Consider the following 70036-nt stretch of genomic DNA (forward strand, 5'->3'; position numbering starts at 1 on the left):
ATGACAGGACAGTGTATTAATGTGTTTTGAGGGCTTGTTCACATTATATCTTTATTTGTGTCTTTTATGTTTTGTCTGTATCGGTGTCTGTGCGCATGTGGCATGTATTTATTTATGTGTGTGTGTGGCTCTGTGTTTGCTTCTGTGCATGTGTCTATGTGTACGTACACTTCAGGCCACCCGTCCTGCTTGGACATGAGCAAGGAGCTGGTGGGTGTGATCCATACGTACCGCTGGCAGTGTATGGAGTGCAAGACGTGCACCGTGTGTCAGCAGCCCCACCATGAGGACGAGATGATGTTCTGCGACAAATGTGACCGAGGATACCACACGTTCTGCGTGGGCATGGACTCCATACCTACGGGTGAGTGGATGGGCACAAACACAAGCATACAGTACATGATATGTGATATGGGCAGACAGATACACAACCACTTACTTGACTTGAAATTAGGGCTGTCAATCGATAAAAATAATTAATCACGATTAATTGCAAATTAATTACACATTTATTATCTGTTCAAGATGTACCTGAAAGTGAGATTTGTCAAGTATTTAATACTCTTATCATGTATGTATACAGTATATGTATTATTGGAAATCTATTAACAACAAAACAATGACAAATATTGTCCAGAAACCCTCACAAGTACTGCATTTAGCATTAAAAATTATGCTCAAATCATAACATGGCAAACTGAAGCCCAACAGGCAACAACAGCTGTCAGTGTGTCAGTGTGCTGACTTGACTATGACTTGCCCCAAACTGCATGTGATTATCATAAAGTGGGCATGTCTGTAAAGGGGAGACTCGTGGGTACCCATAGAACCCATTTTCATTCACATCTTGAGGTCAGAGGTCAACACACCCCTTTTGAAAATGGAAATGCCAGTTTTACCTCCCAAAATGTTGCCTAACTTTGGAGTGTTATTTATTTTCCTTCGTGACAAGCTAGTATGACATGGTTGGTACCAGTATCTTCACTCTAGCTTTAAAATGGATCCCGGTTCAACCTCTGGAAGATCAATTGCGTTAATGCGTTAAAGAAATTAGTAGTGTTAAAATGAATTCACGTTAACGCGTTATTATCACGTTAACTTTGACAGCTGTACTTGAAATACAGTCTTGATTGTCATTTCACTCTGTGATTGGACAACAAACACTACAAGAGAAAAGCAGACTTGTGCACACAAAATTTCCATTACAGTCATTCACTTTTTTTCACAATTTGTCTGCTTTTTAAAAATGTGGGTTTGTATTTTTGTTTGTCTCTTTTATAGTACTTAATTCATTCTCTGTGTCTCCTCAGGCCTTTGGGTGTGTGAGGTTTGCGACAAAGATTTCACCACACCCAAGAAGAAGGGAGGAGCCAAAACACCGAAGAAGTCCAAGTCAGCTCAAAAATGATCAACAACAGCATCTTTAACCACAATACCGTGACCAAATTCTACACAAATGCACATTATTTCATTTGTTCAATCATTTTAAAAACATTGGATCCCTGTGATCCAAAAATAAAAAAATTTAGCCCTCCTAGCAAATACCAACAATCCAAACAACCTGCTGTTAGTCTTTATTGATTGACAGGTCTATAAATACACAGACTAACGCTAGAAAACAGATTTATTAATCTTTTCTGTGATTTTCCTTTACATCAGTAAGTCGGTCTTATAATTTGAATCACAATCAGTTGAGATATACAGAACTTTCCATCTCCAAATCAAACTTTAGATAATGTATGTTATACCTCAAATGTACGTGCTCAAAAATAATCCAGATTAAGAATTAACTTCAGCATAGCATCTCTGTTCTGTAAAGGTGCTGCACTAAATCCTGTGATCTGCTAACCACTAACGGTATCAGTGCATTCCTACTTCATTAAACTGATTCATCCAGTAGTTTTTGCAGTGTGAAAGTTGTTTCAATTGAACAAATGGTGCTTCTTTTTATCTGGTACTACTGAAACAATCAAGGGCTCGCTGATGTTATTCAGTTTCTTTAAAAACATTTTTGTACAGTTTTGTATTTTCTTGGTATTTCAATTCACATTTATTTAATGAGGCAGGCCAGTAAAGAGCAATCTTATTTAAACAAGTCTTAAATAATGAGATGGTGCTTTTGATTCTGTGTAATGAAATGTAATAGACACTGGCTGTGGTAGACCTCATGGCTGCAGCAGGTATTTATGTGAGTCTTGATTACTGAAACAAAGTATCTCACTTTACATGTATTGATTTTGTTGTCGACCCTCCACTATAACTAATTATTCAAAAATGTGACCACTCATGTAATTACATTGAAATTCAACATCCATCAGCTATGATTAGTCAACTGATATTTTTGCAGTCAGCTTGAAAGATTTTTTTTTTTGAAATTATTTTGTCTTCTGTATTGACCCTCAGCAAGCAGTTTGTTTAAGAAATATTTGTTGCTAGCAATGTCATAGTCACTGAATTGTGTTTTTGTTTTTTTTCAATAAAAGCTACTTTAAAAAGCCTCATTCATCCCTTACCTGTTGTGTACCATGTTTAATTGGATCCCAGTTGTAATACCAAAGAGCAAAACAATCTTTAGTGCACTGGAACGGTAGATGCATATTGCCTATGCATTGTGAATATATACATTTGAAATTAATTTTTATTCTTACATTTTATTTATTGGACAAAGCTTTCAAACAGTCTCATATACACAGCCCACCATTGCAACAACAAGATGGACCGGCTGCTGTGTCTGAGCCTTTAATGGTTCTTTGAAATTGACAAGTATTCAGTCAATTCAAACTTTATTGCAGACTCAAGGTCCAGATAAGAAAAAAGAAAAAAACAACAGCAATATATTACATATTATACATTACAATACTGGAAGCACTATAAAAGTTATTGATTAGAAGCTATTCAAAATATTAATATTAATATTAATATAAATATATACATACATCAATGCCTTACATATAAAGAACTATACCAGTGCTTCCCCAGCTGTGATTGGTACGTTGTAGTGCTAAATCTGATGTTAGACAACCGTAAGTTGTTAGAATTATTAAAATAATTATTTTTGCCACTTAATGGTGATTTTTAGGGTTATTATGTCTTGATCCATTCAGTTATTGTGCCAATAATTGAATTCATATTACAGACAAATTGTCATCACGTCCTATCGATCTTTTTGGTTTAATAAAACATGCAGTCCAGCAAACTGGAAATCCGGATTATGCAATTTAGAACAGGGATAATTAATATAATTGAAGATTTTTTTCAAGATTCAAGATTCAAGATGTTTATTGTCACACCGGTTATACAAGTACAATCGTGTGAAATGCTTTTTGCTGGGAAGCTCCATTAAGAAAACAGTAAGTTAACTAGCAAAAAATAATAAATGTGTATTTGTGTATTTACAAATAATATACAGTATAATAATAAAGGAAGTACTTGGTATATGGTAACTATAGAAGCAAAATATATATATATGGGAGCAGTAGCGGTTGCATACTCTAAAAATAGGTAACAGGTATTTTTTTTTTAAAACAATTTTTATATTGCACATATTGCATTGATTGAAGTATTGCACTTGTTTATTGCACTTTTTGTGAGGGATAGAGTGTTGTATGATTTATCTGTTTAAGAGTCTGATGGCCTGGGGGGAAAAAACTGTCCCTCGGTCTGCTGGTGAGAGTCATTGGGGTCCTCTATCTTCTACCAGAGGGCAGGAGGGAGAACAGGCTGTTGTGGGATTGCACTGCTATGGACACTAACAACAATATTCTTTATCTTATATTGTTGTTTTTAACAGAAATAAAATGACCTTACTCTAAAGAGAAATATGAGAATAACTAACTCAAAAACACTGGTCTCACTCTCTCTGCTGTGGTGGTCTCCTGCACTACATCAAACCGCCTGTAGGGAGGCGCTCTCACCCAGAGTACACCTGAACACGCGGCTGTGCTGGTGATGACAGTAGAAGAAGAGGCTGCCATACTGCGGTGATACAGCGAGTTTTACCGGATTCAGTCTTTAGCTCCGTTTATCCTCCAGCAGTAAAACATGCTCTCCTCTCAGACATTCGGAGACCCGGGCAAGATGAGAGACTACCATTACACCGGCCCGGTAGAGCACCGGTTCTCTCCGTACGCCTTCAACGGAGGGTGAGTCTGTTTATCATACCGATAACTGGTTAGCATGCTAGCTAAATGCTAACAAGCTAACAAGCTAACCAGCTTAGCTAAACAAAGGTGAACTAGATGAAAAGTCTGAGTTTATCTGTCCAGGACACAACGCACCGTCTCTTAATCTTAATACTTAAATTAACATAAAAGAAAAGTTGTAATATTACATGTTAATAATAGTTAAAACCACAGTTTCAGTTTCAGTTTACAGTAGCTTAGCTTCTGTTAGCCAGTGTGTCTATGACAACAGTGCAGTTTCCTCTCTGATGTGATGTGGTGTGTATATATATAAGATGAATTAACTAGCCTGTTGCTGTGTGTTTTTCTGTGTTTTTCAGGACCGTACTAGCTGTAGCTGGAGAGGACTTCGCCATCGTGGCCTCAGACACCAGGCTGAGTGAAGGCTACTCCATCCACAGCAGAGACTCACCCAAATGCTACAAGCTGTGAGTTTGCACTGTCACCTCCCTGTGCTGCAGGATTCACACCATATCACGGCAGTGTTGAGACACCATGGCAACCTTTTAAAAACTATAACTGCTGGTCCTTTTACCTACTACTTTCTTAGTTCTGTGTAACTTCATCAAAAGCCATTATCAGATACATTTGGAGTTCAACCACTGAGGTGACTGCAGCTCTCTGATACTGGGTGAAGTTAAGTTTCTGCTTGGTGCTCAGCAAAGCACCATTTGGTATCTGTGGCTAATATCACTAGTAGTCATTGCTACATGAATTGAGGCTAGTTGAACAATATGCTGCTCTGACTGCCACTGATTTGTGTGCTTCACCTTCCCCTCACAGGACAGACACAACCGTCATTGGCTGCAGCGGTTTCCATGGCGACTGCTTGACACTGACCAAAATCATTGATGCCAGACTAAAGGTGGGTTTTTTGGTTTCACTCTCTCATTAGTCTCATCCTTAACATGATCTTATTCTGCTGACTGTAACGGTCATGCTTCTGCCTGCACACCAGCAGCGTCTGTTGATCACAGTGATTTCCAAGACAGAGTCTACATAAGGCGGATACTTTATTGTGTCTTGTTGTCTTTATCTTTTCAATCTTCATTATTCAGAAAAATATCTAACAAGAAATGTTTATCTCTAATAGTGTCCACTGTCACCACAGTTAATTAACAATAGGAATGCCATCCTTGTTATGCCTCTCTTCAAGTTTTCACTGTAGTCCTCCATTCTGCACCTCTACAAGACCTACAGAAGATGTCACAGGTTACTTAATTGTTAGTAACACCTAAACCAATGTTCCTGTCCCTCTCTCAGATGTACAAACATTCGAACAATAAGACAATGACCAGTGGCGCTATCGCAGCCATGTTGTCCACCATCCTGTACGGCAGGAGATTCTTCCCCTACTACGTCTACAACATCATCGGAGGACTGGATGAGCAGGGTAGGTACTTCAATGCTGTCAATATTATGATGAGTAAATGTATGAATATGCACTGGATTGAGGGGGGGGGGGATGTTGTTTGGGTTGTTGCCTATATTGTGCTTCATTGTATCACAGTAAGTTTTCTATTTTTATTTTGTCTAAGCTGTAAATGGTATAAAGCTTTGACTATGTTCTTGTAATAACTCTTTTTATTTGCAATATTTCATGTTTGTAATGTAGGCAAGGGAGCAGTGTACAGTTTTGACCCAGTGGGCTCCTACCAGAGAGACACCTACAAGGCCGGAGGATCAGCAAGTGCCATGCTGCAGCCGCTACTGGACAACCAGGTAAATAACACACTGCATGTTGTTGCCATAATCATACTATGTTTATGTCATCAGGTATGCAGACAGTAGTGCTCCAGCCAAGTTTGCTTACAGTGGGCGAGTTCATGAATTCATGTCTGTCTCTTTTTCCAACTTGTCCTTTCACAGATCGGTTTCAAGAACATGGAGGGTGTGCAGCACGTTCCTCTGACTCAGGACAAGGCCGTTCAGCTGGTCAAAGATGTCTTCATCTCGGCCGCAGAGAGAGACGTCTACACCGGAGATGCTCTTAGGGTGTGCATCATCACTAAGGAGGGCATCAGTGAGCAGACTGTACCACTGAGGAAGGACTGAGGAGGGAAATGTTCCCCTTTCTCTGCTTTTCTCTTTAGTCTGTTCTTTCCACATTCACCTGTTGGTTTTGGCCCCCTTACAACAAGTTTCTTAAAAACAGGAGTGTTGACCCAGAATTTGCTTCTAGTGGCCTCTGAGGTCAGGCTTAATCTGAGGAGCGGATTTTGCATTTTTTATATCCACTCACAATTTACATCAATTGAAATTGACACTTTTCTCCTGCTGTCCACAGTTATCCCCCTCATTTTCTGCTCTTATTACATCCTTGTATTTGTGGTGTAGCTACCTGATTCTAGATCAGCACTCCTGTTCTTAAGAAGCAACGAACTCTCTTCCCTCATTCTGCCTAGACTTTTCTGTTTGGATTTTTCATTATGTTTTGGAAGGATACTCAGTCTGCTGTTATTTTTACATTCTTAATAAATGTAAAGAATTGAAAAATATGGGTCTTGTTCTTCTTCTTGTTCATTGCATGAGTGTTGTCTTAAAATATGTGATATTGTGACATATTGAAGTATTACTGCTCCCTCCTGAAAGACATTCGGGTTTCCTGAGTCAGTCTTTACAAAACAGGAGCATCACAGCAACACCATGCTGTGAGCTGAGGGGACAAAAGCCACACTGACCTGTTCTACTATAATGTATGTTATCCATCAGGTGGACAGTTTTATTTTACAGTGTTTGAACCCTCTATCATGTTTAGCTTTTCCAGGTTCTTGATAAAGTCACTGGTGTACACACCACTGATCTGAATTAAAGCAGCACCGTTCACAAGTTTTGTGTAAGTACTTAAACATTTTACATTCTTGCAAACAGCAAGTATCTCAGATGATTTCAGTATTTTAGCAGCCATTAGCTTCAATATGAAAAGAAAGTTTCTCTCTAATAGGAAAATAATGCTGTTATGATAAATTAAGTTATGCAAGTTGATCAAGTAAGTAAAGTAAGTATTGCCATGCTCAGGGCACTGACCACATGTGAGGAGGGACGGTCTACTTTTCCTTTGCATCATTTTAACACTTGAGCCTCCTACTATGGAGGAGAAAAATAAATTGAAAAATAATTAAATGACTTGATAATGTCATTAATTGTAGCAAAAAATATTAAGCATAAATGTAGCCATTAATTAATTGATAAAATGTGACAAATTTATATTTCTGTTTTAATTAGCTTTATTTATCTTTGTATTAATTTCCTTATTTATTTACTCCGTTTATTTTTTCCCCTTTATTATTTATGTATTAATTTTTTATTAATTTTTAAATGTAATTTATTTTGCATTTATTCATTAATTTATTTTATATTTATTTTTAAATGTATGTATTTATTTATGCATTTATGCATTTATTTATTTATTTCGGCATGATTTTCCCTTTGCATTTCACCGCTTATTTATTTTCCCAAACTTATTTAACTGTATTCTTTTCTTTATCCTATATGTGAGATTAGAGCAAGGTTACTTACATTTTTTAACCATTCCCAGCAAATGTAAAAAATATTCATGATGTTATCCCTTAGTTGCTACGGAGGTTTAATTTTAATCTCTACCAATCACATTCTATGGTTGTGAACACAAACTGCAGCAGGGAAGGTATGGCAGGATTTTCTATTCCCACATTTGCTCAACAACACAAACCACCACGTCATGAGTTTCAGTTTGTTCCACCTACCTTTCATTTGGACATTGGCCATGCGAGAAGCGCACAGAATTTCATCTCTCCTCTGTGTTGTTGCAGCCAAATCTATTAAACCTGGTTGGAGATGATTGGAGTTATATTAAAATTCTGGCTTTCACTTTTCTTTTTACCCAGCACTAGTTTGTCCTTATTGGTTTGATAGTTTTTGTTGTCACTTTTGAGGACACTTTTACACATTGTTCTAGTCCTCGTGAAGAAAGAGCTTTACTGATTTGTTCTCTGTTCATTTTATTGTAAGCAGAGGCAGATTAAATTAACAATAAACCACCTGCTCGCATACAACAGCCCCTGAACTGGGAATGACGATCACTGCTCTACATTCATTAATGCATATATCCCCAGAGGTTCAGGTGTCTTTAATTACTACCACATATTACAGCAGGTTATCTCACTAATAAACACTCCTGATGTACAGTGTGGTGAAATGAACATCTGCAGACACATCATTTTGGCCCTGGGATACTTGCTGAAGATAAACTATCATTAGCGATGAGTTACGTCTTTGCATTTCCTGCCAAGACAAGTGAAACAACAGAAGATGAAAATCCATGCTACATATGGATTCTAAGCAGATTTTTAGTATCTGGTGTGTTCACACTAGATATTGACAAAGTAAAGTATACTCAGACAAAATGAATTTCAAATATATTTCTGAGTGTGCTGTACTATTCTCCCACAATGCAATGCATAAAGGAGGAGCTGCTCACAACTGAAACATATTTTAATAGATTTTGGGTGGCAAGTAAAGATAAATATTAAGTCTTTGATTTACCCGTGTGAAGTTTAATTGATTTTCAAAGCTGCAGTTTAATTTACATTTAATATAACAAGTATTGTGTCATTTCTTATTGATATAAAATGGTAAAGTAGGTCGATATTTCTGCATAATAATTGCTAAAACAGTATACTATGATGATTAATATATAGTATAGATTTGGGACACAGCTATGAACTTGTAATTAATAAGTAAAATAATGCAGCCAATTTCCCTGCTGTCAAAATGTCTACAAAGAAAAGGACCTGTTGTGTAAGCAAATCTAAAAGGCTCTCAACTATTCATAACTTGGTTTTATGCATCGTGCTGTTGGTGGTTTTGTGGCTTTGTCTCTTCTGCTCTGGAGTTACAAATGAAACATTAATATTTACCAAACCAAATTTGTGGTGTTTCTAATGTTAGTTAATTTTCTGACATTGTTTTAATACTCTATGTTTTTCTAAATACAAACTTTCAAGTAGGAACCTGAGCACTGGGCTCCAGCCCAATAAAGACTGAACTTCTCAGGTTAATAATTTCACATCTTCGATATTATTCTACACCACCTGAAAGAGTGAAAACACAGACTGTTCTATTAATGCTCAGCAGGAAGAAACAACACTTAATTATGACATTTCTCTCTTTTTATTAACCCAAGATAATCAGCAAACTGTAACAAGTGTTAACTCAACAACAATAACAACAACTGTTTTAATGATCAAAGACTCTCTCACACACAGACACAGGCAGTGTCCTCAGGCGTAGTACTGAAGGTTGGCCTTCTTCTTGGCTTGGACCTCCAGGATTCCCTCCATGTAATCTTCATGGTTCAGCTCCGTGGCTCCGCGACGCAGCGCGATCATGCCGGCCTCCACACACACAGCTTTGCACTGGGCTCCGTTGAAGTCGTCGGTGCAGCGAGCCAGCTCCTCGTAGTTGACGTCAGGACTGACGTTCATTTTGCGGGAGTGAATCTGCATGATGCGAGCTCTGGCCTCTTCGTTTGGCATGGGGAACTCGATCTTTCTGTCCAGGCGACCTGAACGGAGCAGCGCCGGGTCCAAGATGTCCACTCTGTTGGTGGCTGCAATCACCTAGAAAATAAAAAAAGACTATGTAGTTAAAATGTAAAGTGATGCACCCAGTGGTGATTAAAAAGACAGGGAAGTTGTGCTCAACTTTAACTTGGTTGTTTTAGGTTTGTTTGTACATCCGTAACACTTTTTAACTGGAGTTACCCTGCACTATATACAGTTTTAACAGTTTTCTTCATCTCCTTGTATTTTTATATATGGTGTATTTGTGTTGTACTTTGCACTACTAACTTTTTTACTGCCTTTTTACTAACATGTTTTTTGCACTATGGAACTGTGATGCTGGAAACTTGACTTGATTTTGATGTGTAGTTTGTGAAAACGTTTATTGTGTGCTGTTAAGATGTGCTGTATGGTGAATAAACATCTTTTTGGTGCCAGCATCTTTACCTTGACCTGCATGTTGGGCTGAAACCCATCCAGCTGGTTGAGCAGCTCCAACATGGTCCTCTGCACCTCTCTGTCTCCGGCCTTCTCGCTGTCGAACCTCTTGGTACCAATTGCGTCCAACTCATCGATGAAGATGATGGATGGGGCTTTCTCCTTGGCCAGGGCGAAGGCGTCTCTCACCAGCTTGGCTCCATCACCGATGAACATCTGGACCAGCTGTGGACCGGCCAGCTTCAGGAAGGTGGCCTTGGTCTGAGCTGCGCAGGCTCTGGCCAGGAGGGTCTTCCCAGTGCCAGGTGGTCCATACATCAGGACCCCTTTGGGTGGCTGGATGCCAAGGTTCTCAAACTTCTCCTTGTGGTTCATAGGCAGCACGATGGCCTCCACCAGCTCCTGGATCTGCTTGTCCAGCCCTCCTATGTCGCTGTACTGCTCTGTGGGGCGCTCATCCACCTCCATGGCTTTGACTCTGGAGTCATACTCAGTGGGTAAGGTCTCCAGGATCAGGTAGGAGTCCTTGTTGACACCCACCAGGTCTCCAGGCTTCAGCTTCTCTGCGTCCACCAGACCGATAACAGGCAGGAAGTAGGTCTGTCTGGTGGAGGTCTTGATGACAGCGCACTTTCCTTTCCTCTGGGAGTCCAGGTCCACGTTAGCCCCGTCCTCCTCCTGGTCGTTGGGGTCCACGTCCAGCAGCTCGATGACGTTGGAGACCAGGTAGGGCAGCGTTTTGTTCACCTTTATCTTCTCCGTGTTCTCCTTGATCTTATCCTTCATCGCCTGCAGTTCATGAGTCACCCGCAGCACCTCGCTCTTCATGATCTTTATCTCGCTGTCCAGCAGCCGAGTCCGCTGAACGATCTCGTCTGTGGACATTTTTAACACTTCTTCTCCGATCCCATCCTCCACCTCGTCCCAAACTGATTTGTCACTCAGCGACGCCATCTTTGCTCTGACTGCCGATGAACTGTGACGCGCCGGAACTTAAAGGTTCCTTCACCCGGAACTTAAAGGTTCCTTCAGCCGGAAGTTAAAGGTTCCTTCTGCCGGAAGTTAAAGGTCCCTCCAGGTATTTTGGTTTTTTTTTTAATTAAAAAAATGTAATTGATTATTTATTTGGAACATGTAACAAATGCCTCAGTAAAAAATAAAACAAGAATAACTAATAAAATGAACAGTAAAAAATCAATTAACAAATAATCATGTCTCAAAAGAAGTTGGAAGAAGTATATGGTCCTACACCTTCTCCATAACTCCAACAATTAACTCAATATTTATCATATATTCCTTTGTTTATTGGTAATGAAGTGATATTTTTCACCGGTTGTCCTTGTTACGTCAGATAATCCTTTATTATATGTTGATGTAAAGTGTTCCAGCAGAAGGAGGACCTGTGGTATCTCTCTTGCACACACCGCGGGTGAAGCAGTCTGTCACTGAAGGAGATTTATTTATATATTTATTTGTTTATTTATTTATCTGTTTTTCTTTATTTATTGTTTTCTTTCTTTAATTTATTTTTCTCTCCATTTTGTTTTATCCATATTTCATTTTATTTTATTTTGGAAAAGGAAGTGAAAAAAAAGGAAAAATATATGTATATAAAAAAGGAAAAAAAGGAAAAATATATGTATATAAAAAAAGAAAAGAAAATGGAAAAATATATGTATATAAAAAAAGAAAAAAGGAAAAATATATGTATATATATATATATATAAAAAAAGAAAGAAAAAAAGAAAAAAAGGAAAAATATACCTATTTTTAAAAAAGGACAAATATATGTATTTAAAAAAAGGAAATATATATGTATATAAAAAAGGAAGAAAAAAGGAAAACTATATGTATATAAAAAAGAAGAAAAAAAAGAAAGAAAAAAAAGAAAAAAAGGAAGAATATATGTATTAAAAAAAAGGAAAAATATATGTAAAGAAAAAAAGAAAACAAAAAACAGGAAAAATATGTTTATAAAAAAAGGGGAAAAAAGGAAAAATATATGTATATATATATATATATCAAAAAAGGAAATTAAAAAAGGAAAAATATATGTATTTAAAAAACAGGAAAAATATATGTTTATAAAAAAAGAAAAAAAAAGGAAAAATATGTGTGTATATGTAAAAAAAAAAAAAAAATTATAAAAAGAAAACAAAAGGAAAAATATATGTATTTAAAAAAGGGCAAATATATGTTTATAAAAAAAACATAACAGAAAGGAAAAGTATATCTATATAAAAAAAACAGAAAAAAAAAATCCTCAACTGGCCAGGCATGGGCCATGCTGCCTCAACAACTGGGCTCCTCCGTCTCCTCTCTCCTCCCTCCAGTGAGTTCGTTTGGATAGAAAAGGGCAGAGGAATTACTTCCAAAACTAAAAAGCAATGAAAACAATGAATGTATGCATATCTTTAATGTTTTTAAGTGAAATTATTGTCATACTCTCGCGTGGTCTTCCTTTATCATTATTTATTTATTTTGTTATTGTGTATGCTTCTTCTGTATGTAAATGTTTTAATGTGTTCTGCTGTTACTTTGTAAACTGTCATTTTGAAATAAAAAAAATAAAACTTCTCCCGGAAGTTAAAGGTTCCTCAACCGGAAGTAGCCGCGGACGCTCATGAGCGCCGAACGAAGCACAAGATGAGACGACTCTGAAGCTGAATTCATCTGGTTCATGAGCTGTAAGTTGACGGTAAATGTACTGTGGTGCTCTTGCAACTGTCAAAGTTATTTGCAGCTCTTTTTCTAGCACATAAATGCACCACTTTCCCTGTAGCTACAACGCGACTTCATGTTAGCTAGTGCTGCTAACGCTAGCTCTGCGGCTAACTCCAGCCTGCCAGTGTGTTGATGTGTTTGATTCTGCAGGCTGTCAAGACACACTTGGGCACCAGTATGTCACCCGTAATATGCAATCATTTAAAGGGCACATAATGCATTGGGTCCTACATTAATGAACGAGCTAAATGAACGTTTAATGGACGTTAAAGCTAAATGTGGTGATGAGAAAGCAGTGGATGTGTTGGCGCCACAGATGCACTAATTCATCTTCAAGTCATTTTGCAAGTTCTTTTCACTCAACTCTGATAAGATCAGATATTCCCTTATTAGACCCACAGTGGGGAAATGTGCAGTGTACAGCAGCAAAGGGGATAGTGCAAAAAACAAGATGCATCAGCTAACACAGTAAAGCTAAAGCTAAACAAAGTGTAACAAAATATGAACCATTTAAATAGAAGGAAGTATAAAAATAGGAGCAGTATATACAGTATTGACAATAAACAGACTATTAACAAAATTGCACAAGTGGAAAATGATATTGCACAGTGAGAATGAATGAATGAATGAAATTCCACCTGAAAATATCAGGTTATTGTCAGTTTTTTGGTGTGTAAGTGGTCTACTGGGAGCAGTACTGGTTGTGGTCTACTGGGAGCAGTACTGGTTGTGGTCTACTGGCAGCAGTGCTGGTTGTGGAGCCTGACAGCTGCAGTAAAGAAGGACCTGCAATAGTGCTCCTTCACCCACTTTGGGTGGAGCAGCCTGTCGCTGAAGGAGCTCTCAAGTGCTGAGATGGTGTCCTGCATGGGGTCGGAGTCATTCTCCATCATGGATGACAACTTAGCCATCATCATCCTCCTCTCTCCCACCACCTCCACTGTGTCGAGGGGGCATCCCAGGACAGAGCTGGCCTTCCTGATCACTCGGTCGAGTCTCTTCCTGTCCGCAGCTGAGATGCTGCTGCCCCAGCAGACCACTCCATAAAAACCGGCTGATGCCACCACAGTGTCATAAAAGGTCTTCAGGAGTGCCCCCTGCACTCCAAAAGACCTCAGTGCTAAATAATTACCAGAAATAAAGTATTTGTCTGACTAAACCTTGGTTCTGTCCACATTTTTCAGGCACGACATAGCTGCCCAGAAACAAGAAGAAGGTGTTTCTGCAGATTCCACTGTGGTTGTTGGTGATTTTCTACTGTATCGTAGACTCTGGACGCACAGCTTTGAGGCACCGGCTGTGTGAAGTTACTTCCTGCTCTTGGGTGGCAGTGAACTAACGTGAGGATCTGAAGAGATGGACCAGAACAACAGTATACCACCGTTCCAGGGGCTGGCCTCTCCTCAGGTAACACTGGTTTCAAGCATTTTATGGTCTATACATTTTAAAATGAACCCAGCTTCCAGTTTATTCTCAACATAGTCTGATTTACATCCACATCTCGCTGGGGCTTCAAGGTACCACCTTGATCCTGCTACACGTGAGCTCCCATCCTGCAGCTTCAGCATTGTGGCTTAGTTATATTTAATGACAATACTTACTGCCAGTTAGAGACGCACCGATCCGATACCGATATCTGTCCGATACTGACTCAAATAGCCGGATCGGGTGTTGGTGACAATAGGCTGATCTTGTATTGGATACCATTATTTTAATAAATATCAATTCAGTACATTTATACTGTATCCATGTATTTATTTGTTACATTTTGTTTTACACAGTTAGGAAAGCAATGTTTAGGTCAAGCCTGATGTTGCCTTACACATAACAGAATGATCCCAGTCACTTCCACACAGTGAGGCATACAGCTTATTAATTAAACACTGGTATCAGGTCGATACTCGGTAGCGGCCGATACCCAAAGCCCAGGTATCGGTATTGGGACTGAAAAAGTCGGATCAGTGCATCCTTACTGCCAGTATGAAAGAGGAAGTGTGATGCTCACATAGCCAATTAAAATTAGTTTAGGGAGTAACTTTTTCACTGGAGACTCAGTAGCTGTGTTATATAATGTCATATACGGGAATGAGCAAACTGAAAAACTTTGACAATGGTGTTTTTTTCTTTTTTGCATTATCATTTGTCAGTTTCATTTGCTCCTAATGTTTTTTTTTTCTGCTCAATCCCAATTTATTATAATATTTGTTGGTGTGTCCTCGTGCAGGGTGCCATGACCCCAGTCATGCCAATCTTCAGTCCCATGATGCCATATGGCTCAGGCCTGACTCCCCAGCCCGTCCAGAACACCAATAGTTTGTCTATACTGGAGGAACAGCAGCGGCAACAACAGCAGCAACAGGCTCAGCAGGCAAACGCAGGTACACCACACACTACTGTCATACTCCTCTCCATCCTTTCCCCACCTTATGAGGTCATAATCTCAGATCCCTAGAATTGGTGTCCTCCCTATTTATTCTGAGAAAATAAAAAAAATTGTTGAAGTATATCATCTTCATATTCCTTGTTCTCCAGGCCTTCCTGGAACATCGGGGCAGACCCCTCAGCTTTACCATTCCCAGACGGTTGCAGGGTCGACCACCACAGCGCTGCCAGGGAACACCCCGCTCTACAACACCCCGCTGACCCCCATGACCCCCATCACACCGGCCACACCGGCCTCGGAGAGCTCTGGAATAGTACCACAGCTACAGTATGTTTCACATCCAATGGAAAGATGGTCAAAGTATCACTTTATGCCACACATTTCCCTTTTATTTTATGTTACCTTAGTCAGTGGTAACTGTTCAAGTTTAGCTTGAACATCGCTATTGAGAAACAAGCAAGGACAAAATTGTGCCCAAGGAGAATAGAAATTTATTTAGACCCCAAACAAATATAGCTTTCTTTTCAGAGACTACCTCAGTGTCCTGTGTCTCTTCTGCTTAGTTATGAATGGTTTTTTTTACTACCACAATGATCTACATTGCCATTATTTCCTCACAGTTTAACTTGTTTCTGAGCTACTGACTGTTTTCCTTTGTCTGTTACTTACTCTTTCCTCTGTGTTTTTGTTATTTTCCCTACTTCTAGAAACATAGTATCTACTGTAAATCTGGGCTGTAAATTGGACTTGAAAACTATCGCACTGAGAGCCAGGAATGCAGAGTACAACCCAAAGGTGAGACTGACACACATTACTGTGATCTGCTCTATGTTGCTCAACAATGTGATTTAAAAAAAAAAAAAAAAAAAAAAAATATTTTTTTTTAGTGGTGGGGCTTAAAAAAGATTCCCATTAATTTCAACCTGCTGTATTTCCCATAAATGGTGCTGTGGTGGCTCTATGGTTCACGCTAGCTTTGCATTTTCCACCTCCGTTGTAGAGATGTAGGGAAATATGGAAACATGCAGATCAACAAATATCAGGGCAACCACAGAAAACATAGAAAATGGCTGCCTGGAATAGCCAGAAAATCTGCGTAGGGATTTACATCTGGGTCAACTTGCATGTTGGTTTGTTTACATGTGTGATTCTCTCAGCTACCATTTGTAATTTTGGATCAAAGTGTGTCCAGTGGTCTATAAATCATGACCCATAGATTTATGGGAAATCCACCAGGTTACAAGGAATGACTTTGATGATTCCCTGATCTTTCCTCTTGTACCGTCATTACGCCAAAATGTCCTCTTATACTCAAGAAATACCAAAACTGAATGGTCAAGATGTTGCCATAAACTAAACTTGATGTACAGTATTCATGCTAAACACCCCACACATTCATGGCTGGCTGTAATGATATTCCTGCTCTCTCCATTTCTTGTAGCGTTTTGCTGCAGTCATTATGAGAATACGAGAACCCAGAACGACTGCTCTCATCTTCAGCTCTGGGAAGATGGTCTGCACCGGAGCCAAGAGGTCAGAATACGGGTCATTTACTGACCTTCATGTGCTGAAGTTCATAATAAAAAGCCAGATTTACACCGTAGTGATGTCTTTCAATAAAATCTTCTCTACCTTCTTGTCTTGTCTCCTCTCTGCTATTTAATACTAAATTTTCTTCTTCTTTTCCTATAATTCGCATCGCATCGACTGACTTCTCTCTAGTGAGGAGCAGTCGAGGTTAGCTGCCAGAAAATATGCTCGCGTGGTGCAGAAGCTCGGTTTTCCTGCTAAGTTCCTGGACTTCAAGATTCAGAACATGGTGGGAAGCTGCGATGTGAAGTTCCCCATTCGCCTGGAAGGATTAGTCCTCACACATCAGCAGTTTAGCAGGTAAGTTCTGTTTGTTTTATTGTCTTGTGCAGCTAAAAGCCACGGTCTCTCATTTCTGCTTTTTTGAAAGTACCGGCATGTGATGGCTGCGTTGTGAGAAAGTCATGCTTGTGACCACAGAAGGAAAGGCTAGATGGGCTTTATTCTCGTTGACATGCTCCCATACAAACCTCTGAAAGCATATATGTGGAATTGTTTGAAATTTATGTAACACGTAGCATATAGATTCGGTTTCAGACATTAGAGAGTAGAGAGCTGATAGAAGTTATTCTCAACTTGAAATTAATTTATTTAAATGATTGAGCTAATACTTGTTACTTTTTTGTTTCAGCTATGAACCGGAGCTGTTTCCAGGACTGATTTACAGAATGATCAAACCCAGAATCGTCTTGCTCATCTTTGTTTCTGGGAAAGTTGTACTCACAGGTAAGACCTGCTCCTCTCTGCTGATGGCTTCACTTCACTCATTATTATGTCTATCTATCGATCTATTGATCATTTGCACACGACATGACACCTGCCCTTATATAGTGTTTAGGGGGCTTTACCTAACCACACGCCTCCATCCGGAGTTGACTTCTCTCATTTTTCTCTTAAATTAAGAGAAAATATAAGAGAAATATAAGCGAATGTTTCTGCATGAGGCCCAATGTCAGGAGTCCCCCTTTAGATGACACATATAGAGCTGTATTGATGCAGGATTTTTGAGATGGATACTGATATCAATATTTTTAGAGTTTTAAAAGAATAATATATTTTTACATGAATTCCTTAAATAGTTGTAAAAAATAAACTTGACATACTATTTCTAAATGACCTCATCCTGTTTTTGTTTTTTTGTGTTCATTAGTGAAAACAAACCGTTTCTTGGTCAAGCTCTTCACATGAGGAATTAATCAGATTCCTTAAAAACCTACAAAAGAACTTTTAAATTAGAAATGGAAAAGATAATCCAGAACATGTTAATGGGTCTAATGATTGCTTCTGTCAGTGTTGTGGGCTTTGCCAGTGTAACTCAGTGTAGTTAATGATGTATCTGTGTTGTTTTTAAGGTGCCAAGGTGAGAGCGGAGATCTACGAAGCGTTTGAAAACATCTATCCTATTCTGAAAGGCTTCCGCAAGACGACGTAGAACTTGCAGCTCCTTCTTTTACCTTCATCTCCCCAAGCCTCGAATCTTTGTACTCTGATTTTTTTAAATTCACAAGATGTGTCATCTATATGTTGACCTCTACAAGTGGACTGCTGTAAGGGCTGTTGTACAGGGATGTGAGCCGTCTTTTTAGGGGAGGGTTTGTCCCTCCAGTGTTTCAGATTTTTTTGAAAAACAGGATTTTACATTTTTTAGTTGTTGTTGTCGTGTCTTGATCACAAGCGATGGCGTATTTTACACACGGACCTCTCCATTTATTTTAAACCGGTTCTCAGCAGTTATTTTCTGCTTTTTCTGTTGTTCTGCTCACATCCCTGATTGTATATAAGACTGTAAAGAAATGTAAAAAGTGCTGATTAGAAGAGAAGCAGTCTGACTAGGACTGTTCTTTGCTTTTATTTTAAGCCATTTTAAATAGTTTTGTACGTTGCATTTTTATAAATTGTCCGCTCAGTCCCCAAATTTGATCAAGAACATGTTCGGGTCCGTCAGCCCCACATTCCTGTTAACAGTATTCGCTAAGACTTTAGCTGAGGGACCGTCTATCCAAACCAGATCGGTTGCTTTTTGAGAGTTTAATTTTTGTATCTTTTACATTCAGATCAGTCGGATCTTGGTTCAGCTCAGTGCTGGAAGTGGATTCCTTTCTAAATTCAAACATTTTGACATCAATAGTATAGTTCAGTCTGTTGAGCTGTAAGGTGGATGCTCTTACATTTTGAATGACTGAACAAAATAGATTCAGGTCCTGCTGCTAAAGTTGTTGGTTAGTTCTTTGAGATTTGTGTCACTTGGTTTTGGGCTACATGAAGAAAAGACGCTGTTGATCTTAAAGCAGACGGCCTCTTCTTTTAATTATCTTAAATTCACATCTTGCATCTTACATTCACGAGCACTAAAAGATGATAGCAGATAAACTATGCATTGTGTTGCCATGTTTATGTTTTTTTTGGCCATTCAAAATTATATTTAAAAGTTTTGTTGTGAAGAATTAATTATATTTGCGAGTAAGAACATGTGAATCTGTCTTGGTTGTCTGTTTGCTCAGCCCCGACACTTGGCAGAAAAGTAGTTCAAATTTTGGGCACTTCTTGGTGAGCTGGTTCTCAGTTTCACCGTCTGTGTGTGTCTTCCACTTCATGTCTGTATGAGCTGCAGAATAGCAGATGAGATTAGGGTTTAATACTAAATTACATTTAGTATTAATAATAATTCCCTCTGTGATTCTGAGCTGAGACCAGGAAGCTTTTCAACACATCTCAATGCAATTCTGCTTCTTCTGAAACTGTTAATGTGCTGCACTGTGCATTAATAAATGTGTACATATACAAGCTGCTTGTTTTACTACAGTAACATTTTGGTGCCATTTTTATTTGGAAAACAGCCTTTGTATTGTGCAGTGAACACGGTGTGAGAAGTGCACTTCTGTATATATTGTCAGAAGAATGTTTAACATGTTGCACATAAGACTAGTAAAGATTTTTTTTAAGATATTGCAAAATTATTGCCTGGACTAAACGCAGGCTTTACATGATTTGATCAGAAACAAAAATATATCCATATCAACAAACTGTTTTCAGGTTCAGTGGGAGTAGTTCCTGCCAGTGAACATCAGTTATGCACAGATAACTTGAACAGAAAATACTCAACTCTTGCTCTGGCTAGGGATGGAATATTTCTGTAAAAAAAAAAAAACGATAAATAAGAATTATACAATTGGAGAACTACCGCCTGCTGGATATTTTCCCGGACGATTCTCTGTAAACCTTAGGTGAAAATCCCAGTTGATGAGCAGGTTCTGAAATACTCAATCCAGCCCGTCTGGCACCAACACCCATGCCACATTCAAAATCACTTAAATTAATCATTCAAGAACTATGTATGTGTAAAAGTATCTGTTTACCTAGATGGCGCTGTTATCCTGCTGGTCACTGATGTTGCCATCAACATGTTTACTCACTCTATGACCACACTGAACTAGTTGAGTAATTGCAAATGCATATATCAATGCTAGACACCTTAAAGAGGATGTGTACCAAAAACCTTTGTCCTATCTTTATACTTAAACAACCTTTTGTTTGGGAGCATTAAAGTTAACAGCTCTGGTCATGTGACAATTTACACTAAACATGTGACTCTGCACATATTTCATTTAGACACTTAATTATTTCAATATTTGTTATAAATGTATTGATACATCATTCAGTAACATTTTTAAAGCCTTATAACTGTCACTAATGTGACCGATGGGCTTAAGATGACATGGCAATAATCAAGGTAGTATTTTTCTGGTATTTTAATTGTACATTATTTTCCTCGGACCCTCAGAAAAATGCAGAAAATCAGATGAACGCTTGTTCAGAAATGTTTGTTAAGAGGTTTATTGTGTGATGATAAGGCTTATGGTTATATTATTTGTTTTTGATGACTATTCGTTCCAATAGACCTACTGTATAAACAGTATGTAGCACTGAAAATATGCGTAACCCACTAACCACTTCAGAAATGCCACTGATGCATTGTTCTTACAGCCAGAATGTAAAAGTATAATAGAAAAGAAACCAGAACTCCTGTTTGACTGTCTGAACTTTTAATAGAACAATTAATCCAGATGGTGAATGTCTGCCCTCCAAAAACATCTTCATTGTCCTCTTAGAGCGATCAAATCCCTCTCTCTGTCAGCTCAATTACACACTGATTTTTTATCTGTATATAATCAGTTACATGAGCAGAAGCACGTGTCCAGTACACGAGACGGGGAGTCACTACGAGTGTGATTACTCCAGTCACTTGAGTCTGAGCTTCAGTATGTCCTGACCTCTGTCCAGCAGCAGACAGATGTTATGTAGGTGTCATCTGTGTGTGCTGATCTGAGCTGAAGTCCTGTTTCCAAATGAACTCTGGGCAGTACTGGTCGCCATGGTTACAGCTGGCAGAGCATGCGTAGATGGCCAGTGTCCCCCAGTCGATGCTGGCTCCTGTCGAGTCCACACACAGACTGTTTAACAGCTGTGGCATCACCTAAAGACACACACAGGATTATTACACGTATATTATAAACACACTGTATTGCATGTTGGCACATTAGCACTATGATATTATTTTAAGTTATTAAAACACCAGAGTAATGAGTAATAATCAGAAAAGTTTTCCTCTAATTTAGATGTTTTTCTTCTTGCCCACAATGACTTGTAGAAGGAAACCTCACAGTCTCCGATACAAGACGTACAGTGGTCAGTATCTGCATTAACGTGAACTTTGACCAAATCAACCAGTCCTATGGACAATTTCAACACCAAATGTTGGACATTTCTGAACATTTCCACAAGTAAAAAACAAATCTTGGTCCACTTAGTCACTCCAAATTATAAAATACACCTTAACTTGGCTTGTTTTCCAATCACCAACATGCACACACACCTTTGTATACGTGGCACACAATAATAGCATGTTGGTATTCAAGACTGTGGTGAGTGAGAAGATGAAAACTAGGGGAAAAAGAAAAAAGGACTACCTGAAACTCAAAAGTTCTCTTGGCGCCGCAGGTGCATGGTGGGATATCCTGATCGGAAGGGATGTGCTGAGAAGAGACCCACAACGGGGAGCCTCCTCGACTGTAACGCAGCACCTGAACATAACAAAACACTGTGAGACGTACACACAGAAAGATCTTTCTAACTTCACATCGTCAGTGTGAGGAGTGACTCGACTTAATTGTGTTCAAGTTTTTATATGTTTAACCTGGTGTGGTTCTGGTGCGATCCTCTTTTTAAACCGCTGGAACACTTTGTTGTCTTCAGTCTCGTGCATAGCCATGTCCTCCAGGTCTGTCTCTGCCAGGGCTGAACGAAAGAAAGTCAGCAGTTAAAGGAAAAATATCATCAGTGAATTACTTCATGTGACCAGCATTGTTATTAGAAATAACTGAAAGCTTACTGTCTGCTAAAGAGGGACAATCTACACTCCCTTCTTCTTCTTCTTCTGCTTCAGCTTCCTTCTTCTCCTCCTCCTCCTCAGGTTCAGTGACCAGCTCAGACTCAGGGAAGAGGAAGGTAGAGACTGAGACGATGGACGCTTCTATACAGACAGACAAAGACACAGCGGAGACATTAAGTCTTCCTCTAAAATCAAGCTGGAATAAGTAGATTAACTATTCAGTGTTCTGCCCATTTTTAATCCAATGCACAACACACACACACACACACACACACACACACACACACACACACACACACACACACACACACACACACACACACACACACACACACACACACACACACACACACACACACACACACACACACCTTGGCTGCCACACTCCCTCTTGTGTGTGTGTTTCCAGTGGAGGGTCTGGTGGTGTTTTCCACAGTAGGTTACGGCGTGACAGCGGGAGCAGGCTTTGTTGCCGGGGCAACCGCACACCCAGCACAGTTTAACTCCAGAGACGGACAACACACTCTGGTCCGGTTCAGGATCGCTGGGGGGTTCGTCCTCTGAGGAAAAAGAAATATGAATACTGAAGCCAAGTCACCGTTAAGAAAGGTTTCACAGTTAGTAAATTGCATCAATGCTCGGCTCTCTAAACATATAAGTTTTGATAAATGACACCTCTCAACTCAACTCTACTTTATTTATGTAGCACTTGATAGTTGGAGGTGACAAAGAATTATACTTTTACTGACATCCTGGCAAAAAAAACACCAACCTGCTGGAGGATCGTAGGGGTAAAACTCATTCCTCCTGGGTAGCTGGCTTCTGAAAACTGAAAGGAGAGGAGGAGATCTGTAAGAAAACTTATATTAAGTCTTTAAAAAACAAAAAAGAAGCCCCAGACAAACAGATGAGAAGTGTTTAAACATGTGGAGAGGAGAGCACCTGGGGAAGGGAGGAGAATATAAGAAAGCAGAGCTAAAGACTAAAGAGTCAGTCAGTCCTGCTTTCATGTGACAACAAATATGACAAATAAACAATAATGGTTACTGGTACCTTTCATACAGCGACTGTCGTTGCTCGTGTAGCACTCCTGAGATTTGCAGCAGAACAGAAAGAGCGTTCTGTGGAAACTTCTGTCCTGACCAGAAATGGGTGCGTACACCTGCATGGGATATCGTTTTATGATGAATAGGGATGAGATGGGTATAAAGAAGTCAACTACTTGGCTGACATAAAAGTGAGTAGAATTGTCAGTTTGAGGTCACCTATTATTTTAAGAGGAAATGTGCCTAAATGTGTCTTATATCATATTATAATTTATCTGCTTTTACATGAATATAAATTTGGATAACACTTCATTTTACAGGTCTGCAAATTTCATGGTAATTCGGGGAAATTTCTTTGGAATTACTGCCAAATTACCCCTATATTTACCTCAAAATCTATTGAAACTTACTTTATTATAAACATTATTTAATAATTACATGCTAAAATAGGGCCCTTATGCTTGAGGAGCGGCTGTGCGCTGCTCCTCATTGGAGGTGGGAAACGAAAAACTAATAAGACACTTCTGATCAGACACAAATCTCACTATTGTGTGACTTATTGTCTACACAACCCGGTAGCTAATGTCATGATTCAGGGAGTTTTTTAAGGAAATTTCAAATAAGTTATTTGCTCATTATTATCTATTTACCAGCAGATATGGAAATAAAGCATATCAATTCACTTTGTATTCTTTTCCTGGATATGTATTAAATAAATTACCAGCTATTGGGAAATAGCAGAATATAATTATTAAATAATGTTTATAACAAAGTAATTTTTTATAAATTTTGAAATAAATATTGGGGTAATTTGGCAGTAATTCCAAAGAAATTTCAAATAGGTTACTTGCTAATTATCACCTCATTACCATGAAATTTTCAGACCTGTAAAATGAAGTGTTACCTAAATATGTACTAAAGTCCCTGAGAAATGTTAAAGGTCCCATATTGTAAAAAGTAAGATTTTCATGTCTTTTATATTATAAAGCAGGTTTAAGTGCTTTATAAATACTGTGAAAGTATTGAAGCGTTCAATATACAGAGAAATACACACAACCCGTATTCAGAAATTGTGTGTTTGAAACAAGCCGTTGATGTCACAAATATACAATATTTAGACCATTACACAGCTTTAAACGTAAACATTCTAAATGTGTCCTAGTTTATTCCTGGTTGCAGTGTATGTGAATAACGTCAGCTGACAGGAAGTAAACATGGACCCAAACTGTTGCCAGGCAACGCAATTCTGTTGCAATTCCGTTGAAATGCACTAAAACGGAGCGTTTCAGACAGAGTGTAAATACAGGTATATTCAGGCCGACAGTACGAGGAAAATAAAGCTTTTTTTGAACATTACAGCATGTAAACATGTTCTAGTAGAAACACAAAATACAAGTATGAACCTGAAAATGAGCACGATACGGGACCTTTAATAAACATTTCTGGCACTTTTACTCTTGAAATGTAAAGATGCGTTTGTGTGCAATCTGTGTTTTTCTATCTGGGTACATAGTTAGATTAAAATATTGTTTGTTCTTGATTGTGCTGTTTTAAAATTGAAATAAGAAAAACTAGAATAGAGTCAGCAGCCTTTATTCATCATCTCTGAAGCAGCTCCAGGTTTCTCTCTTTACATGATCATTGTTCAGAGTCCAGCTGTCTCCCTCTCTCCTCCAGGACACTAACCTGCAGCAGGAAGGCCATCGGCAGGCCGCACATCTCACACACCAGCTCGGTTAGTGCTGGCAGGCCTGTCTGGCTGAGCCACGCCGGTTTACCCCCGACCTTACTGGGGAACTGAGGAGAGAGAAGCCGCCACGACTCCGCCTCCTCCAGGAAGCCCAGGACCACCTCCACCTGCACCGAGTTACCACTGGACATACCTGAGAGGAGCTTATCTGTCTGTCAGACTAATACGGTCTGTTAAAGACTGTACGGAAGAAAAGAACGGTTTTCTAACTTCCCACAACACAACACATGAGACGCGTGGTGCACTTCAGAAAAGAGTCCGTGAGGAAACACTGAGCAGCCGGTGATTCGTTCCGCAATCCTCCAAGAAGTGAAACTCTAGTTTACCCATTATAACACGGTGTTATGTTGTTTTAAAATACTTTTCTTTTTTTAAATAACTGTTAGCTTGTACAATTTAACAAACAAGTGTATAACAAAACACGAGGTCGGCTGACTTCAGATACACATATACAAGGTAAGCTACAGTTCATTGCACAGGGGGTTTGTGTTTGAGCATTTCTGCCTGATGTTAAAGGTCCCATATTGTAAAAAGTAAGATTTTCATGTCTTTTATATTATAAAGCAGGTTTAAGTGCTTTATAAATACTGTGAAAGTATCGAAGTGCTCAATATACAGAGAAATACACACAACCCGTATTCAGAAATTGTGTTTGAAACAAGCCGTTAGGATTTCTATCCATTTGTGATGTCACAAATATACAATATTTAGACCATTACACAGCTTTAAACGTAAACATTCTAAATGTGTCCCAGTTTATTTCCTGTTGCAGTGTATGTGAATGACATCAGCTGACAGGAAGTACACATGGACCCAAGCTGTTGCCTAGCAACGCAATTCTGTTGCAATTCCGTCAAAATGTGTTTCAGACAGAGCGTAAATACAGGCATATTCAGGCTGACAGTATGAGGAAAATAAAGGGTTTTTTGAACATTACAGCATGTAACCATGCTCTAGTAGAAACACAAAATACAAGTATGAACCTGAAAATGAGCACGATATGGGACCTTTAAAGGTCCAAAAAGAATAAAAGAGAGGGGGAAATCCCATAAATCAGTGTCCATTTCCTCTAGGTAACAATACCATTTCAATTTTTTTTTCAATAGTCTTTATTTTAGAATTGTAAACAATACAAAGAACAATTAAATCAGTTCATATGTAAACAATACAAATAAAGGAAATAAAGGGATAAATAAAAACAAGCAAACAAAAATAAAATAAAAATAATAGAAAACATGCCAGGGGTTAATATAAATTAAATAATAAGAACTTGGGTAAACACATTAAAATGGGAATACAAACTCACCGTTTTACTAGCCTTTTAGTTTTTTTCAGTTGATTAGACTGTTGTCAGGTTATTAAATAGTCGTTATCAGTCACTATGAGCCCCATAGATGTGGGTCATTAGGGGCCTACTACACCCACTAGTAGATTTTATCATCTATTCACATGGTATATCACTGAAAGAGGGTATAAAAGAACACAACAGCGGCCTCTAGCGATTGTAGTAATTATGACAGGAGCAGAAGCGAAAAAATCAGGCGCTGTAGTACAGACGGTGTGAAACTCCATAAGCGTTGGAGGTCGGGGACAATGGATGGCACACAAAACACAGGGTTTTCACCCAGGAGATTGGAGTTTGCATCCCATGTGACACCAACAATGTTTAGTTGTCTTTTTGTTCGTAGTTATTTTAAGCCAAACCACAATGTTTTCCTCTAATCTTGCCACAGTTTACGGGTGTGTGTACATTTCCAGAACAGATGTAGAATAGTTTCAGTATGGGAATCACACAAGGCACAGCTTAAATTAATATAATTTTTGAAGTTAACAAAAAAGGACCTAACTGGGTAACTTCGATGATTGATTTTAAATGACACTTCTTTGACCTTATTGTGTGAGAGTCCAAACTTTTTTCCAGCATAAATTTTTACACAACTATTCCAAAATGATATTCCAGGTGAAACAGAAACAATATTACATTGAACAATCTCATTTCATCCAGTATATTCCACCCATGTCTTTCTGTAGTCTTTTAAATAAGGTTTTATTCCATCTTATGTTTGTTTTCCACTCTGTCCACTAGACGGCGTAGTCTGTTAGTAGTCTGTTTAAAAGTTTGAGAAGGAGTCAAATCATATGAAATCTATGTTTTAGTTTATGTTTTAGTTTAGTTATTTAGGCTTAATTGACGCCTGCAACACTTTGAGTTATTTGTATTTTAAATATTTCGATTTTATGACGCTTTCTTCTGCACTTCAGAAGGATATTTTCCACTTTCTTCGCTACATTTAGGCCTATCTGACAGCTATATTTAGTTGACACATTGCAGATTAAGACTTTTCATTCATAGCATGTGATTAGATTAAATGAAATAATGATGCCTTGTTATAGCTTGCCCAACAACATAATATAAAGTAATTAAAATTAGTTCCACCAATTAAAAGAATCTAATATAATACACTTTGTTATCACTTCTTTCACTTAAAGAAAAAATCTCAGTATATCTGCTACCAGTATAGAGAGATAACAGACTGCACTGGTAAGATAAAGCAAAGAGAGGTAATATATGTGTTTTTGAAGATACAGATTACAGACAAAATTCCAAAAGCCTTGTCTAAAAAAAAGTCTGAAAAAAAAGATCTAAAAAAATGTCCGAAAAAAAAGATCTGAAAAATGTCTGATAAAAATGTCTGAAAAAATGTCCGAAAAGAAAGATTTAAAAAAATGTCCGAAAAAAAAGATCTGGAAAATTTCTGAAAAAAATGTCCGAAAAAAGTATGTAATATGTCTGAAAATGTCCATGAAAAAAAGTCTGAAAAAAAAGATCAGAAAAAAGTTTGAAAAAAAAGTCTGAAAAAATTTCCGAAAAAAAAGTTTGAAAAAAAAGATCTGAAAAAAGGATTTGAAAAATTTCTGAAAAAAATGTCTAAAAAACTGTCAGAAAAAAAAGATCTGAAAAAATGTCAGAAAATATTTTTCTGAAAAAAATCTGAAAAATGTCGGACAAAAAAAGTCTGAAAAAAAGATCTGAAAAAAAGTCAGAAAAAAATGTCCTAAAAAATGTCTGAAACAAAAGGTCGGAAAAAATATCTGAAAAAAAGTCAGAAAAAAGAGATCTAAAAAAATGTCCGAAAAAAAAGATCTGAAAAAAAAGTCTGAAAAAAAGTTCTGAAAAAAGTTCTGAAAAAAGTCAGAAAAAAAAGTCTAAAAAAGAAGATCTGAAAAATGTCTGAAAAAAATGTCTGAAAAAAATGTCCGAAAAAAATGTCTGAAAAAAGAGATCTAAAAAAATGTCCGAAAAAAAAGATCTGAAAAAAAAGTCTGAAAAAAAGTTCTGAAAAAAGTTCTGAAAAAAGTCAGAAAAAAAAGTCTAAAAAAGAAGATCTGAAAAATGTCTGAAAAAAATGTCTGAAAAAAATGTCCGAAAAAAATGTCTGAAAAAAAAGATCTGAAAAATGTCGCACAAAAAAAATCTGAAAAAAAAGATCTGAAAAAATTCGGACAAAAAATGTCTGAAAAAAAAGATCTGAAAAATGGCCGAAAAAAAGATCTGAAAAAAGAGAGGTAATATATTTGTTTTTGAATATACAGATTACAGACAAAATTCCCAAAGCTTTGTGTAAAATAAACTTGACAAAAGTTAGAGGAAAGATTACTGGGCTAGTAGATAATTTTTTTAGATAGTATTTTTATTTAAGAAAAAGAACATTATTCACAGATATTTAACATAGAGCATTTTCACTTTCTCCCAACTCATTATCAGTATATTGTTATTATTATTGCTATCTTCATTAACATTTTTATTATTATTATTATTGTAATTATTATTATTGTTATTATTATTATTATTATTATTATATAGCCTACTGATGCCTCTCTCTCTCTCTCTCTCTCTCTCTCTCTCTCTCTCTCTCTCTCTCTCTCTCTCTCTCTCTCTCTCTCTCTCTCTCTCTCTCTCTCTCACACACACACACACACACAGACAGACACCCTGTGACGTCATCTGACGGGTAGCTCGGGTCTGGTCTGGTGTTGTCTGTCCGTTGGACGACAGGACGGACTCAGTAACAGTCTGTAACTAACGGCTATAACGTTAATTGAATCCCGGCTCTTTCAATCGGACTTTAATTCACATTTAAATCCACCATGAAGCTCTAAATGTTCACGGAGTCAGTGTTGGCTGCTCTGTCGGCTGATCAGAAGTTAAAACTTTGTGTAATTTAACTATGGAAACTAAAAAGAAGCGGACAACAGAGAGAAGTCAGTTGACCAACGGCTCCGTGACCCGGCAGATATAATATAACGGACAGAATGGACGATGTGAACGCTGGCCCGACCCGGGACTGAAGCTGCTGCTACCCGGGTCTCCTCCGCCTCCTCCGGCTACATGTCACCCTCCTCTCCGTGCCAGATGCCTCCGAGGGGCGACGGCGGCGGCGGCGGCGGCGGGGGATACAAGCCGGCACCGGGGTCCCCTGCTCCGCCTGTCCCACCGAGGAGGGTCAGCAGGAGCTCCGGGAGGACGCGGCGGTCCGGAGCGGGGGCAGCGGCAGCGGGGGCCGGGGCGACGGAGAGGGAGAGGCGGGTGAAGTGTGTGCTGGTCGGGGACGGAGCGGTGGGGAAGACCAGCCTGGTGGTCAGCTACACCACCAACGGATACCCCACCCAGTACATACCCACCGCCTTCGACAACTTCTCAGGTAAATACAGGAGGGAGTAGCATCAGTAATATATATATATATATATATGTATATATATATATATATATATATTAATATACTAATAGATTTTTTTTTTCACCATTAAAAGCTGAATTATTAAAACAAATCAACATTTTAAGAAGAGACCAGTAAGCATATAAGATGCTCATTTATGTATCTTCTGCAACTTTGTCTGACAAACTTTGTTTAAACTTTCATCTCATTTCCTTCAAGTTTTCCTCTCTTTTCCCCGTTTTTATTTTCTGTTACTCTACTAGCCTTATTTATTCTTATTGTTTTATTCTTATTATTTATTTTATTCTTATTGTTTATTTTATTTATTTTATTGTTAGTATTTATTTTATTTATTTTATTTATTTTATTTATTTTATTTATTTTATTTATTTTATTATTTATATTATTTGATTTTTTTTGGTCCTTATTTGTATAATATATATAGGGTGAATTAGCCTATGTGGTAAATTCTTTTGCATTTTCAGATTTGTCTCAGACAAATTTCCTAAAGTGGGACGGTCGGGTCCGAAATGTGGGACACAGAAAAGTCTGTTAAAAAGGCCTCAATCACCTTAATTAATGTCGGAAACATTCAAGGCTACATATGCAATCCCATGTTCAATAGGTTTACCACTTACAATGTTATTGCTGTTTACAACACTGAGGTGTGACATGGAGAATGAACAACATCAAACAAACAATAGACTATAATAGTTTTAGCTTTTAGGTGCATTATAATGACAATAAAATAGCCTATATTATCATATCTGTTATGTAAAGAAAGCATAATTAAATGCTAAACATTCATGAAATGTTTATTTTTTTCACTTTTATGGGAACACATACAACCATAATAGACATATGGTAAAGTGGGACAATGAAAAATTTGATTGAAATAACAAATATAGTATATTTACACCATATTATAATATTTCTTGATGAACAACCATGAAAATATCCTGATAAAAACTATCAGTACTGTTTTTTGTTTTTTTTTATAAGAAATGTACTATATACCCTTAACATTAAGTTTGTCTCAACACTATGTCGTTGACCTTTGGGTGGTCTTCACACAGGGTGCTTCCTGTTTGACGATTGCTACACCCTAATCTATGATTGGACATTTGAGAAGTTATGTGATTTTGATCACATTAAACCACAGCTTGTGTTAACCAATAGTTTTATAGACTTTTATTTGTCTGAGGAAGACCTACACCCACTGGAGCTTAGGTGTCCCACATTATGGCAACTCACTCTAACGTTATTTTTGAACTTGTTTGACCATATAAATAACTACCCTATCCTACATCACTATGTAATACAGGCTACAAGTGACACGTGGTAGTCTATTTTACAGCTGTTAACAACATTTCATTTGTGGACCAGCTACCAATAAGTCTGATTTATTGATTTATCTTTCTCTCTGTAAAATGTCAAATATAATTTACATCTCAGTTCGTGTGAGCTTAATAGTTTATTTCATGTTTGAAACTGTGGCCAGACTAATTGTTGAAGTTATTAACTCTATAAAATAGTTAAATAGTTACCAGCTGGTGTTATCAGATTGTTTGATTGTAAGAAAGGAACAGAGGTGGAAGAAGTATATTAAGATATTTTACTTATAGTAAAAGTACTAATACCACGATTTAAAAGAAAACACTTAAGTAAAAGTATGTAAGTATAATCAAGAAAATGTACCTAAAGCATAAAAGAAAACCACTATGCAGAGAAATGGGCTCTGTCGTTACATTATTATTGTATATTATAGTATTAGATTATTATTATTGATGCATTAACATGTAAGATGCTTTTTAATGTTGTAGCTTGCTGCAATAGAGCAAATTTTAATCATTTGTTATACTGTTGGGTGGTTAATTTACTGTATAACAATGCATTGTATATCATATACTCATAGGTTTTTAAAATCTAGTAACTAGTAACTAAAGTCATCAAAGAAATGTAGTACAATATTTACTTCTGAAATATAGTGGTGTTGAAGTAGAAAGTAGCAGAACATTTAAACACTGAAGTGAAGTACAAGAACCTCAAAATTGTACTTCAGTACAGTACTTGTGTAACTTTCCACCACAGGAATCAACCATATTTGTGTTTTCCAGTGAATTCAAACTCTGTGTGTGTGTGTGTGTGTGTGTGTGTGTGTGTGTATGTGTGTGTCTGTGTGTGTGTGTGTGTGTGTGTGTGTGTGTGTGTGCGTGTAGCGGTGGTATCGGTGGACGGGCAGCCGGTCAAACTACAACTCTGTGACACAGCCGGACAGGTCAGTGATCTCAACACAAACACACACTCACACACGCACACACAACATGCACACACAGAGTGAGGGGGAGAGAGGGCAGAAGCATTTCCTGTTGTTGTTTTATTTGTGTTTGAAACAATGCCTCTAACCAAAGGAAGTGAGGAAGAGAGAACAATCCTCTTTCTTTCTTTCTTTATGGTCTGCGTAAAGCACTGGGTTACAAATCCAATAATTTTTTGTCTTATAATAGACAGTGTAGAGCAGGGGTGTCAAACTCATTTTCCCTTTTTTTAGTGTAAAGAAGTACAAGTACATTTTGAAAAAGTTCACAATTAATGAACAATCCCATTTACAATACAGATGAGCCTGAGATGTCTCACTGATGTCGGCTACAAACATGCCACCCTTTCATTCATCTTCTCTGTTCTCAGTTGTATTTGCAAGTTCTTGTATTTTTCGCCATGATGAGTCTGATAGTGGCGCCGAATATTATATTCCTTGAGCACTGAGAGGTGCTGGGACACACAGCCAAGTCTCACAGCAGTTCATGAAATAGTCACAATTTTTTTTTTTTGGCTGTTTTTGCCTTTATTATATACTGACAGTGATAGCTGTGAAAGGGGGAGAGAGATGGGATGTCATGCAGAAAAGGGGCAAAGGTCGGATTCTAACCCCGCGCCGCAGCGGTAAGGACTCAGTCTTGATACATGGGGCGCCCGCTCTACCAGGTAAGCTACCGGGGCGCCCCATAGTCACGGAATTTAATGTATTGATTAGTGTTCATAGACAGGAATTTCCCCTTTTTTTCATGATGGTCAGCACAAAATCGATTCGTATGTGATCCATGTAATTGTGAACGGGGTATAAAGATCAGCGAACGCCACATAGTCAGGAGGTGGGGGTGGATAGGTGGGTCAAAAAACACCGGACTTTCACCCAAGGCCCCAGGTTGCCGTTGATCCCGTCCTTAATTTCCGTAGTGGCCAAATGGCGGTACTATGACTTCCGTGTCCGTCACGTAACCAAGCGGACGCTGCTGTGCCTACTCCAGGGGCCTAATGGATGCGGAAAATCCGGGTACTTTTCCAGTCAGAATTCGAGAAGTTGGCTTCAAGTAACTTGCCCCGCCTCCAACGCTGTATCCAGTTTAACCCAAACCACGATCTTTTCCTAAACCTAACTAAGTAGTTTTATTTTGAATAGACTGGAGCGGAAAGGGACACGGGCGTCACGTGTTGTTGAAAGTTGTGCTGAGCGTCACGAAAATAAGGGAAATTCGTGTCTATGTACACAAATCAAATAGATTCAATTTCGTGACTATTTCACGAACTGCTGTGAGACTGTGCACACAAATAGGAACTGCTACATTTATCTCGGAAAACCCGACACTCCTTGTCCTCTTTTCATTTTTCAGCAGCGGCTCCTGCATGAACAGCAGCCTACGCTTGACAGTGTCACGTAGCCGGCATGTGGGATCTATCTAGTGTATCCAGCATAGGGCCTGCTACTCCTATTAGGACAGTGAGATCCCCAGTGGAAACATTTTTGAATTAATGACTTCTCTAAAATTTTCACACTTTGCAAAGTCATGCAGTTGGCCAGATTTGGCTATTCGGCAGGCTGATTCTGGCCCTCAGGCCGTATGTTTGACACCCCTGGTGTAGAGCTATACAGGAAACATGGGAAGAGAAAGAGGTGGTATGACATGCAACAAAGTTCCCCCGCTAGAATCAAACTGCTGTGGTTGTATGGTATCCCCACCTGTAAACTTAACTGTAAACTTAACATGGCAACTCAAAAATGTTACTAAAAAAGCATTTCATATAAATAGATTTAAGTTTTGCTGCTCTATCCACATCTATATTCATATAACAGAAGAGTGACAATCTAGTTTGACCAACATGGCATGCATGAAGATAATTGGCACATGGATAAAGACTAGTCCTAAAATAAACATGTTTTTTAATCTCAGTTAGATTTAGTGTTAGTTTTGCTGGGCACAGTCTCTGTCCAGGAAACTGTCTGGAAGGTCTTTCCTGGGAAAAATTCTCTGGCACACAGGAAGTGATGCATTTTACATCCCTGTTTGCAGCATAAGCAGCTGTTGTCTGAAATAAATACGAGGAAAACTGTGTTCTCAGAATGAGCTTCAACTGGTTACACTTAGAGCTAATGCTTACCTTATCTGTTACAACAAATAAAATAATTAAAATATAATGTAGTTAAAGAATCAGGACACATTATATAAACACTCAAAAGCTAAATGGGAGGATCACAGGCAGAGGAAGGAGAGAGTCAGAGAGGAAGTGGGAGAGATAGAGAGTCAGGGAGGAGAAACTAGACACATAACCTCATAGTTTATCATAAGTCAGTAAAAGCAGATTATTCAGTAGCACCAGTAATTGTGTCAGGATAGACGGGATTAATACCTCTGTTTTTTTGTCCAAACACTTTGTCAAATCACTATTGTGCTGCTTTCAAAAATCTCTTCAAACCTCAACACTTTTCTTTCTTGACCTCGCCTGACCTCCCTCTCCAGGATGAGTTTGACAAGCTGCGGCCTCTCTGCTACACCAGTGCAGATGTGTTCCTGCTGTGCTTCAGCGTCGTCAGTCCCGCCTCCTTCCAGAACGTTCCTGAGAAGTGGATTCCAGAGATCCGGAGACACGCACCCTTCGCTCCGCTCGTCCTCGTCGGGACCCAGTGTGACCTCCGAGAAGATGTCAAGGTGGAGTACATTTATTTGACATGAAGTGCAAGTACTTGCCTTATGTCAGAAAAAAAAATGATTCCTTAATTCTGACGAATGGGAAACAAAACAAACTAGCATTAAATAGAGGCCAAATGTCTTCATGATCTAAATGACAAATTTAACAACGTATCATGTTACTTTAACGGGCGTTTTTCACAGCAATCATTTTGAATTGTCAAAATAGGAAAAGCACACGTGTTACTAATAACATTAACGATGAGTCATGTTCTATTCAAGTGTCCCTGTAAGCCATGACAATGTGACAGTTCAACCATATTAATATAGCACCTTTAACACAATATTTTTGTTATAATATATGTTGTTATTAATGTATTGTTTTGTTAAAAATGTAAACATTTTGCCAGTTTTATGATATTTAAAAGTGTTTTTGTGTGTATTTGACTCTGATAATTTCAACTATTAGCTATTAAAACTATTATAAACTATTAAAATTAGCAGCAAATCTGAAGATACAAAACCTTTGTAGGATGCTGACCAAATCCTACTAAAATTGTCACTGATGGAAGAAATCAATGACAAGGTGTATCTGTCCTGTCTCTTTGACTAAGTCAGCAGCATAGACTGTATATAGAGATGGGCGACGTAAAAGTGAAGTGAAGCCAAAATATCTTGATCGCCCCCTGGTGGCTGGCTGCAGTATAGGTCATAAATCCCGCCCCCTCCATGCTAGAGGGACATGGACCAAATTAAAAAGTCAAAGTACACGTACACAAACACAAGTGTTTTTATGACAAGTTTGGTTTTACATAGTTATCTGATGCTATAAAAAGGGGTGAGACGTCATGATTGGCAGCTGTGAGTCTCTTTCGCTGACAAGCTGCTGCCGTGCTCGGCTCACAATTGGTTCAGGCGGGTGTGTTGGCAGGACCTCGATACGGCGGCTCCACTGCACGATCACCACTGTGCAGAATCTGGCTCCAAATGACATCAAAAGCTGAAGATGGCAGCTCCCATATCCGGGATATTTTGGCTTCACGTTTGAACAGTGGGAGGAAGTGGAGACGTGTCGTCCATCTTTATATACAGTCTATGGTCAGCAGATATAAGATCTACAAAAGTATATGAACATAGTGTTTCCTCCACTCTTTAGGTTCTCATCGACCTGGCTAAGTACCGGGAGCGACCCGTGGACCCAGCAGATGCCCGGGACTGTGCGATGGAGATCGGAGCCGTGGCCTACATGGAATGCTCTTCCCTGACCCAAAAAAATCTGAAAGAAGTGTTTGACACGGCCATACTGGCCAGCCTGCAGAACTACAGCTCCCACAAGCACCCGAGAGGGAAACAGAAACGACGAAAAAAGCAAAGGCAGACACCGGACAAGATGAAGAGTCTGTCCAAGTCGTGGTGGAAAAGGTACTGCTGTGTGGCCTAGAGCAGACCTGCTTGGGTCTAAGACTCTGATCCTCTGTGGACTTCAGCTGGGTTTGGGTTCTGCCTTAACTCGCTTTCTCTAATGGAGCCCGATGTTGAGCAGGACCTCGACTGGATTGTGGCTGGGAACCAAAGTAAGACTGTCACGGATCTAAAATGTTTTGTTTTTATTCAAAGAGGGGTTTTAGTCTTATCGTGGAAGAGATTTACTACTGAGCCCAGCCGGATTCTAACAAAACCTGCTCTGAAAAACAGCAGTACTTCCGTGTCCTTTTTCTAACCTGGTTTGAATCTAAGCTTGCCTCCAGTATGATCCCTCTGCAGGGATTAAACTGGTCTGAACTGGGACTAGCAGAAGACCCTCTCCATGTCATGGTCGATGTGATAATGTTGCTTATGATTAGACCGATCCAGATTTTAACAAGAGCAGTCTTGCCTGTGTTTAACACATATAATGGAACAGTGTTGAGTCTGGTGTCGTCGTAATAACCTTCCCAGCCGAGTATGGATTTATGTACGCTTGCCATGTAGCCTGGAACGGAGCTTGACTCACTGAAACTGCGTCTGAACTTCCTTCGTCTAACGCGTCTAGAAAGAACTGCTGACTGAAATAGAGCGTCTCTCACATCAAATGTCGTCCTTATTTACGTATGAAAAGAAGAAGCCATTTGGGATTTTCTGATATGATTTGAGTCAGAAATTAGTCAACAAATCCAGCCTGTGGTTGATTTTAGAGCCTCTTGTTATAACTGGGATCATTGTTGCTCTAATGAAAGACTTTATTAAGCAGCTAATCATTTTATCCTGGTCACAAGCACAGTTCACTTCGGTGCAGCCTATAATCTGAAACCTGGATCCTGGTTCACCTTTTATTTTAGCCTCGATCTGAACTATTTATGGAATCATGTCTGGCTTGGTTTTAGTGTGGTTTTCTTCAAGTCCTGCCACTGCTGAATGACGCCAGGCAGTAGATAGGTTTGGTGAGGCTGAGGCGCGATGCTCATATCGTATCTTATTTGAAAACTAATGTTGAGGGTAAAACATTGTCGTTCGTCATCGTCATCTATCCTACATTAGTACTGAAGGACATAAATCAGTGTACTGTGGTGGTGGACTGCAGACCGGCTAGGACTTGACCTTAATGGGGCAGGAGGACATTTTGTAATTTTATCATTTTTCTCCTCTTCATCATGATCACATCTTTCCGCAAGTGCCTCCTGTCAACCAGTAACCAGTAAGTTGCTAGGTAGACCAATACTATACTGGTTTCTGAAATTTGTGCGTGCTGCTCGACATGTGTTTGATTTATCTTTCCAGCCTAACTGTATGTGTGAGCACTGAACAGAATTAGATCAACCAAGTGCTCTTTGCATGTGTTTAAATTCACAAAATGGACTCAGCTGTTTGTTTCTGTAGATTTGCAGCGAGAAAATAACTCAGAAAAAACAAAGATGGGTTTTATTTCTTAGCTTTTCAATGCAATTGTGTATCTAAGACTGTGAAGTTTGAATTATGTACATATTCAGTGAAATCTCCTCTTAGTAGTTATGAACTATAGTTTGATTCGTCATGTTTGTTGCTCTGCGTTTGTTCCCTTTACCCAAAACATGCTTAATTACAGTTGTAACCATTTCTATCATTCTGCATCCATAATGCTTTAATACTATAGAGACATCCTTTGTCCGTCCTATGTGTACTGTCTGCTCTGTTAGCTCTGCAGCCTCTTCTCTCTCCAAAGTTCCACATGTTGTAAAGCAGAAATAAAAAAGCAAACTAAAACACAAACACTCAGCTGCCACACCTTCCTTTGTACATTGTAGTAACTAAAACAAGAACAAAACCCAATAATTTACAGCTATTCCTGAACGGCTCTTTGTCTTAGAGGCACTGCAGCAGAAAGGAAAAAGGGTGCAACCAGGTTGCAGTCTGTAATGGATTCGAAGAAGATCATTATCTAGTGTGCAACATAATCATTCATTTCAGACATTAACAGAAAATAATTTTCACTTTTGCATTTCTTAGCCCTGGGACTAAACTATGACCTAAACCCCTGCAGACTGGTCTCATATACTGTTCGTAGCTATACCTACGAAAAGTAATACACTGTAATAAATACATTTTTGTGTAATTCACGTAATTGTTAACCAGGAAATATAAAGAGCGTAGGGAGAAGGTCAGGGTGAATGGGTGGGTCAAAAAAATACCAGACTTTTGCCCAGGAGACTGGCGTTCGTGTCCTGTGTGAAACCAGAAGTCAACGTTGATTTATTTGCCATGAAAGTTACGTACTTAAGTTACGCCACTTACGGAGTTATTTTCAGCCAAACCATGATATTTTCCTAAACCTAACCAAATTGTTGTTTAATCCTAACCAAGTTGATCTTTTCCTAAACCAAAAAAAAGTAGTTTTGTTGCCTTATCGTAACCAAGTCAATCTTATCCTAAACCTAACTAAGTAGTTTTGTTGCCTAAACCTAAGGAAGTTGTTTCCTGTTAAGACGGAAGTTTACTTTGAAAAGACTGTATGCATTTAACGAGTGGAAATTGACACGTGTTGCTGGACATTCGTGGGAAAACGAACGAACGAAAAAGGAATAACTTTTTCATAAGATATCATACGAATCGTTGTATGAGGATACGTTGATCCAGGGACAAGTTAAACCTTTGACTGACTGGTAACCCAAAGGTTATAAGACGAGGTTAAAAGTTCAGCGTTAACATCCCTACAGTGTTCACTGTTTACCTGTATCCATCTCACAACAATATTTAATTTGACATCTAATATTCTGCTTCTTTTGTTCTAAGTAATTCATACTACTTATCTTAATCCTGTGTTTCTGACGATATTCCTGAAAAAAACATCAATAACTCTGCTCTGCAGAGGGTTTTAGTCAATCCTGGGCTAAGTGTAGAGTGAAAATCCTGTTAATTTTTCCGGAAATGAAGCAGTTACTCTTATCTATGTTTTTTCCTGAAGAGCTGACGAGCTGTGGTTCAAAGTCTCTACTGGTGTGAAATGGAGTGAGCTGGGATGTGCCTCGAAATTCAACAAATAATAAATCCTTTTAAATGTAACTGTGCTGTGAAGACAATGTGTTAGTTAAATTGCAGCGTCTAGTTAATGCAAACTGAGACAAGACTGCCAGAACATGCACAATCATAGCAGAGGATTTGTACAGTTCTATAGACTTATGTGGAATATTTTCACTTAGTTTGTTAACTACTCTCTTTTAAACATTTCACACTGAGCACAACCACAGCTTGGTATCGGCACCAAAATTTGGTTTCTACCAGACTTTTCTGCAAAAATGTCTGACTTGACTGACCATGCTAATACATGTATGCACAGTGCTGTTCTCTAAGAGACAACAGAGAACTAAACTAAACTAACTAAAATCTCAACTCTCATGTTGTAAAACTGAGTCTCCAGATTTGAAGACCAGTGCGTTACTGGAGCTGTTTGGTAGTTTTCTGCTGAAGATGTTACGACTGAATGGGTTCACTGTGTCTCGATGTTTTACTCATGATAGCAAATGCATTGTTTCTAGCTTGGGGAAAGAAGGCATAATACGTTGCTTGTCTTGCTGTTTGTGTGCAGTGTTGGCTGATGGTGGATTTAAGTAGGGTGAAGGTCACAAAGACCCTTATGATAGCTGGCATTTCCTCTTGCAGGTCTGATCAGTTTTACCTACCTACATGTATCATTTATGGAGAGTAAGTTTATCATCATAGTGTGTTTGTTTGCATGCAGCATGTAGTTCGGGCCTGCTTTTATACTGAGAAAAATATAAACCGGTGTTAGATTATTCCTGTTTAGATCAATTAAAGGAACAGTGTGTTAGGGGGATCTTTTGGTATAAATGAAATATAATATTAATAGATATGTTTCCTTTAGTGTATAATCAACGGAAAATAAGAATCATTGTTTTTTCGTTAGCTTAGAATGATCCGTTTATATCTACATAGGGAGTGGGTTCTCGTCAAGGAGCCAGCCGCCATGTTTCTACAGTAGCCCCGAATGGACAAACCAAACACTGGCTCTAGAGAGGTCCATTTGCGTTTTCACATTTTTGTATCGGCCACCGTAGTTCTCCAACACGCTTGACACATGGGAGAAGTTTCAGCTGGTTGCAATCAAGCCGCCCAGGAAGAGCGCTGGTCGTTGATCCCAATTTTCGTAGTGGCCAACTTCCGTGTCCGTCACGTGATGCCATTGGGCCCAAAAGGACTTTTTCCCATAGACTTACATTGACTTACACATCTGTAACTCAGCAGATCATTTTTTTTAGGTGAATCAACTTCCCAGTATGAACACTTGAATAGCCCTTATTTAAATCACTAGATCCTAAAAGTTGTAAAATGCACTAATAGTTGAATCCAGAGATATTTCCCTTCCTCTGTTCATGTGAATGAGACCCAGACCGAGGCTGGAGCGAGGGCTGGGAGGCGGAGTTAGCAAGCTGTGACGACAGCATGACGATTGTGACCCCATGGCCGAGCAATGTGACCCAGCGGACGTTGCTCCATGGGCCCAGTGGATGCGGAAGATCGGCGGAAGATCAGGGTGCTTTTCCAGTCGGATGTCGAGCCATTTTGGCTTCATGCGCCGCTTAGCAACTTTCATAGGAATGAGAAGGGCCTCCAACGTTTATCCAGTTCTCTTAATACATCCATGGTTGCAATCTGCAACCTCACTGCTAGATACCACCAGATCCTACACACTGCACCTTTAAAACAGCATGAATTATGAAAACAATGTCCTGCATGTCTCTTACAAGGACTTGAGGTTTACTCCGTCTTTGTTTTGGTTCTCCTCTCTTTATCAGCCTGTAACTCCTGGTAAATTAAACTTATGCTATAATCCTTTAAAGCGAAGACCATGCCGTCCACTATGGCCAAAAGTAACAGAAATAACAAGTAGAGAAGAGTCATACATTTCTAACTGAAGTTTGCAAAAGCTAGTGGTCATACCAGACCAAGTAAGCAGTACCAGTAAAACTCCAGAGTATATTGAAAAATAGTGCATTTCTCTGCTAATGAATTCAACTTTTTACGAATTAAGACTAAAATTGTGTTACTTCTTCTTTCAAATGACATAGTCTCTCTTTAATGTTTTCACTGCTTTGAAATAGGCTGGTTGATCCAGAGCAGTGTATGTCAGATGAACGTCTTTGTAATGTTGAGCAGATGGGTCTCTGAAAGTGAACTATTGTTAGAGAAGAGACATGAGGGTGACTGTCAGCTATGTTGACAGACTATTGTGCTGAAAGGTTTGTGTTTTGTTGAAGGTTAGACAGAAATGTTAATGCTCTGTGATTGGGACAGGTGCAACGTCTGGATGTGGATTGGACAATATGAGTACGACTGCAACGACTGACTTCAGCTATTGTGATTAATTTGGTGTTGGAATATACAAATACAAAATGAAACTGTTTCTGTACGTGAGCGACCTCTGATTACTGCGAGCAAATCCGTTTTTGTAGACTTTACATGGCACTAAATTCCCATGCATTCCTAATTGTTGATTGCACAACAATATCCCATAAAATCCAGAGAGTTTAAACGAAAGCAGACAGCCCGGGGAAACAGACAGACTGGTTCATCCTTAAGATTTCATTGTTTTATTGAGGTTGATACCCCCTAAAGCACACCTGAGCTCACTCACATTGGACACCAACTGAGCGCTTCACCCCACTCAGCCCGTGTGAAATATAATTTCTCGTGCATGTAAAAACATTGTAACAGAGAGCCTGCTGCTCACACTGAATCCTCTGTTTAACCGAGGATGTCTGGCAAAGAAAGAAGTGTTTGTACAGAAGTTTTATACCCTGAGAAATAAAGAATATTTGGTATAATACATGCTGTGTTTTGTTGATTTTGAGGCTCGGTGCTCAGTTGTGGGACTGAGAATGTGTGTTTAAATACAGCTCTTTGTGAGAGAAACAGGCTGCAAATGAGAATATGTTTTTGTTTAGATAGAGTTTGTATCATATGTGCATATTCCTGTGTCTCCTCACAACACAATTTTACAAATTTGACAAGAAAGAGACTTTAAATAACAGTCAGGATAGCAGATAAACACACATAAAGCAGGCCCTCAACTCCTTTTTCAGGACGTGAACTTTGAACGTGTATGTTTCATGTTGTTGTGGCTGAAGTAATGTTTTTGATTTGTACTGTGTGCTTTGTGATAACCAGGTGCAACAACCTCGCTGTGCTCAGCTGATGCACATCAGACGAGAGGGGATAAGATGTGAGCGAACACACAAAACACACTCACAGACGCCCACAGAAAGTCATCCAGCTTCAGACTGGATCATTGTAAACAGACTCTCGACTTCCAGACCCTCATGGTTATGCAAGAGCTTTATTTTGAAGGCTGCCATGTGACATTTGGTTAGTGGCTTGTCTCTGTTCTTGGAGGCAGTGTGTGTGTGTGTACGTGGGGGGGGTTATGCCCTGACTTAACTCTGTCTGGGAAACAAACTGCTTTGCTCTACCTGACGACACAAAGTTAGTATGTAATGAGACGGACAACTTTGTTCTGGTTGGATCAGCTGCTCTATGACTCAAGCCGTGCCAGGTCCTATTTACTGCTATTATTCAGCCGTTATTCTCCTGGCTGGACACTGACTGATAAAAATATATTTTCTAATATAATAATAAGGGCTGTCAATCGTCAATCTGTCATTTTTTGTCTGTTCGAAATGTACCTTAAAGGAAGGTTTGTCGAGTATTTAATACCCTTATCAACAAGGGAGTGGACAAATAGGCTTTCTTTATGCAAATGTACAGTATGTATATATTTTATTATTGGAAATCAATTAACAACACAAAACAATGAAAATGAATGTCCAGAAACCTTCACAGGTACTGCATTTAGCATTAAAAATATGCTCAAATCACAACATGGCAAACTGCAGCCCAACAGGCAACAACAGCTGTCAGTGTGTCAGTGTGCTGACTTGACTATGACTTGCCCCAAACTGCATGTGATTATCATAAAGTGGGCATGTCTGTAAAGGGGAGACTCGTGGGTACCCATAGATTCCATTTTCATTCACATATCTTGAAGTCAGAGGTCAAGGGACCCTATTGAAAATGGCCATGCCAGTTTTTCCTTGCCAAAAATGTAGTGCAAGTTTGGAGCGCTCTTTAGCCTCCTTTGCAACAAGCTAGACATAGCTAGCTATGACATTGTTGGTATCAATGGATTCCTTAGATGATGTAGTTTCATATGATGCAAGTATCTTCACTCTAGCTTTAACATTTTAAAACTGAGCCTGCTACTATCGTAAAATTGCAAGTCGCATTAATGCGTTAAAGAAATTAGTGGCGTTAAAACGAATTTGCGTTAACGCGTTACTATCGTGTTAACTTTGACAGCCCTAATAATGATCATGAATTGAATATCACACTAGAACGACTGTAAATGGTGTGATATGTTTTATTGTCTTGGTCTCCAGGCAGCAGATTTTCAGCTTTGATTTAATGCTTTTTATTTGCAAACCTCACAAGTCCTGTAACAAATGTTTATGTAAAAACATAAAATAATTAAATATTTAGGCAGAACGTAATAAAACTTCCCCTAAATGGGTTGTAAATCTAATCAGGCCTAATAAATGAACTATGTAGTTACGCCTCACAAACTGCTGAAAACCTTTAACAGCTGTAAACACATGACAGTTGAAATGTCAGTAGTTTTCTGGAGCCGCTGGCTACATCATTATATGAAATCAGGCCCTTAAAATGTTTGCGGTATTAGTTCAAACTGGTTTCCAAAACTCTTCTAATGTGTTTTCACCATATCATGTTGTTCAAGTCTCGTTTAGAAAGACATACGTAGCCACAGCATCCTGTTTGGATGTCTATCGGTTGCTTTTAGTTGACTTATAATTGTGACTCCGGTAATGCATTATGTTGCAGCTTTATTAAACACATTTACTCAGTCAGACAGTTGTTTTATTACAGTATTATCGGGTGGTATTCACACATGGAGAAACAAGGAAGGAAAGACAGAGATGAAGAGGGACATAACCCTGTTTGTAACATATTTATATTTAACTTCTTGTTGCAAAATGTTACGGTCACATGCGCATTCGCAGGAAGCTGCCAGTAATCAAGGCGGTGGTCTGAGGCTCAGTTCCAGCCCATTTTATAATTTTATAGCTTCTCTGTGTGTCACAGAGTGTGTGTGTGTGTGTGTGTGTGTGTGTGTGTGTGTGTGTGTGTGTGTGTGTGTGTGTGTGTTACATAACGTAAAGAGGGGCAGAGTGACATCAGTGCTGACTCTTAACGAGCAGAGCTGAAATACAATCTCCACTTTCTTAACAAGCTGTAAACCCAATCAATGTGTGTGTGTAGACAGCTGCTGTGTGTGTTAAAAGAAAGTGAAGAAAAGAGCGTTAGAGGGCGTGACAGACGGGAAGGAGGAGAGAGAAAAACACTAACAGATAAATTATCTTACAGGAAGTGACAGAGTCACAGAAATAGAAACAAAACTCCATAGATGATCACATGCGAGTCTCCTCCTGCTACGTTAATCAGACCGGGAAGATAATAAACACTAAATGTTGTCCAGTTTTAGTTCCACAAGTGAAATTGTTCTTTAGATTGACTAACATTCAATCCCCGGAGACTTACTCTTCACTATACACTCGATCAGTGGACCCCTAAACTGACACAAATTAGACCACGGACCCCCATCTGATAAGATATCTGCTTTTAGATGTTTTATTACAGGAAGTGTATGAAACCCACGACACAAACAGTCATAAGAGAGATAAGATCATTTATTAATCCCGAAGGAAATTAATTTGCCAAAGATAGCTCAAAAATCACAACAATATAAGAATAAAAAACACAACAGAGTAATAAATATAAAGTGTATAAGAAGTAATATTAACACCAGTGCCTAATAGAATAACAATAGATACATTTAGTAAAATAAGTAAGCTAAAATAGAAAAGTAATGTTGTATGGTATTCTGCATGTTGGGACACTTGAATAAAACAGAGCCATCGTTAATGATTTTAGCACCAGAGCAGTCTAAATGTCTATTGTTTAATAAAAAGGAGTTGCATGAACAAGTGAATGAAAAAATAAGTGTCCCAAAATAGTGACTATTTGGCCCGTGGCACTGCACCATGCAGGAACCCCCTATGGTTATTGTATGGCTCTGCCGCTGCTCAAACCTTAATTCTTAGTCTTAGTCATGAACTGGGAGGTGAGTCCTGACTATGTGAACAGATTCTCCCCTCCACAATGCGGTCAATACGAGTTCACGTACAGATTCCAACAGACAGTCACGACCCCTGCAAACTCTTACTTTATTAATTTAACTGTTCTGTGGGTGGCACGCTGGTGCACTGTCGCCTCACAGCAAGAGGGTCGCAGGTTCAAACCTGGCTTGGGGCCCTTCTGTGTGGAGTTAGCGTGGGTTTTCTCCGGGCTCTCTGGTTTCCTCCCACAGTCCAAAGACATGCAGGTTAGGTTAATTGTTGAATCTAAATTGACTCTAAATTTAGGTGTGAATGTGAGCGTGAATGGTTGTCTGTCTCTATGTGTCAGCCCTGTGATAGTCTGGCGACCTGTCCAGGGTGTACCCCGACTTCGCCCAATGTCAGCTGGGATCTTCTCCAACACCTCCTTATCTGGTTACATATAATGGATGAATGTTTTCATGCCTCATCATTATCCCCTCATTCCCTTCATCTGGTAGTGGAGCAGATAGTGGAAAAATCATGCAAATAGTGATACAAGCACCATTTTGGCATGATGATTCCCGCAAAAAACAAAAAGTAAAGACTCAGCGTACAGCCAGAAAGTAAGAAAAAACTTATTGGAGGATGTTAAAGCTGTAAAACTGAGATCAAGCATATCAGAAAACATATCATCACACATTCAAATTGACCAAGTACATGCATTTCCTTAAGAAAAACATTCTCCGCGAGTAAATTTGACAGCCATTTCCAACAGGAGAATACACCGTTTGCCATTGGCAGAGCATTTTGGCAAATCTTTCTTGGGCGCTACCCACATAATCAGCTGTGCTGCTCATCCCACAAATGCATGATCCTTACAAGTTGGACATCATTGCGAAGGTAAATAAACAGGCTTTCCAACGATGTAAAATACAATGCCAATTATTATTATTGTAACAACAGAGAAATAATCCACCAAACACAAGTTTCCGAACTTTGTTTTTCCAGTTTATATCCATCCTAGTTCACCAGTCACTTGCCTGATTGTCTACTATTTTGCCACCTAGCTTTCCAGTGTTTCTTTGTCCTGCCTAATTTACACGTTTTTTTTTTTTTTTTATCTGCCTGATTCCTGGACCTTGCCTGTTGGCTGCCTCCTCATCAGGTTAGTTTTCCTGATTGGACTGATTACCTGGTATTGACCTCTACCTGCTTTACTAAGTAAAAGCTTCACTCTACTGTTGACCTGCCGGCCTCCTTGTTGTGCTTTTAGGTTCCACTCAGCCTGTTTTGTTTAAAAGCCTGACACAGACTGACTAATCTTTACTGGATGTGCTTTATCTCTGTCTCAACTCTTGCTCTCATACAAACACACTCTTTCCTTCTTTTCCTTCCTTTCCTTATCACTCTTTGTTTCTTTGTCTGTATTTCCCTGTGAAGCACACTCTCTCCTTCCATCTCCAGGTCCCCCCGCTCTCTCTCTCTCTGTCCTTCATCTCCTGTCACCGATCATCACACCACCTCTTGTTCTCCATCTCTACCGGTTGTCTATTTGAACAACCTGGTGATGACGACGTGTGTGTGTGTGTTCAAAGTTCACAGTGTGTCATGTGGCATTTACACATGTGAAAAACAGTGTGACACATATACAATTTACACCCCCACAGCTCCCTCCCACTCTCCTCTGCTCCACCTACATCTAACACCACATACATCATGGTCAAGGTCAACAAGCACTACATTTTCACATCCCGACTACATCCCTGTACTTATAATAATAAACACAATATGTCAAATGTCGGAGTACGGTACGGTTTTTACAACATTTCTCAGATAATATGAACACTTCCCAGCAGCTATATTTGGGTTTTTTGGAATAACTGAAATAATGCCACATGGAAAATATGTCAACAACAATCTTACCGCCCAAATCAGTTGGACTTTTCAAGAATACAAGTGGTACCAACTTAAGAGGAAGTAAATATTTCTGAAACTAGCAAAAAAAAAGGAAATTTATGTCATAACAAGTACATGATAATATACAGTAGGCTGTATTATGGCTCCAGGTGTTTTCACTTATTCTGTCTGATTAGACCTCTGCTCAGGTTAAAGGTGGGCAGAGCCACAATGGGAATTATGAGTCACTAAAAAGACATTTTAACGGTTGAACTTTTCCAGAAGGCTGAGTGATCTGCCAGCCGTGTTTTTTAGTTCGGAAAACGTTTTAATTTACCCAGAATTCATGGCAAATTAGTCCTGCTTCTTAAGATAGTCAAGAACAAGATGGCTCTGTGCAACTGATGACGTCTATCTGAACTTAAGTCTGACTATTAGTTTGATGTCAGCCACAGTCACAGTCTGTCTTTGTGAAAGCAGCCTCAGGATAGAGACCTTTTTCTTTAGTAGGCACAGCAGGAAAAACACAGGTGTGACTAATAACATGAACTGCTCCGCTCAGTTAAGTGTCCCAGTGAGCCGTGATGACAGCGAGCCGGCATGCACTCTACATGAAATACAGCCATCATTACAGTCTTTAATTACACCTGTACTTTTCCTACCAGGACATGTCAAGACGTCTACTGTGAAACAGCTCTACTGACCAGTCAGTTTTTTTGTCGTAGACAGTGAATGAGGAGCAGCCCAGTGGGCAGATGGCTGGTCAGGACAGGTGAGTGTGTAGAGATTACAGTAATCAGATAGACGAGAAGCATCAGAGGGAAGAGGAGCATGGAGCAGCTGTTACCATGACATTTATGAAATCAACACATTTCTCAAGATTTTCATCATATTAAAATCTTAAATTTATTATTTTAAATTTATGTTTGTTGTGTGTTGCAATAATTTAATTAAAGACAACTGAGTAGAAGCACTGCTGGGTCTTTGTGGTAATCACATCGCTCTTTGGATCCTTTGGGTATACTGTGCTTATTCAATCTTGTGAAGGGCTCATTGCATGGGTGGAATATGTTTAAAACATAAAACACTGAACAAAATTAAATGTAAAATAAAGACATTTTAAATTTTGTTCAAACTCTACAGTGTGCCTTGGATCATTTTTGAAGGAGTCTTGCATTTTACACTTTTTTGAAAACATATTCCACCCATTCAATGAGCCTTTCACAAGGTTGAATTCTCCTGTCGGTGTTGTAGTATGAACCTCCCATTCATAATGTAAATGTGAAAATGATTTGGATGGTAGGGTCCATCATGGAGTCTCTCTCTCTCTCTCTCTTTCTCAAATTTCAAATTCAAATTCAAATAAGCTTTGTTGGCATGAATGTTCAGGTTACATTATTGCCAAAGCTTAATTACATATTAAAGTGGCAGTAGGCAGTATATTTTTGGCATCATTGGGCAAAAATTCCATAATAATCTTTCAGCATATTGTAATTCTAGCTCGTGACGGGAGACTTTGACCAATCACAGGTCATTTCATTGAGAGAGCGTTCCTATTGGCTGTGCTCCGGTCATGTGACCGGTACTTGGCGTTCCTTCACCAGATTTTACAATGGCGGCGGCGTCACAAACTTTCTAATTTTACAGCTAAACAGTACACTACAAGATGATTCTGAAAACATTTGAGGTGAGAAATAGGCATTAAAGTAACATAATATTGATTCATATTTGATCCGCGCTGCCTAGTTTGACCGTTTGGTCGGAGTTCGCGAGTGATTGACAGCCGGCTCTCATAGACGGCAGATGGACAGCAGCTCAGATCAGCTCTGACTGCTTGTTTACCTCTGGTATGTGAAATCTTGCAGATGCTGTTAGGAGCACCAGAGGACACAGAGGCACATGATTTTTTTCAGATTACTTGTTTCATGTACTACTGTCACGAAATAGCGACCGTTTTATAAAAATAACTTTTTTAATCATATTTGCTCCAATCTCGCCTACTTCAGCTTTAATGAATAATTACATTTCACAAGAAATAATCACAAAATAATCACAATCACAATATACCGAATACATTTTAAATATACAATCTTTCACAGATGTAGTTAATCAGAAACACGTTCAGAGCTTGTAGCGCCTCTTATTGTATGGCAACTGTCAACATATTTTGCAGCTAATATTGCACATTGATTTTTCTCCCCACATAAGTATAGTATTTTCTGAGGTCTCTCTCTCTCTCTCTCTCTCTCTCTCTCTCTCTCTCTCTCTCTCTCTCTCTCTCTCTCTCACACACACACGCACACAAAAGTACACTTGTGGGAAACAGGGATTAGTAACTGATACTGAGAGGTGGGAGAAAGCAGCCTCCCTCTGTGGCCTCTTAAACCAGATGTAACCAGCTGGCACACACACACACACACACACACACACACACACACACACACACACACACACACACAGTGACCAGGCTTGTGGCCAGAACTTTTGTCCTTTTCTCAACTGTGTGAGCTGACACATAATGTGGAGAGAGAGAAGGAGAGAGAGAGAGAGAGAGAGAGAGAGAGAGAGAGAGGCCCACTTCACTTTCAGCTGTGCAGAGTTCAAAGACGCTGCTTCAATGCATCTCTGATGAATCTGTGTGTCAGAGGACAACAGCTCCATGAAGGACTTCCACAGTTAGACTGTCTGACGGTCGAATAATACATTTGAATCATTATCTTCATATTAGAATAAACAGACAAGTGAACGTTGCACATAAACTTGTCAGAAATTAAAACCTCAGATGCAGGGAAAGTGTTGTTTGTGTGTTTTAAGAGAGAACGATGAGTGAATGTGTGAAGTATTATACTTGTCTGTTCGGGGAGAGAGAGAGAGAGAGAGAGAGAGAGAGAGAGAGAGAGAGAGAGAGAGAGAGGGTTGTGTGACGTGATGTTGAAGTAGTAACTTCAGGGAGTCAGGTTCATCAGATAAGCTCTATGAGTCATGGGAGTCAGAGGGAGGACGACTCTGCACATGTTTCTGTAGAAAATACGCTGAGTCTTGATTATTGTAGACACCTGTAACAAGCCTTCTCTGCTGTCTTTCTACAAACCCTGAGTTAAAAAGTGCTGTTAGACCTGCTTTTAAACTTTGTTGTCAGTAGTTTTAAACATCATCTCCTGAGATGCGGTGCATTGGATGAGATGACCTTGTGGCTAAACCCTGGACCGTTTGTAAAAGGGGGGTAATAAATGCTCTCTTTCCTAATGAGGGGAGTTGAAGTGTCCTGTAACAAGGCACTGATTCAGAATATTGAGGGTTTTTGAGCAAAATGATTTATGCTAGTAGCACGGCTCCATGGAGGGTAATGTCGGCCGGTCCACGACTGGATGGATTGCTGTGAAATTTTGTCCCCGGAGGATGTATCCCAATGACCTAAACATCCTGAGAATACTCTCCGAGAGCTCCTAACTTAGCTTAAAGGGACTGTTTGTAAGAATCAGAAATGCTTGTTAACAGCGACACCTTTGGCCGTTAAGTCAACGAAAGTCAGCGTCGGGCTCGCGCTTGTGCTCGCTCTAAATAGACATGAAGGAGCATCACTCAAAACAGTGAGGCGACACACGTCAGCTAAAACCACAATATCACTCTATATTTCACCTGCTTGGCAGTAATGTTAGCTGACCAGACGAATGTCTCTACATGAATCACTGCTGATCCTAGTGTTGGCTTTTCCTGCTTCAGCCTCCCGACCGCAGTCAGAATGAGTCCTGTTTTCACTCATTAACCGAAGAGGTACTATAAAATAATATAAGGTCACTTTCCTTGGTTAGATAATTATCAGCAGTGGGTTCAGTCATGAGAGCTGTGCTACATATAGACCACAGAGCTGCTGTTGCTCCTACTGGGACGGCGGTTTTCAACCCGGTCACAAGATGATTCAGCTGTGGTCGAAGAAAGATTTATTCAATCACAAGATGCGCAAAAATATCTATTCCAAGTTTCTCTCTGTAACCACAGCTAGTGTTGTATTCTAGTTTCAGTGCATGAAGCTCTTGTTTAACATACGAGCCTTGATCTTATCAGGAAGGACGGTCTCTCTCTGTGTCTGTGACAGCTGAACAGCAAACTGACACTGACACAAAGCAGACATGTAGGTAACAGGCAGCATTATCTCTGAAAGCTCACAGTCAAGACGTACTAATGACACTAAATGTCCTCAGTGTGGAAACTCCAGAGCATTTAGGTCAGCTTTAACCAGCATTAAAGCATACACACTAATGTGCTTTATTCAATAATCTAATGTGTACAATGTTGTGGTGTTATTGTTATTAGGGACATTTACTGCATTATCTCACATTATTTCCCTAAAATTATGTTATCATCCAGTGATCACCGTAGGTTTAACTAATGGTTATTAGGAGAAAGTATATTTTCAGCGAAGGAACTCTTAAGTGGCTGCAGCCTAAAATGTTTTTCCACCAGGACCCCGTGACCTGCTGCTCCGTGACTAACTAAATAAAGGAGATAAAGGCACATGGAGGAGATATAAAAGCTGTGACAGGATCATGTGTCAAAATGATAAGATAACCAGAGGGAAAGAAAATACCATAAAGAGTTAAAAAGAAGAGAAAAGAAGCGTGAAATTTGATTTCCTTCAATTTTCTTTCCTCTAAAAAAAGCAAATTCTTCCTGGAAGGAGCCAAATCTGGCCTTTAAGTGATACTTCACCCAAAATATATTTTTTCCCCCCAGTATATATAAAATATTTTGATGCTTTTTCTGTGTGTAAAGTCACTATTCAAATCCTCTGGAACCAGAATGAATCCAAAGTGCACCACAGATACCAGTTTATTATGAGGTGCCACACACTTTTGATGGTGTTTCATACGCAAAAGATTTTTTTTTTATGTGAAGTATTGCTTGATTCAAAGTGCTGTGCGTAGGCATCAAGTGCATAACTTTAAACCAAATGTTACTGATGCAATACAACTTCTCAACTTTCACTATTTAAGATTATTTATGGTAATAAAAACTCATGAGTCTCTACAGCTTTTCTATTCATTTCTGCTTTTGCTTCTGTTTCTCTGTGCACACTTTAAAGTAGGGCTGGGCAATATATTGATAGTATATTGATATTGTGATATGAGACTAGATATTGTCTTAGTTTTTGGATATCATAATATGGCATAAATGTTGTATTTTTTCTGGTTTTAAAGGCTGCATTACAGTAAAGTGATTAGTAACTCTCTGAACTTTCCAGAACTGTTCTAGCTGTTGTATTATTTGCCTTTACCCACTTCGTCATTATATCAACATTACTGATGATTATTTCAAAAATCTCATCGTGTAAATATTTTGTAAAAGCACCAATGTCAACCCTACAATATTGACGCAATCTCGATATTGAGGTATTTGGTCAAAAATATTGTGATATATTCGATTTTCTCCAGCGCTACATTACATTAATCTTTTGGTAAAGTATTGCATATATACTGTTAAAATGAGAATGTGTTTGAATGAGGAAAAAAAAAGCAGAGCAAACAGGAGAAGAGAGATGAAATCAATTTATGTGGGAAAAGGGCAAATATGCTGAATAAACACAGTAATCTTGTCGGGGGAGTCAGAGAGGAGGTGAATATGTTCCTGAGAACGAGTGAAAGAATGAGAGAGTGAAGAAATGTTGGGTGATGTAACAGCAGCAGTATGTCCGCTGATCAGACAGCTGCTTGTTTCCACTTCTGTCTTATCTCTGACCGCACCCTGTGTGTGTGTGTGTGTGTGTGTTTTTGTGTGCCTACTGTACATACTGATGTCCTGATATGTGTGAATCTGTCCCTGCAGGTGTGTTTGTGAATGATCAGTTGTGTGTGAGTTTCAGGTCTTGATACCTGATTTGCCCCAATGAACCCTGCGTTGTTGATTTAAAGGAACAGTGTGTAACATTTCGGGGATCTGTTAGTAGAAATGGTATATAATATTCATAATTATGTTTTCATTAGTGTATAATCACCTGAAACTAAGAACCGTTGTGTTTTCGTTTAGCTTAGTAATGAGCCCTTTATATCTACATAGGGAGCGGGTCCTCTTCATGGAGTCCGCCGTGTTGCTCCGCCATATTTCTACAGTAGCCCAGAACAGACAAACCAAACACTGGCTCTAGAGAGAGCCTTTCTCATTTTTACGTTACATGCAGGCCACCGTAGTTCTCCGATACGCTTGTGAAACTGTGATAACGTGAGCCCAGAGTGCAAAACCGTGGTACCGCCAGCCGCCGTCTGACTTCCTTCTCTCCTAAAGTATTGTTATTATGGTTCTCTGAGCGAGGTGAACGGCGTTACTACAGTTTTGTACTCGGGGGCTCACGTTACTACAGTCTTGGAAAGGTAGGAGTGAGCAGAGGGGTACTTAGTTGGGTGCAATCTGCAACCACACTGCTAGACGTCGCCAAATCCTACACACTGTACCTTTAATGTTTGTATTTTATGGATCTTAAAATAATATTATTTAACTAATTTTAAGGATGTTTTTAGTAATCATTGTTGTTGTGATTGTCTCAAGCGTATGTGATTTGGTTCCTTTTCTTGGTTGGTTGTTGAAGCTCTTGAATAAAGATGTTGTTTTTTGTTAATGTTGATTTTGATGGTCTATGACTGAATTTGAATAAACTCAAGTGTGAAATGGATGTTATATTATATAATGCATCTTATTTCTGTTTTTAAACCACAGTGGTTAATGAAGCTTTTAGACAAAATAATCACAAGGTGTCCACCATTTTTTCTGTTGACCGTCTCCGTGAGATCTGAAAATTAGGGCCTATGATCAAGTCGGAGGAGTAAAAGCTACATGAATTTGGCGAAACTATGTTGAAGGATGGAATACAAGGAAAGGAAAGAGAGAACGTGACAGGACAAAGTGATCAGAAAGAAAGGAAATAGAACGGAAAGTCAGGGAAATATCAGAAGACAAAAAGTTTCCACTGGGCTTTGGATTATTGCAGAGAATAAGCTCTGTGGCAAACAAACATTTATGATACTTACACGTTTTGTTCAAATGAACACTTGTGATTTTTGAAGTGTAAATGCATTTGTAGAACAAAACTTTAAAAATCTCTAAAGCTTGTGTTAACCACAGACACAGATTTCAGTTATCTAACTAAAAACCCATTAAAAAAAAAACATTGACTTCCAGACAAAGGAACCAGAAGTGCTAAAATGCTCATTTCTGGGTGATAGGACTCATTCCTGCAGCACTCTATAGTAAAAGATGGGAGGACAGAAGTGAGGAAGTGAAGAGGTGACAGGAAGTGACAGTGGGTGGAGAAGAAAAATGGGAAGAGGGGTACAAGAGAGGTGAAAGGGAAGAGAAGGGGAAAAAGGATGTGGCGAGTTTTCCTGTTTTTCTATCCAACATGCTCCGCTTGATGCTGATGGATTACACATGAAGACACACACACACACACACACACACACACACACACACACACACACACACACACACACATAAAGGATGTGTCTGGAACTGACATGCTGGTACATCCTGCCAGCAATAGAACAGCTGACTGTGACATCTTCCTATATCCACCGTGTGTGTGTGTGTGTGTGTGTGTGTGTGTGTGTGTGTGTGTTTTGTGTACTATGTGATCATGCTGATGCTAGGAGTGTCTTGCGACGTGTGTGTGTGTATATTTCTGAGGACCACTTTGATGTTTAGACCTTTGATTAGGTTGAACGGTGAGGTTAAGGGTTGAGTTTAAAAACGTAGTTGTGCTAGTTAAACCTAAGTTAACAGTTTTTGGACACTTGGACACATCTGTAAACAAAACATTAACATAATACCACTTTATACAAATAATGAGGTTAACATGTTAGCCATAGTTGCTCATTTAGACATCCAGCTGACATGGAGCAACATTACCATCCATTTGGAGTCATGTTTGTGTCCAGATGATGAAATTAAGTCCCACTTTCACTCTTTTGTAGCTCTGTTTTTGGTCTCTACCAACTACTGAGGGTTCCTGACTGGCTTTTAGCTGCTAAATGCTCATTTATGTTCACCTGCTAGTCGCGTACTGTGTCTAACTGCAGTTTGGTGCTGAGCAGGTAGTGTGCAGTAGGTTTTTAGACCTTTTTCACTGGAAACAGTCAAAATCAATGCCAATGTAGTGAGAGTGAACATAAACAGTAAAGTTGTGTGAGGCTACAGATGCTAAAACGCTCCATATAGAGCTGACAGGAACTGTAGAGTTGGGTGATAATTCTCTGTAGGTTCATCATTATGAGCCTTTCACATTACACATAGTCTCTTAATCCATTAGTTTTTGTAAACATATAGATTCGTGCAGCTTCAAGGTTAGGCTTTAGGTTGGGGGATGCGTTGTATCATTGAGGGTTCTCACAGATGTGCGTGGTTGTGTGTTATGTGGATGTGGAACTGAATATTGTAATGAAGAAGTAAAATCCATCCAACCATTATCTGTAACCATTTATCCCATTCAGGGTTGCGGGGGGGCTGGAGCCGATCCTAGCTGACATTGGGCGAAGGCGGGATACAACCTGGACCGGTCGCACGTCTGTCACAGGGCTGACACATAGAAACAGACAACCATTCACGCTCACATTCACACCTACGGGCAATTTACAGTCAACAATTAACCTGCATGTCTTTGGACTGTGGGAGGAAGCCGGAGAACCCGGAAAAAAACCCACACTAACACGGGGAGAAGATGCAAACTCCACACAGAAGGACCCCGAACCGGGTTTGAACCTGCGAAAAAAGGAAAATATAAATCATTAAATATTTCCTCTTTTGCAACATCCATTGTAATTGTTACAACAACTAACTAAACCTCATCTAAGATCATGCTAATTTTGACTTATTTTAATAATCCTATATCATAACTGCTACCACTATCACTGCAAATGATAACATTAGTAACAGGAGTGGAGATTCAAGGTGTGTGACTCTGAAAAAAAACATGTAGTTTACTATTTTTGGTCACGAAGCGAGTTTTTAAACTGCACTGCAGTGACCGCTGGAATGTGTGTGTGCGTGCGTGTGTGTGTGTGTGTGTGTGTGTGTGTGTGTGTCTGTGCAGTGTGAGTGCAACGAGGCCAACGCCGTTTTAGGAGCGCGAGCTGGAGATCGAAAAAAGATCTTGATGAATACTTACAGTGTCTAACTACAACCTGCTATTGTGGTCTAACTTTCTATATAAGACCTGTTGGCTCGACGGCACGCACACACACACACACACACACACACACACACACACACACACACACACACACACTGTTATACATGTACAATTGCAGGTCTAGTTGGACTCCTGTGGCGCTCTTCCACAGCCATCAGTCAAGTTTAAGAGTCTGGAGACAGAAGCAACTCCCCCAACACACACAGCTGGACATTGAGCTCCATAGTAGAAGCCTTATAGAAACACTTTTTATAGTTACTGCAGTGAAAAATCTGCCTGGAACCGTTACCTACAGTGGCCTTTTGAGAAACAGCCAAACATGTCTTCCAGGAAAGCTGTTATAGAAATCAAAATATTACAGGTAACAGCCGTGGTTCATGTGTTCATTGACTGGTGAAGAGGGAGTCATGAGTGTTATTTTTAGTCATCCAAGGACAAAATAGTAACGTTCACACGCAGACAAACAAACTTTACATGCACTCACTGCATCCACACACACCACTGAAGCTGCTAATCTACAGACAAGAACAAAAAAACATCCTTCCTGTTAAAGACGGAGAGAAAATGTGTGTATTCTGGTGTGTGTGGATGACATTTTTAGATCCCAAGGACAGGGTGTGTTTCCTCTCTTGCTTTCTATTGTTCCTCCAGCAACAGTGATCCTCAGGGAGCAGAGCAACCACCAGGACCGTAGAGCAGCAGCCAATGGCAGGGCAGGACAGAGAGGCCCCGAGGCTGATGGGAAATAAAGTCTGTCCTCTTTTCCTCTTTCCATGGAGATTTTAAGTATAACATGCCCACTGCGTCTTCATGAGAAGGACTGTGATCGTGTCGTGTGCCACGGAGGGCAAACAGTCTTCATTTGATTGAAATGAGGGTCAGTATGTTGACTGAAGGGGTGTGTGAGTCAGTAGCTGTGCTCTCTGGTTGGGATGAAACCCTCCAGACTCTTTGCCCTTCATGGCACATGGTTACATCCCCCTCCTTTGAGGGATCATAAAACATCTAACCCTCTCAGTATAAGTGGTCCAAATGTTTTTGCTGCCATCTGCAGGACTGTCTGTGTACAAGCTGTCCTACAAAGGACATGAGTTTGTCCAGGCAGCTCTGCAGGAAGCACACTGCTCATTTCACACTAAAAACACAAACCTTTGAGAATGCAGCGGAAAGCCAACATGAAGCTGACAATTGTGGCTTTGAGTGAAATATTTTTAGAACTATTAGATGGCTTGTCATGCAATTTGAAATACATATGTATTGACCTCTCAGTATGGAGAGTAATATCTTTTGTGATCCCTTAACTTTTCATCTATAGCACCATCATCAGATCAGTACAAGAACAGAAATATGTACACATGAATAGAGAAAAGTCAAAAATAAATAATTATGAGTTAAAACAAAAATAGAAATAAAAGTAAATGAAAATATAAACTAGGGCTGTCACAATATCAGATTTTCACAACACGATTATCGTGGCCAAAAGAATTCATGATATTATCGCAATATCTATAAAAAAAATAATAACTCTCGCAAATTTGCATTTATGAATGTAAAACTTGTCCCAGTGTGTTTCCTGTTGCAGTGTAGGCCTATGTATGTGGATGACATAAACTGACAGGAAGTAAACACGGAGCCAAGCTGTTGCCTAGCAATGCAATTCCGTTGAAACAGATTATAGGTTATTTTTGGGGATTATTTCCTATATATTTTTTTTTGCCTGTATTATATGTTGTTGATGTTGAAATATTTGTTCGTTGATTTAAAATTAAAAAAACAAAAAACAAAAAAAACGGCTTCATGATGACGTCATGACGTACGGAAGCAAAGGGACATGCGCTCTCGCCCATTTCCTCCTCAGCTCGTCTCCTCGCTCTGTCTCTGGTCTCTGTTGATAGCGGCTCTTTCCTTCTACACGTGTAACATCTTCTATGTGAAGCTCTCTCTCGTTGGGACCCGTTTACAAAGCTCGTCCTGCTCCGTCAGACAGGTAAGCTAACCGTCTTTAGGGTGTTTACATCTCTCTACAGCTGCGCAGCCGCTTTACCCGGCGGAGCTGAGCGGTTAGAGCTGAAGTTAACCGGGTTAGCATGCTAGCCTGTTAGCATTCTAATGTTAGCATGCTATGATGTTAGCATGCTATGATGTTACTATTACTAAAAATAGATGCAAAACACTAAAAATAGATGCAAAATGATCACGAATAGATGCAAAATGATCACGAATAGATGCAAAATGATCAAGAATAGATGCAAAATGATCAAGAATAGATGCAAAATTACTAAAAAATAGATGCAAAATGACCAAAAAGATCAAGAATCGATGTAAAACAAAGAGGCAAAATGATCAAGAATAGATGCAAAATGATCAAGAATAGATGCAAAATTACTAAAAAATAGATGCAAAATGGCTAAAAAGGGATGCAAAATGACCAAGAATAGATGCAAAACAATTACAGAGGCAAAATGACTAAAAAATAGATAAAAAATGACCAAAAAGATCAAGAATAGATGTAAAACAATCACAAAGAGAGGCAAAATCACTAAAAAATAGATGCAAAATGACCAAAAAGATCAAGAATCGATGTAAAACAAAGAGGCAAAATGATCAAGAATAGATGCAAAATGATCAAGAATAGATGCAAAATTACTAAAAAATAGATGCAAAATGGCTAAAAAGGGATGCAAAATGACCAAGAATAGATGCAAAACAATTACAGAGGCAAAATTACTAAAAAATAGATAAAAAATGACCAAAAAGATCAAGAATAGATGTAAAACAATCACAAAGAGAGGCAAAATCACTAAAAAATAGATGCAAAATGACCAAAAAGAGATGCAAAATGGCTAAAAAGGGATGCAAAATGACCAAGAATAGATGCAAAACAATCACAGAGGCAAAATGACTAAAAAATAGATAAAAAATGACCAAAAAGAGATGCAAAATTGCTAAAAGGGGATGCAAAATGACCAAGAGTAGATGCAAAACATCACAAAGAGAGGCAAATTACTAAAAAATAGATGCAAAATGGCTACAAAGAGATGCGAAATGACTAAAAGTAGACACTTTGAGACCCTTTGAGTTTGAGTGTCTTCTTCCATGCTAGCATGCTAACATATTAGCATGCTATGATGCTAGCATGCTAACATATTAGCATGCTATGATGCTAGCTAGATGATGCGTCTACTTTTTGTTGTGGTGTTGCTAACGTTAGCTAACTAGCTATCTATCTAGGTGATCAAATGTACTGAGTTATGTGTTTGTCTGTTTCTGTGTGAGGTCTATAACTGTTGAGCTGTTCTGTGTCGTCTCGTCTCCAGGTGTAAAGCCATAGTAACCGACCACCATGGGGGCTTATCTGTCGCAACCCAACACGGCCAAGACCTCTTCCGATGGCGGCAACAGCCACATGAGCTACGGCTTCTCTGCCATGCAGGGCTGGCGCGTCTCCATGGAGGTGAGCAGGATCACAGACTACCATGTTGTTACCTCTCCTTAAACACAAAGGAGAGGACTTGATTCAGTTGTAAATGGCGGGATAATAAAGGGATACGTGGCTTTTCTTTGTATAGGTTTGGTTGGTATCTTTACAGTCACACTCCTAAACTAGCTTTTCCCTGAGCATTAGCTTAAATCCACAATATACATCCTAATATACAGTTTGGGTATGCAGAGTTACATTATAATCACTCTCCCACAACATTCAGGGGTAATTGATGTCTGCTGTGTGTAAGAAAGTACTTCACAGATGAAGACATTTGGAGGCCTTTGTCTCTCTTGGTTCAGTTGCTTCTGATGAGAAACAGCTCAAATTCAGTTAATAAAGACATGTATGGACATGTGCAATGATATTACACAATCAACATATAGGTTTGTTGCATGGGGGCTGGTTGGTATCTTAACACAGTCACACTCCTAAACTAGCTTTTCCCTGAGCATTGGCTGAAATCCACAATATACATCCCCAGGGTGTCTTTGGTATGCTGAGCTACATTATAATCACACAACATTCAAGGGCATGTTATTGATGTCTGCTTGTGTAAGAAAGTACTTCACAGATGAAAACATTTGAAGATCTGAGGTCCTTTGTCACTTCTGATGAGAAAACCAGCTAAAATTAATTAAAAAAAAGACATGTATGGACATGTGCAATGATATTACACAATCAACATCATTGCTCATCAACTGTAAGAGAGCAGAAACTTTGTTGATCAGGGTTCCCACGTGCCCTGGAAAAGATAAGATATTCTTTTATTAGTGCCGCAGTGGGGAAAACCTGGAAAACATTAGACCAATTTTCCAGTCATGGAAAATGTGAGGAAAAAGTCAAATGTCCAGGAAAATCTCTCCTTTTTTTTCCTTTATCTGAGAATGTACTACTAGGCTATCTATCAGAGCTCCCTAAGTCAGATAAGATTGCCATCTGAAGGGGTTAGGTTATGTTCAGGATCATATTAACGTTCAAACTGGACAGTATTTTGAATACGTGGTTTGATGTTGAAATGCAGTGAGCACACCCCCAAGTCACGTCTCATGGTAGCCCAAGCAGGTTTGATGACATTACAACGTAAGTGGATAATGTAAGTCAAATTATCCTTCAAATGTAATTATTAGTCATTGTTGGCTGGCAGCTGGTAGTTTTAATTCTATTATTCTATGATCAATTTGTCATAATGTCTAAGCGCATAAGAGATGATTTCATAGCTAAGTTCTAGCCATAGACCCCTGTCAGCTGTCATACCACACCATCATCACTGAAAAGTCCTAGGAAATGATCTCTAGAAAAGCGTGTGAACCCTTTTGATTGATGAAAGTGAGTTGACAAATATAATGTATTTATTATATAGCAATGCGTGAAGATAATATCTAAAGGTCTCCCCTAAATGTACAGGTTGTTTTTTCCCCCAGAAGAGGAATTCGGCCATGATTTGCACCCATTTGTAAACTGTCATGTTGTCTGTAATGTAATGTGCATTTTTGTGTTTCTTGTGCCGCAGGATGCTCACAATTGTATCCCAGAGTTTGATGACGAGACAGCCATGTTTTCTGTGTATGACGGACATGGAGGTAACACTCATGCACACTGTATAAATACTGTCTCCTATTTATATTATTTTGTAGGATACATTGTGGCGTTTACAGCATTTGAACACTAACTTAACACAATATTTTGTGACTACCTAATCCTATCATTGACAATGAACAACACAGCAATAACAACAGTTTCTCCCAAAACTTATGTTTGCCATCACAAAAAGCATTCAGAGACATTTTCTTTCCCTTTTTGGATCACAACACATGTTGTTGTGAAGTGTTTCCAAAGTTTTCTCCTTTTATTGTTTGTTTTACACACCTACCCTGAGAATTTATACAATCTGCTGTTCCCATTTAGGTGAAGAGGTGGCTCTGTACTGTTCAAAGTACCTTCCTGACATCATCAAGGAGCAGAAGACCTACAAAGACGGCAAACTGCAAAAGGTGAGAAACTGTAGAAGCCGCTGCATGACCTGTCTTAAACGAGTCTGACAGAGCAGATGTCTTCATGACCAGAGGCCTGCTGCTCGACTGGAGCATAGTTACAAATTAGGTGGGATAAAAGGTAAATGTATTATGAGTGTGTGGTCATCATTTGCTCCACAGTACTGACACATTCAAAACACTGAAGAGACATGAATCTCATTAATCTTGAACCCAATATTACACGGTATGTTGCTTGACTTTTACTCTTGCATGATGTTTCCAGGCTCTGGAGGATGCCTTCTTGGCCATTGACAGCAGAATGACCACAGAGGAGGTGATTAAGGAGCTGGTCCTGATTGCTGGACGGCCCACCGAGGAGCCACCTGTTGCAAAGGTGGCAGAGGAGGACGATTGTGAGTACACCCCTAACAATGAAATGTATGTAGTAATGTCTGATGTGGATGAGAATTGTGAGGAACATGTAACAAAGCTCATTTATGGTGCATGGTAACGGAGGATTGACATCCAGCAAAATGCAATAAACTAAGAAAAAATAATTATGACCATGAGAGTACGACAAATACAAGACATCCTGAAGTTCATGCACATGAAGTAGGAAAAAATGTATGTACTTTGACTGGAATGATACAGTCAGCACTTCCTCCTCAGCTGGATCTGCTGTAGTGATGTCATATTCTAGTTATAAGGACATTATCTAAATGTTTCCATCCCTTTCAGTGGACACAGAGGAGGCAGCTTTACTCCACGAGGAAGCCACAATGACCATAGAGGAGCTGCTGGTACGCTACGGCCAGAACCTCAATGCTGTCAAGCACGCAGCCGCCATCAGGTAGACTAACACACATTTAATCTTGACTTGTCATACACTTCCTGGAAATGTTGTCAGTCTTGTCTTTCTGGCTATCCATAACTGATAGCCCATTCGTCTACACATGAAACTGATCACCTTGCTGTATTATGTCTCACCTCAACAACCTGTTTGAATATCACATCAAGGGAGTAATGATAACATTACATGGCAACTTTTGTTGTATATATTTGTGATATTTCAAGCTTTGGAAACATTTGAATGTAGTCTGTATATTTGAAGCAGTGAAATTATAAGAATAATAAGAACAACAAGACTTATTTTGGGGACAGAATCATGTAGAGCTGCAACGATTAATGGATTAGTTGTCAACTATTAAATTAACCAACTATTTTGATAATCAATTAATCGGTATGAGTAAAGTCGAAATTCTCTGATTCCAGCTTCTTAAATATGAATATTTTCTGCTTTCTTTACTCCTCTATGACAGTAAACTGAATATCTTTGAGTTGTGGACAAAACAAGACATTAGAGGATGATTAATCAAGAAAATAATCATTAATTTCAGCCCTATAATCCATATTCAGTCCACCAGAAACTTCTTTCTTGACTTTAGTAACTCAGTGAGTCCAGGTATCTTTGGTTGTTGTGTAAAACAACAGCAGTTAAAAGTTTTATTCTTGTGGTTGGCGCCTCTTTATTTCCCCTTTGTGTTTTGTTCTTAGTGCGGCTGCTAAGAAGGCAGCCTGCTCGAAACCTGAGGCCTCAGAAGAAAAAGGGGAAGGTGGGAAAGGACTGAAGGAGGGCGTAAATGGAGAGTTGGAGGAGAGCAATGGGAAGGCAAAGAAAGGAGAAGGAGCGGCATCTGGGTCTAAACTGCGAGCCTGTCGGCGAACAGCAGGTGAAGGCAGTGGTGCAGGTACGGAGCTGGGATTTGGGAATCTTTAACAATTAAATTTTTTATCTTCATGAGCACATACAAAACTAATCATGCTAAGAATGCTTATCATGTCATATAATGTTGCTCTTGTTTCTCCTACTGCAGCTGACTGTGGAGAGTCAGGAAGCTCCAATGGAGAAGAAAAGGCTGGTAAGGCAGAGGGAGACGCAGGTCCGTCCTGCTCCTCTCTGTCCTCCAAGACTGCAGGAGATTCCAAGTCCAGGTTTTTTGATGACAGTGAGGAATCTGAGGAGGGAGAGGAGGAGGAGGGCAGTGATGAAGAGGTGAGAGCAGGAGACCAGAATAAGCTGTCTTATGTGGCTATCAGCTCACTCACTGATGACTTGAAATCGTAACTTTTTTCTTTTTTTCTTTTTTATTAGGATGGTAGCGAAGAGGAAGAGGGTGACAGCAGTGAGATGGAAGAAGAGGAGGATACAGAGGAAGGAGAGGAAGACTCTGAGGATGAAGAAGAAGAAGAGGAGGAAATGTGCCTTCCTGGAATGGACGGCAAGGAGGAGGTGTGTACAAAGGACATGTCTGATTGAAACTTATGCAACGGACAAATCAACAGTACAACTGATACAAATTCCTACATGCAGCACAGACAATGTATCGTGCTCATATAGGCTGCCTTGACTCCTTAATTACCTTTTTAGCTGTCGAGTTGAAAGATGAATTGCAGTGCAAATATCTTGAGGGTGGAGCTGAAAATATGATCGTTTCAACAACATGATTCGGTGTGATATTTAGGTTCATCAAAGTTGTCGATTTGTTGTCATAGTCTTGGCTCTATCAGTACCTCCCTGATACAACAAGTTGACATTGATCACCAAAATATTAGGACCTCTTTCTACTGATGACTTGTACCACTTTAGCTTAAGACAAGTCTTGTAACGTGACAAAGCATTGTCATATGCTAATATTCATTGGTGGAATTAGTCATATTGAAACCATTTTTACTTGTCACTTTTGAGAGCTGGCCAAGATAGCAGTAGTTTGTTTTTAGCCATTTAAAGAGCTCCGCTGTAATTTCCAGCTAACAGGCTGCAGTGTGTTGGATAGCCTCATTGCAGCAGAAGCCAAGTTTAGTGATTTGTGATGACATTGTGTAAATGAAAGAAGCTTTGGTGGCTGCCTGAAATTCTTTTCTCTGCAGAAAATTGTCTGGAAGCTTTTAAGAAGTTCATTTCAGTCCTGGTGTGAAATAACTTTTAGAAAGATTATTCAGATTGTTAGTTTAACAGTGTGTCACATCTTCCATGTTCATGTATTCGCAGCCTGGCTCAGACAGCGGCACCACAGCTGTTGTGGCTCTGATCCGAGGAAAACAGCTGATCGTGGCCAATGCTGGAGACTCTCGCTGCGTGGTGTCTGAGCGCGGTAGGTCCAAACCATCTTGTGCCTATTTACCTTGATATATGTGTGATATTATAGAATAATTGTGAAAAATCAAAAATGTCTAGCATTTAAACTCCGGTACCCCCCTCAGTACCAAGAGAGTATATCGTTGTATGTTTTTAGCTCTGCTCTTTCAGGAATTAGTATGCTGATACACAAAGCTCATATACTGATATATTAAACATGCTGATTATAATATCACTTCATGCCATTAAAAAGCAGCAGGATGTTACAGTATTGCACCTAAGCAACCTGGGAGCAGGGTTATTATAGTAAACTAAAACAAAAATAAGCAGTGAAAAATAGTTACTAAACTGAAACTCGATAAATCTATATCCTTAAAGGAAATAATACAAATGTAGATAAATTATTTTCATTGTTAGTTTTTTAGCTATAATGTATCACTACCGAATAAAGGATGTCTCATTACATTGAACGAGAACAGATGTGACATTCCAGGAGATGGCACTATCACGCAATCGCGTTGCCCTAAAGTAGCGTGAAGATTAAGGATTAAACATTATGGCCATTCCTACACAGTTCTCCAACCATGTGTTTTGTATATGTAGCTACATACTTCTGAGACATTATAGCTGGCCCTAACAAAACAAACTAAAGCTGAACCTTTCTGAAAAACTGAAACTAAACTTAAAACTAGCAGCACATTCAAGAAAACTAATTAAAACTAAACTAAAATTAAATCGTAAAGTCAAAATTAAAATAACATAAAAAATAATTGAAAATTCAAAAGCTATTATAACCCTGCCTGGCAGTGCATGCTGTGAAAAAGATTGAACACCCCCTTTATTATAAGCACAGCATATGATAATGTCACTTGAAAGCCTAAAATCTGATTAAATGTTGGCATTATTCATTTGAAGAGGTTTTATCATGACTGTCAAATTCGTTATTGCAAAAATACCCAACTTTCTTTCCACAGTCGTGTGATATACTGTAGTTGTTTTACTGGGCAGCTGTGAAAAGTCAGTGTTTGGCTCTTGCATGGTTGCCACTGAACCGCATAGTGGCAGATCTTCTTAATGAAAGGCTTTGCAGTAATGTATTAAATGTAAGAGCTCCATTCCTGTGTTGCTGTAGGCAAAGCTGTCGACATGTCGTATGACCACAAGCCAGAGGACGAGGTGGAACTGGCACGCATTAAAAACGCTGGAGGGAAAGTGACCATGGATGGACGGGTCAACGGTGGATTGAACCTCTCCAGAGCTATCGGTATGGCTGACTTTGTGTGTGACTTTTACGTTAGTCTTTAGATTAGCACTCATTTATTGCACCACAATTAAACCCAATAGCAGCTTGTGGTCAGTAATAATTATTTTCTGTTTTGAGTTCAAATTGTCAATCTAAAATGTTTGCATACTCTCTGAAATGGCCACCTCCTGTAAGCAGAGTGAGTTTCTAATTTGGACTCTGACTCTCAGGTGACCACTTTTATAAGAGGAACAAGGCTCTGCCTCCAGAGGAGCAGATGATCTCTTCGATGCCAGACGTCAAAGTTCTGACTCTTAACGGGGACCACGACTTCATGGTCATTGCCTGCGACGGCATCTGGTGAGTTTGACTGGTCATTGACCGTTTATCCCTGTAATTGATTTTTCATTAGGATTCATGATTAACTGTAGATTTAAATTTGAAAGAATTTTCATTTTCATATGTCAGTTATGTTACTGTACGTGAGGTTGTTTTTTCCTTTTTGATTCATCATATACTTGTTTTTTTTACTTGTTATCTGTTCCCATATGTGTGCAGGAATGTGTTGAGCAGTCAGGAGGTGGTGGACTTCATCAGTGAGAGGATCAAACCAGACCAGAGTGGCAAAGTCAAAGCCCTCTCATCCATAGTGGAAGAGGTGAGAGAGGCCTTCTGTCACACTCTTAATACTTGTACATAACACCACTCCCAAACCAGCCCCTCCTCTGTCTACTAGCAGTACCTGCCAGGCAGTGAATCCTCATTCGCAATAAGAGGGAGGATGATGGGACATTTGCTTAAAAGATGTTAAAGTACTTAATCAGCCTGTATCCTTAGGGGGGCTATTCACATGTTCAAAAACGTGTGGAAAACGCCAGCTGTGCCGCTTTCATTCTTATCCAAGGTGCTTGGAGGTTGCGCTCCCGTCACGCCTGCCGTTACTAAGCAACCAAAACCTGTGCGCTAACGATCCAATCGTACAGCAGGAGTAAGAATAAAGCCTCATCCACACTGGTAAAGTCAGGAGCGCGTGGCGGCTGACCTGTTTTTTTATTTCGGCGCCTTTGTTAACATGTTAGAGCAGCCACACTGCCCGCGTGAGACGTGCGTCTCAGCTGCGTCTCTTCTAGATATTCGAGGTGTCGCCTATTTTTGACGCGAGCGGAGCACGGCTCACAGCAACAACACAGTGAAAGTGATTTATTGACTGTATATTAACGTCATATCAGCTACATTAATACAGTTTCAATGTCTAGACATCTGTAGAATATGTCACGGACAGTGAAGGTGATCTATTGACCTGCCTATTTTTGACGCGAGCGGAGCACGGCTCACAGCAACAACACAGTGAAAGTGATTTATTGACTGTATATTAACGTCACATCAGCAACATTACTACAGTTTCGATGTCTATCTGTAGAATATCTTACGGAGATGAAAAAAGTAAAGACTTATTTTTAAATCAACACTTCCTGCTTTCATTTCAAAATAAAAGCCCTCAAGCGTTTTTTTCTGTAGACAGAATCCCTGCATTTGTTACTTCAACACAACGCTTTTTTTCTGAAATATGTGCTGGACAGTGTAGTAGAACATGCAGTGACTTGGAGAGCTCCATGAATGAATATAGTATGGGGTTTTAATTGTTGATTATTACTATTATTGACAAATTACCACACCTTTCTTAACCTTTCTGTCTAAAATAAATATAAATGACATTTAGAATGAAATGAAATGGCCATTATGAAATGCAAACTCTATATAGAAAGAAAGGGCTGACAGCAGCAGCAGAAACGCAGCTGACACACAGCTGGTGTGAACACCCGACGTGTGAATCACGCAGCCGCCACGCGCTCCTGACGTTCGCAGTGTTGATGAGGCGTTACATAACGACATTTCTAAAATCATACAGTATATGCCCAGCTTTAGTTGACTCCCAAACATTGAACATGGTACCTCACGTTTTTCATGAATAAATATGTTTATGCATCTTTAATTTCAAATCCTGTATGTCCTCCTGATAGCTGTTGGACCACTGTTTGGCCCCCGACACATCTGGAGACGGGACAGGCTGCGACAACATGACCTGCATCATCATCACCCTCCGGGCACACCCGTCCCCTGCTCAGTCAGACGACAAGAAGAAGAGGAAGCACGGGGAGGGGGAGGCGGCAGGAGCAGCCAAGCCGGAGAAGAACGGAAACGACAGCAAAAAAGCTAAAAGCGACTAAAGGCAAAGAGAAACTGTCCACGAGGGAGCAGAAGGTCCCAGGCTACCGCAGTTACACCAGAGACACATTCTGTTCAAAATGTAATCCTTACCTTCACAAACATCAATTCACCCTAAAACAGAAATTACAATTGCTATACGTATGCTCAAAGATCGGCTGAACTTAAGTCATCAGTATAGTTTTTGTCCTTTGTTTTAGGCCGATTCTCACTTTAACACCCCTCCAGTTGTTTCTTTTATTTGGTCTCGGTGGAAAGAAGCTGGACACACGTTTACTTCTTCAATTCAGAAGAGTCAGACTCGCAGGCATGGTGATAGCACGTCATTTTCCAAGTATTTCTAACTAGAAGGAAGATGCCAGACATGCACTGCAGTCGGTTATTGTTAAGATCGTTTCCCACTTGGCAGTTTGACAGTTTTGTTTAAGTGGAAGTTTGAGGATAGCCCTCGTTGTGACCTGTGTCGTTCACATTTTACAGTGTGACACATGTATTTTCATTGCAGTTTTGCAATATAAATGTGCAAGTTACTTTTCCAATATGAAACAGCACAATGCTCTTGTGTTGTGCCCAAATTACATGGCATTCATTGTTTCTCAAAGTGCCATAAAAACCATGAATTCCTTTTTATAGGCACCAAATTAACTGTACCCAGAGAAGGGACCTGAAATGGCTGTTAGATTTGCATTGTGTAAAGGTAACAGTAGGAGCGAGTGATTGAATGAGAGGATATTATTGTCTTTTGCAGCCTAAATTGAAGCTTCAAGATGCAGCAAGAGTGTGCGTTCACTAGGCCAGCGTGGCACTGAATGTGTTGCTTCCCTGTTTCAGGGAGCAAGAGGGACTGAAGGATTTAGGGTACTAGTCCAGTTGCTCTTGTTTGCCATTTTATATAACCCCCCCTTTAGCACCCATTCACAAGTGAGAATTCTTTTTCAGTCTTGCTGGTCACAGAACAGCCCAATCACCAACAATACAGCACCATCATTTTGCCTTTTTTCCATTCCTGCTTTGCGTCTTGTCTTGATCAAAATCTGTAAATTTCCAGACGAAGAAAAGATGCCAGGGTGTTGTGAGCTAGTGTACTTTTCATCTGTAAGATCTGATAGCAGGGAAACAGGCAGAGATGTAAACGGTTTGTTGCCTTTTACGTCTCTGTGTCTATCCAGAGACAGACCAGCCCTCCACACACAGCTCGTCTCCAGGACTCTACCTTCCTCAACCCCATTTACTCTGCCTGTCTGTCCCGTTTCTATTATAACACATTTTTAAGACCATCTCTAGGACATGTGTTTTAAGTAAAAAGTATTTCCACTCAAATGTTTATTATTACGTATAATTTCGTTCTTGATGAATCAGTTATTTTTTTTTTTATCAAAACATTTTTGTGAGCACACTCTGAAAACGCCCTGACGCTGGTCTGTGGAGAGGATGCACAAAGTTACTTTTTGAGTGGAAATACAATTTGAAGTTAAGAGCACCGAGACAGTATAGCTGTTCAGAATATTTGTTTTGTCTTTATTTGCAGAAGCCT

General features: G+C 39.3%; 7 protein-coding genes across 8 annotated transcripts in view; 5 read left to right on the plus strand and 2 right to left on the minus strand.

The window, feature by feature from the left end:
• Window positions 1-2501, plus strand: part of phf10 (PHD finger protein 10) — a 12541-nt gene extending 10040 nt beyond the window's left edge. Inside the window, exons 11-12 of the mRNA XM_074612781.1 lie at window positions 176-364; window positions 1311-2501. Coding sequence (XP_074468882.1) covers window positions 176-364; window positions 1311-1408 — 287 coding nt within the window. The 3' untranslated portion in view covers window positions 1409-2501. The remainder of the gene's footprint in view (window positions 1-175; window positions 365-1310) is intronic.
• A 1445-nt stretch (window positions 2502-3946) lies between these two features.
• psmb1 (proteasome 20S subunit beta 1) lies at window positions 3947-6677 on the plus strand. The gene is made up of 6 exons (XM_074612795.1): window positions 3947-4142; window positions 4502-4609; window positions 4965-5046; window positions 5445-5574; window positions 5797-5903; window positions 6051-6677. The coding sequence occupies exons 1-6, from the start codon at window positions 4042-4044 to the stop codon at window positions 6234-6236; spliced, it is 714 nt and encodes a 237-aa protein (XP_074468896.1). The 5' UTR covers window positions 3947-4041; the 3' UTR covers window positions 6237-6677.
• Window positions 6678-9313: 2636 nt separating this feature from the next.
• psmc3 (proteasome 26S subunit, ATPase 3) lies at window positions 9314-11182 on the minus strand. Its single transcript, XM_074612808.1, has 2 exons — window positions 10172-11182; window positions 9314-9781 (listed from the first exon to the last, which is right to left on the minus strand). The coding sequence occupies exons 1-2, from the start codon at window positions 11114-11116 to the stop codon at window positions 9443-9445; spliced, it is 1284 nt and encodes a 427-aa protein (XP_074468909.1). The 5' UTR covers window positions 11117-11182; the 3' UTR covers window positions 9314-9442.
• Window positions 11183-12742: 1560 nt separating this feature from the next.
• Window positions 12743-19662, plus strand: tbp (TATA box binding protein). The gene is made up of 9 exons (XM_074612836.1): window positions 12743-12849; window positions 14071-14293; window positions 15111-15264; window positions 15419-15596; window positions 15977-16064; window positions 16711-16802; window positions 16992-17159; window positions 17491-17585; window positions 18212-19662. The coding sequence occupies exons 2-9, from the start codon at window positions 14243-14245 to the stop codon at window positions 18289-18291; spliced, it is 906 nt and encodes a 301-aa protein (XP_074468937.1). The 5' UTR covers window positions 12743-12849; window positions 14071-14242; the 3' UTR covers window positions 18292-19662.
• A 1223-nt stretch (window positions 19663-20885) lies between these two features.
• Window positions 20886-25314, minus strand: pdcd2 (programmed cell death 2). Its single transcript, XM_074612821.1, has 8 exons — window positions 24981-25314; window positions 23302-23410; window positions 23021-23077; window positions 22620-22808; window positions 22249-22389; window positions 22054-22154; window positions 21827-21940; window positions 20886-21333 (listed from the first exon to the last, which is right to left on the minus strand). The coding sequence occupies exons 1-8, from the start codon at window positions 25173-25175 to the stop codon at window positions 21154-21156; spliced, it is 1086 nt and encodes a 361-aa protein (XP_074468922.1). The 5' UTR covers window positions 25176-25314; the 3' UTR covers window positions 20886-21153.
• Window positions 25315-25375: 61 nt separating this feature from the next.
• rhoua (ras homolog family member Ua) lies at window positions 25376-42023 on the plus strand. The gene is made up of 5 exons (XM_074612850.1): window positions 25376-25500; window positions 29030-29747; window positions 31982-32040; window positions 34559-34747; window positions 35883-42023. Exons 2-5 carry the CDS (start codon window positions 29435-29437, stop codon window positions 36165-36167), a joined length of 846 nt encoding a protein of 281 aa, XP_074468951.1. The 5' UTR covers window positions 25376-25500; window positions 29030-29434; the 3' UTR covers window positions 36168-42023.
• Window positions 42024-58281: 16258 nt separating this feature from the next.
• Window positions 58282-70036, plus strand: part of ppm1g (protein phosphatase, Mg2+/Mn2+ dependent, 1G) — an 11967-nt gene continuing 212 nt past the window's right edge. Inside the window, exons 1-14 of one of the 2 annotated variants that reach the window (XM_074612864.1) lie at window positions 58282-58427; window positions 59758-59894; window positions 61435-61504; window positions 61830-61915; window positions 62181-62310; window positions 62636-62747; window positions 63452-63653; window positions 63777-63950; window positions 64050-64187; window positions 64947-65049; window positions 66166-66297; window positions 66507-66636; window positions 66835-66934; window positions 68298-70036. The exon at window positions 68298-70036 is cut by the window's right edge and continues 212 nt beyond it. In XM_074612864.1, coding sequence (XP_074468965.1) covers window positions 59784-59894; window positions 61435-61504; window positions 61830-61915; window positions 62181-62310; window positions 62636-62747; window positions 63452-63653; window positions 63777-63950; window positions 64050-64187; window positions 64947-65049; window positions 66166-66297; window positions 66507-66636; window positions 66835-66934; window positions 68298-68504 — 1695 coding nt within the window. In that variant the 5' untranslated portion in view covers window positions 58282-58427; window positions 59758-59783 and the 3' untranslated portion in view covers window positions 68505-70036. Of the gene's footprint in view, window positions 58428-59757; window positions 59895-61434; window positions 61505-61829; window positions 61916-62180; window positions 62311-62635; window positions 62748-63451; window positions 63654-63771; window positions 63951-64049; window positions 64188-64946; window positions 65050-66165; window positions 66298-66506; window positions 66637-66834; window positions 66935-68297 lie in introns of both variants that reach the window. The other variant, XM_074612873.1, reaches the window with a different exon arrangement.

Source organism: Sebastes fasciatus, chromosome 2, assembly GCF_043250625.1.
Source record: "Sebastes fasciatus isolate fSebFas1 chromosome 2, fSebFas1.pri, whole genome shotgun sequence".
NCBI classification, from domain to species: Eukaryota; Metazoa; Chordata; class Actinopteri; order Perciformes; family Sebastidae; genus Sebastes; species Sebastes fasciatus.

What these genes read in the sequence shown, in the direction of transcription:
- psmb1 (XM_074612795.1), top strand. Translation starts at nt 4,042, where the DNA reads ATGCTCTCCTCTCAGACATTCGGAGACCCGGGCAAGATGAGAGACTAC. An exon ending in CCGTACGCCTTCAACGGAGG is followed by an intron (nt 4,143 to 4,501) that starts GTGAGTCTGTTT and finishes TGTGTTTTTCAG; the next exon opens with GACCGTACTAGCTGTAGCTG. An exon ending in TCACCCAAATGCTACAAGCT is followed by an intron (nt 4,610 to 4,964) that starts GTGAGTTTGCAC and finishes TTCCCCTCACAG; the next exon opens with GACAGACACAACCGTCATTG.
- psmc3 (XM_074612808.1), bottom strand. Translation starts at nt 11,116, where the DNA reads ATGGCGTCGCTGAGTGACAAATCAGTTTGGGACGAGGTGGAGGATGGG. An exon ending in AGCCCAACATGCAGGTCAAG is followed by an intron (nt 9,782 to 10,171) that starts GTAAAGATGCTG and finishes TTTATTTTCTAG; the next exon opens with GTGATTGCAGCCACCAACAG.
- tbp (XM_074612836.1), top strand. Translation starts at nt 14,243, where the DNA reads ATGGACCAGAACAACAGTATACCACCGTTCCAGGGGCTGGCCTCTCCT. An exon ending in GGAATAGTACCACAGCTACA is followed by an intron (nt 15,597 to 15,976) that starts GTATGTTTCACA and finishes CCCTACTTCTAG; the next exon opens with AAACATAGTATCTACTGTAA. An exon ending in ACACATCAGCAGTTTAGCAG is followed by an intron (nt 17,160 to 17,490) that starts GTAAGTTCTGTT and finishes TTTTTGTTTCAG; the next exon opens with CTATGAACCGGAGCTGTTTC.
- pdcd2 (XM_074612821.1), bottom strand. Translation starts at nt 25,175, where the DNA reads ATGTCCAGTGGTAACTCGGTGCAGGTGGAGGTGGTCCTGGGCTTCCTG. An exon ending in CGACAGTCGCTGTATGAAAG is followed by an intron (nt 23,078 to 23,301) that starts GTACCAGTAACC and finishes CTCTCCTTTCAG; the next exon opens with TTTTCAGAAGCCAGCTACCC. An exon ending in TCGCACCAGAACCACACCAG is followed by an intron (nt 21,941 to 22,053) that starts GTTAAACATATA and finishes TGTTATGTTCAG; the next exon opens with GTGCTGCGTTACAGTCGAGG.
- rhoua (XM_074612850.1), top strand. Translation starts at nt 29,435, where the DNA reads ATGTCACCCTCCTCTCCGTGCCAGATGCCTCCGAGGGGCGACGGCGGC. An exon ending in CGCCTTCGACAACTTCTCAG is followed by an intron (nt 29,748 to 31,981) that starts GTAAATACAGGA and finishes GTGTGCGTGTAG; the next exon opens with CGGTGGTATCGGTGGACGGG. An exon ending in TCTGTGACACAGCCGGACAG is followed by an intron (nt 32,041 to 34,558) that starts GTCAGTGATCTC and finishes CTCCCTCTCCAG; the next exon opens with GATGAGTTTGACAAGCTGCG.